Raw genomic sequence first — 58,713 nt, 5'->3', positions numbered from 1 at the left:
TCCTAATTCAGATCTCAACACAAAGCTTCCAGATTCCGCGGTCGTTTTCGCTTCCGTCACTCCGTCTGTGGGATCCCGAAGCACTGAGCGGAGGCGAAGCGGAAAGGCCGCCGGCGCTAACCGACGAGGGGTCCGAGCCGTGGCTTCTGAGCACGGTCACACACAGCACACGGAAGCACTTCGCTAATTAGGCTGACACTCATGAGGCGACCTCAAGAGCAGCTACTCTTGTGGTACGTGTGTGGACAGAGGAGAGAAGGGGGCAAGTTCGCCATCATTCCTGAATGTAGCTCTGTTTTGTTGTTACGAGGCAAGTCATTTTAGTTTACCTAGGAAAAAAAAGATTCTAGAAGAATTGGACTTGGTATATCGCCAAGCCTTCTCATGGACGTCAGTGCATCCCGACGTACTAAATGCACCCAAAGGTCTGCGTAAAGAAACAATGTATACAGAAGACTGAGGGATATTCTGTACACCCGTTTCTACAGATCCTCTAAGACAGCCCTTGTTTTCAGCCGGGATTCAATGCCCCAATTGTGTCCCCGCTGAGCTCCCATTTGGAGCTAGTAAAATTTGCTGAATTGGATTTTGCAAGAGGGCGTCTGCTCCATACTGGGAGAAACTGCCCTGTGTCATTGACTGGGGTCCTTACTGTTAGAAGGTTCGCTACGTTACCAGGGCCCTTTGTAAGAGAATCCATGAGAAAATGTTCTGGTTTCTGCATCAGAAATAATTGTGTTTTCTTTCCTAAAAAATGTTTATTATTTAAAAAAATATCTTACGTGCACTGTTTCATCTCTCCCTTGGCTCTAACTACCTTATATATACTGATGAATCCTGAATCTATATCTATCTAGACTTCTAGGCTCCAGACGTGTACCTCCACCTGGTGTTTCTTTAGTTATTTTAAACTCAAAGCTCAAAATCTACAAAAATCCAAATGTTTAAACCAACATCTCCAAGTTGTGACTCATGGAGGGGCAGTGAGGGGATTCTCTCCCTCCTCTCCCCAGAAACCTGGTTCTCTTGTCTGCTCACTGAATGGTGCCACTATGCATCACTGCATCTACATGCCTGATAATTCACATCTCTTCCTCTTCTTGAGTTGCTTCAGGGCGGAGGAACATATTTGCTCTTTTCTGACCCTTTCACAACTTTTGTAGAGTCTATCACATTATTTTACATCTTTTGGCATCTTTGTTACTGGCAACAGGTTCGGCTTGCCCTTTTGCATTAAAAAAATGACCCAAAAGTTCAAAACTTCGTGCAAGGATTTGAAGCTTTATTTGGATAACCAACCAGCATCTGGGGGATGACCAGGCCAAAATCTTTCTGCCTTCTGATGACTACTTTGGGGTTTATAAAGGGGAAGAGGTGGGAAGCTGAGGTGAGGGTTTTGTCCTGCAGGCAAAGGGAGAGGCTGGTAGCGGGATCAGCAGAGGGTCTGAGTCAGATACCAGGGTCCCATGATGGACTGGGGGCTTTACTGTCATGGAGCCTGCAGTTGATGGACTGGTCAGCTTCAAATCCTTGATGTTATTTCAGGGTCAGAGTCCTTATCACCTAGGGAGAGCTAAGACGATAACTTCTGTCAAGCATCACTGGAACATAAAAGTGTATCTCTAACTAATGTGGATGTAATTTTTCTTTAAGCAAGAAGGTGAGTTAATAGTCAGCTAGGGTGCTTTGCCTTTCTCTTGGAATTCCCTTGTTTGCAGTTGATTAGGAAAGGCAAGAAAAACAGGAAAACTTAGTTTCAATTCCTAATTGTAGGTGTGCAACCTCTAAAGTAAATCAACATAAGAGGGTGTAATGGGAGAAAAGCAGAAATAAACTTTTGAGAGGATCCTTTTGGGGTGTGATTTCATCTCTGGGCAGTTTCAGCCATACAATCACTTTCTCAATTCCTCTGCTAACCTCAACGGATTGATGATTATCAGTGCCTCAGTTAATGGCTAACTGAAATTTTCTGCTTGGTCTTAGTTACTCCAAAGATGTCCGTTTTCTGGCTAAGGCCCTTTTCATCTTGGTCGCCCCCCGCCCCTGCCCCGACCCCTTGTCGACCCCAGACTGTGTTCCTTACTGTCAGTAATTTTTGTTTATTCTTTGTAAACTGACATGTAGTTCAGTGTCCAGTATAACCTCAATAATTGTTTATAGAATGAACAGTTCCTGCATTTGACTGCATTTAAACACTAGTAGGAAAGAAAGACATACCAAATTGCAACATGATGAGATAACCACAAGCCAAGGTTTGCGGAAGTGACAATTTCTGGTGTCAGAGGGAACAGAATTTGTGACAGAGTGTCTATGTACTTCCCTTTTGAAGGGGATCAAGATATGCTACCCCCAAATATGCCACTTTGGGTATAAGAATTATTTTGAGCTGAAGGCATTTGAGTTCCCGAAATCCTTTATCTGTCCAACAGCAGAGCCTCCCAAAATACGTCAGAAATTTAACTCAGTTGTTATAAATCCCCTCCACAGGAGCAACTCTAATCTCAGAGAAGAGAAGTCAGCACCAAACCCAGACATTGTCACATAACTGTCATCTCTTCCAATTCTCTTAAGGGTCTGTTGGGGCCCCGAAAGCGACACCCCAAAGTGAAGGCCTCAGAAAAAGCCTCAAAAGCAAAGTTTTCCTCTGACCTTCTCCTGCCCTCTTGTCCCTCAGCCTTTTTCCATCCTGAGACAAGCCACAGAGACTAGAATCTCTCTTCCTCAAGGCAGGTCATATGTACTCTAATCTTCTCCCCTTGCCTTTCTGTCTTGGAGCTGGCCATAAAGAAATTGCCTGACCTACCTTAACTGATTGTAGGTCATGTGACCTGCATTCCAGAAAGTGTCCTGCCCCATACCCTGGAGGAATGAATGCTACACAGAGTCCAAGAAGAATCTGAACAGACAGTTCTTGCTGGTTTCCCCACTCATTCTGTTAGCATTAGATGATACTTTTCTTGTCCAATCACATTTCTACATGGTTGTTCCTGCTTCATAGACCCTAAGCATAAATATAGTTCATTTTCCCTATATTTTGGGATCTTCATTCTGAAGACTCCCCTTTCATATAAAAGTGTGATATAATAAAATTTGTTATGCCTTTTCTTCACTAATCTCTGCTTATCAGATGATTTTCTTAGAGAACCTTCAAGAGGTTGAAGGGAAAGTCTTTCCTTGGCCCCTACAATAGCATCTTCAACAAAAGGGAATACATTTTTAGATAAGTGACAAGACAAAGGTAAAGGACTTTGAGTCTCCAAGGGCAGCAATTTGGGGGAAAGCAAATAAATGGCAGATCAAAGCTGGTTACTAGAGCTTGTTAATGTAGATTCCTCTGGTGCCATCTCCAGGCCAATAAGGGCCTAAAATTTTCTTCCATAGTTAACCTTTGTCCTCCCTGGTAGAAGAGGGGGTGGGTGACAGGATACCTTTTATCTTTGTAAACCTATGTCCTGGTTTTGGGTGAATAGTGGGAGGGCAGAGAGCTTTTCTGCATCTGCTTCATCTTCATTGTCTTCATCTTGACAATCCTTTGTATTTTGGAGTGGCATATTCTGGTCTCCCACAGTATCTCCTTCTCCAACACTTATTTTATTTAATTTTTTGTAATCAACAGTATATATATTCATTTAGTACTGACACCCTTGAGAGAAATGTATTATAAACCCCATTTTACAGGTGAGGAAAGTGGTAGAGAAAGATTACAGTTCACATTTCTCTGACTCCTTCCCTTGAGGAACTCACAAACCAATGGTTTTCTCATTGGTAAAATGAAAGTCAGACATTAGCTATCCTATAGGTTTACTGTGAGAATTAAATAAGACAATTCATGGAAAATGTTTCACAGAGCTGGAGCATAGTAAACATTCATTAGAAAGACAGACAACTATTAATATTATTGTTAATATTACAGCAGGGTTTTATAACCCCAAGATCAAGGGCTTGGATCCCTGTACCAGCCAGCAGCGGGAAAAAAAAACCTAAAAAACAAATTATCATTAATAAAGATATACCCATTGGTTAAAGCACAGACTTATAACGCCAAGGTCAGAGGTTCAGATCCCTATACTGGCCAGCGCCAAAAAAAAAACAATAAAGATGTACCCAAATTAGTGAGAGAACTGGAAGAAGGAAACAACAATCTGAGGAACTGACATTTAAGCCAGGACTTAAAAAGAAGGAATTTAATCAAACTGTAAAAGGGCAAACTAAACTAAGGAAACAGTATTATAGAAAGGTAGGAAGCATAAGCATGAACCATCAGGGCCCATCAGAGAAAAATCAGAAAGACCATGACATAGGCCTCAAATTCATAAACAACTTCCAATTTAGATTTTTTTAATCTATAAATGAAGGTATACATTGTCTTGTCATTGTGTCTGTAGTTAAAGCACTGATTAATTAAATGCCAATATTGAAAACATATCCAAATTTTATAATCCTGTCTTGGTAATTTTTTTTTCATATACCAGAAGCCTCAAAAAATGGACTACTGAGGAACTTGACATGTGAAAGACCTCATAAATTGTAATATGCATTCAAGGTTCATAGAGTAGCTTGTTGTGGCTAAAGAAGGTGAGATGGATGTGGTTAGTAGACAGTGCTGGAAGGCAGGCTGGGACCAGCTGAATGAGTCTAAATGAATTATTAAAAAGCCTTACTATGTTGAGAAGCACCAGGGGTTTTTTTGTTTGTTTTTCGGGTTTTTTTTTTGTCTTTTTGTGACCAGTAAGGGGATCGCAACCCTTGGCATGGTGTTGCCTGCACCGCGCTCAGCCAGTGAGCGCACCGGCCATTCCTATATAGGATCTGAACCTGTGGCAGGAGCGCCGCTGAGCTCCCAAGCGCCGCACTCTCCCAAGTGCGCCACGGGGCTGGCCCACCAGTTTTGAAGCAAGTAACAAAGTCCAGCTTCAGCGAGGGGTGGGTACCCGAAAAAGGGAGAGAGAGGGTCGACGAAAATAACAAACACAGACGGAGACCTCAATGCATCAATATGCACGTTCTCTCTCTGCAGGCTGTCAGCATGTTGCAGCTGGAGCACAGTAGAGCATGAGACAATGCCTTTTATTTGGGTATACAGCTTAGCAGGGGGGCTTTGGGTACTATTTTTATTGTATCAGCAAGTCAATAATCCAAAAAGCAGGGAGGAAACTTTTTTAGAGGACAGCACGTCTTAGGTGATCAACTCGTGCTTCTTTTTCCTGGAATCAGGTTATCAACCATCCCTTCATTGTCTTGAAGTTATCTTGTGACCTTTTTCTGTTAGCAAGCTGTGGTTAATATCCACCCTGTTAACAGGAGCCAAATGTAAAACGAACAGTGGATATTTGAGCAGCATTATCATGCACATTTTAAGGTTATGCATTGGCTGTGGCCCTGTAATCTTGATCTAAATGTTAAAGTGTCATTGTGCACAGCACCATCCCTCACAAAACCAGTTACATTTACCTCTTAGGTCTAATTTTGCAGGTCTAATAATTTTACAGCATATATTTTTATCCCAATATCTAATTCTTAATGATTTATTTAAAACTGGATACCACCAAGTAAAGGGAATTCTACGGTTTTATTCCCATATACTTAATTTATCCCAATCATATAATTTCCCATTAACACCAACCATTCTCTTGCCATTAATATAATCTCCAGTAAATGATGTTTGACAACTTACATCATATTTTGGACATCCCCTAGGGGGATACCAAATTTTTCCTTTCCCCATTTTGTTACCCAGATGGTGGGGAGAGGATGGAAATTTCCTTTTTGAAATAACTTCACCTGTTTAGGCTGCAGCTCATATTTAGTCATGAGCGGTGCTCTTGAAGCATATGTTGGTGTGGTCAATTTGTCATAAAGGGACAATTTAGAATTATCCAATTTACTCGGATCCTCTGTCGGAGTATTTAATTCAATGACCACAAAAACATCTGTGTTATTCTTAAAATCTTTTGGGAATTCAGAGAACTGCCATGCTAACCAAAACATTGAAAGAGAAAGCAAAAGCAGTACCATGAAGCCAAGGCAGGAGCCCTTCCGGTTGCAGCAAGTGCTCGTAGCTGTGGCCTTGCTGACAGCTCTCCCTCCGGCGGCGTTGCCAACTTGGAGAGGGCAGCCCATGCTGATTCCTTTAGGATCCTGCCATGGTGTGGACCGTGCCAAGCAAGAAACTCTGTGACCTGGTAGAGAATCAAAGAAAAAGAATCGTAATAGTTACTTAAAGAAGTTCAGGTGAAATATGCTAAGATTTAACAGGATGTACAGAGCAAATGCCAACTCTCCATAGAATTGAAATCAACTGACTCCTGCCAACAGCTAGAAGTGGCTGCCTATCTTTCCCTAGCATGACTTAGCTGCTTGACTGTGAAAAAAATGTCAAAAGCTGTGCTGAGCAACTACCTGCCTTAAGCTAGTTGGGAGATTCTCACATTCTTCTGTAAGACTTTTTCCAAAACTTCTCTGGAGAGAATTGCCAATCCTTTTGTTTTAGGAGGAAAGTCTATTTAGAAACTATAGGAAAGCCCACCCCCACTCAAAAAATAACCATCTTATTAACTCCACCCAATTAGATTCAATTTCCTACCATTCCTCATGAAAGTCACACTTCACTGCAAGTATCTCACACTGTGATTCACCCCTGAGTATGAATTCCTTTCGCAGACAAAATTTTACTTACAACAGAGACGGGAAGAATTTATCTTGGAAACAATTTTGTTTAGGTCATAGACAATTAGGTCCCTCAGAGGAGGATGAAGAGAACTGAAACTGTAGGAGATGGAAAAAGATTTTCCCTCTATCCTTGTAGGTTCTCCAGCTGGGGCCCTAAAAAGTAGACTGACAAATGGCAGATTAACAAGAGAAAAACAAAGAGAAGTTTACAATATGTGCATGGAGCACTTCCAAGATGAGTGACTCAAGGGGGTGGTTAGAATTGGGGTCTATATGCCTAATTTAGTAGAAGAAAGGACGGGGGAGAAAGGACAATTACGGAAAAGCAAATGACTTTGTGAAAAAATAAATGGGCCTGTACGGGCCAAGAGAAGACATCCCTTTAAACCTCCTGAAGGTTCTCTAAGAAAATCATCTGATATACAGATTAGTATGAAGAAAAGGCAAAACAAATTTTATTATATCATACTTTTATATGAAGAAAGGGTCTTCAGAATGAAGATCCCAAAATATAGGGAAAATGAACTATATTTATGCTTAGGGTCTATGAAGCAGGAACAACCATGTAGAAATGTGATTGGACAAGAAAAGTATCATCTAATGCTAACAGAATGAGTGGGGAAACCAGCAAGAACTGTCTGTTCAGATTCTTCTTGGACTCTGTGTAGCATTCATTCCTCCAGGGTATGGGGCAGGACACTTTCTGGAATGCAGGTCACATGACCTACAATCAGTTAAGGTAGGTCAGGCAATTTCTTTATGGCCAGCTCCAAGACAGAAAGGCAAGGGGAGAAGATTAGAGTACATATGACCTGCCTTGAGGAAGAGAGATTCTAGTCTCTGTGGCTTGTCTCAGGATAGAAAAAGGCTGAGGGACAAGAGGGCAGGAGAAGGTCAGAGGAAAACTTTGCTTTTGAGGCTTTTTCTGAGGCCTTCACTTTGGGGTGTCGCTTTCGGGGCCCCAACAGACCCTTAAGAGAATTGGAAGAGATGACAGTTATGTGACAATGTCTGGGTTTGGTGCTGACTTCTCTTCTCTGAGATTAGAGTTGCTCCTGTGGAGGGGATTTATAACAACTGAGTTAAATTTCTGACGTATTTTGGGAGGCTCTGCTGTTGGACAGATAAAGGATTTCGGGAACTCAAATGCCTTCAGCTCAAAATAATTCTTATACCCAAAGTGGCATATTTGGGGGTAGCATATCTTGATCCCCTTCAAAAGGGAAGTACATAGACACTCTGTCACAAATTCTGTTCCCTCTGACACCAGAAATTGTCACTTCCGCAAACCTTGGCTTGTGGTTATCTCATCATGTTGCAATTTGGTATGTCTTTCTTTCCTACTAGTGTTTAAATGCAGTCAAATGCAGGAACTGTTCATTCTATAAACAATTATTGAGGTTATACTGGACACTGAACTACATGTCAGTTTACAAAGAATAAACAAAAATTACTGACAGTAAGGAACACAGTCTGGGGTCGACAAGGGGTCGGGGCAGGGGCGGGGGGCGACCAAGATGAAAAGGGCCTTAGCCAGAAAACGGACATCTTTGGAGTAACTAAGACCAAGCAGAAAATTTCAGTTAGCCATTAACTGAGGCACTGATAATCATCAATCCGTTGAGGTTAGCAGAGGAATTGAGAAAGTGATTGTATGGCTGAAACTGCCCAGAGATGAAATCACACCCCAAAAGGATCCTCTCAAAAGTTTATTTCTGCTTTTCTCCCATTACACCCTCTTATGTTGATTTACTTTAGAGGTTGCACACCTACAATTAGGAATTGAAACTAAGTTTTCCTGTTTTTCTTGCCTTTCCTAATCAACTGCAAACAAGGGAATTCCAAGAGAAAGGCAAAGCACCCTAGCTGACTATTAACTCACCTTCTTGCTTAAAGAAAAATTACATCCACATTAGTTAGAGATACACTTTTATGTTCCAGTGATGCTTGACAGAGGTTATCGTCTTAGCTCTCCCTAGGTGATAAGGACTCTGACCCTGAAATAACATCAAGGATTTGAAGCTGACCAGTCCATCAACTGCAGGCTCCATGACAGTAAAGCCCCCAGTCCATCATGGGATCCTGGTATCTGACTCAGACCCTCTGCTGATCCCGCTACCAGCCTCTCCCTTTGCCTGCAGGACAAAACCCTCACCTCAGCTTCCCACCTCTTCCCCTTTATAAACCCCAAAGTAGTCATCAGAAGGCAGAAAGATTTTGGTCTGGTCATCCCCCAGATGCTGGTTGGTTATCCAAATAAAGCTTCCAATCCTTGCACCAACAATGTTTTACCTTTGTGTAGGTTTTAGTTTCCATTTCGTGGTATAACCGTTTTCAAATGCATGAAAAGAAAACTCTTCCAATATGCCGCAGACATAACCTCGGGCAATGGTGGTTTAGTATTCTTAAGAAAATTCCCAATCCTAGGGTTAGACCTTGAATTTCTCTCTGGTCATAATTTCTCTCTGGGAGTATTTTTCATTTAGTTTGGCATGTCTATTTACTATAAACCCACATTTTAATATGTAGAATAATAATGAGCAAGAAAGGTATACTCATTAACTAAATTGTATATATATCAACCATAGGATAGGTTCCAGCAAGAGACCATCATTGTTAGGCTGCTTCACTCCTCTCCCTGCTGTGCTATAGAAGTTTGAATGATTTTGCTTATCTAAGTATCTTTGTAGGGAATTTTTCCAGTATCTTTTTAAGTATTCGAATTCTGATTTTTATAATTTTTTTTCACATTAGCAGCAAGGTTTTAGATAATGGAAATTATTCTTAAATGACTTTTTCTCCCCATAAACAACAACTATGTGTAGAGCATACTGGTTTAAGATTAACAGGAGAGTTAACCAAAGGAAAACTTGGAATTCCAATCCTTAGCCTAGAGAAAAAAGGTAAGAAACTTTTTCATTTGTCTAGGGGAAGTTTATTTAATAATATTTATGATTGTGGGGATGTGTTCGGGAGGGAAAGAAGCATAATAGAGAAATCTTTCCGGATTAGTATATGCAAATCAAAAACAAATTTTAAAAAGTATATGCAAATCGTTTACATTTAACAATACCATTTACAACTCACAAAAATGAAGGACCTAGAGTAAATCTAACCACACTTCTGGACGGAAAATTATGACTGTTGTGAGACATTAACAATGACATAAATACATAAATGGAGAGTTATATCTTGTTCACGGATTGGCAAAGTTAATATCAGTTGTCCACCCCCCTCCCATCTACAGATTTAATGCAATCCCACTCCAAATCCAATAATCTCATCTCAGGAGAATTTGACATAGTTGACCACTTTCTTTCTTGAGACACTTTCTTCTGTTTTTCTTCTACCTCACTAGTTATTGCTTATCAATATCCTTTGCTACCGCCTCATCTACACGACCTCTAAAATTTGGCATGCCTCAAGGCTCAGCCTTAGATCCTTTTGTTTTCTGTCTGTATTTTCCTCTTACATCATCTCTTCTATGGCTCTAAATATCACTTATATATGATGATTATCAATTTTTTACCTCTAATAAAAATTCTTCCCGGGGCTCAACTCGTGTATTCACTGCTTTGTCAACCATTACACTTAAATGTCTAATAGGAATCTTAAACAATATGTCCAATATAAAACTTTTGCTTCTTTCTATCCTCTTCCCCCTGGCTCAACCAATTTGCTTTCCCAGTTCAGTCAATGAGATGTTTATTGCTCTGGCCCAAAATTTAGGAGTTTTTCTCCATTCTTCTCTTTCTCACATTCCCTACATTTAACCAGTCAAAAAGCTTTGATGACACTTCCTATAAAACATACTCCAAATGTGACCACTTCTCAGTAGCTCTACTGCTACCATGTTAGTCCAAGCTGCCATTATCTCTCACCTGGATTCCTAACTGGTTTCCTTACTTCCACTGTTGTCCCTCTATGGCCCCAGGGGTCTATCTCCAACTAAGCCTGGTGGTAGTGAGGACTGTCAACCCCCTCCCAGCCAGCTGCAAGCTATGCCTCCATTTTGTCCAGTCCTCAGGCCTGGAGTCTCTGGGCAGGTCTGGCTAATTCTTGGCCCCTTCTGTAGGAAAATTCCTAAATTCTAATGGCACTGAGCCAGGAAAGACCCAGAATGGACCCAACTATTCCTGTTTTAACCCAAACCAGTTGTTTGGTCCACTTCGGGATTCCTTCTCAGGCTAGGAACCTCTGAGTGTTCTGAGGTTGGCCTATACTCTTGCAGTCCTCGAATGAGTTTAGGGTTCTCCATACCAAGCCTGGAAGGTGAAAAACGACCTCTAACTGACCCACCCTCCTGCCAACCAGTTGCCTGTTCTACTCACCTGTCCAATCTGGGGCGTTGTGTTTAGGCTTGGAAGCCCTGGGGATTACAGGATGGGCCTAAGAATCTCACAGGTGAAGCCTCGGTAGGTCCAAGAGGCCTGGGTATTAACTCTGCCTAGTCTGGGGGTAAAGACAGACACCCACCTTCCAAAAAAGCCCGACCCAGCCCTCTCCCCGCCAGCTGCATCAGATCCCTTCCGGGGCCTTTCTCAGTCATGGAAACTCTTGTCATCCCAGATGGAACTGTTGTCATCCTTGGACCCTGGTGGGCCAAGTTCCACGGTTCCCGAACTTATTTGGGGCAGCTCTGGAGCAGCCTGGGGGGGTCTCCCTCTGCCTGGCTCTGATGGTGATGGAACCAGCAGGAAGGTCGTCTGTGCTGGACCGGGAGGCGGGCCGTCTCACACTCTCCACCCGCTTCCTCCCCGCCGCCGCCTCCTCCGGCTGCCTATTCCTTGGGTCTCCCGGAAGGCCGAGAAGCTGGGGCGCCTGCCCGGAGGCTAACGCCCTCCCCTTCCTGTGGCCTGTGGTCGGCCAGCCCTAGGCTCCGCGGAGGCCGCGGCGTTGCTCACGCCTGAGCGCTCTCCCAGCCCCCGCAGCTCCTGCGCAAGGCGGCGGCGGAGGCTGCGACCTCCACAGGAGGCCGCTTGAGGCGCCGCGCCGGGAGCTATTCAGCTACGCGCCTGGGGAGACCGCGGTCCCGCCCGCACTGCGGCTTCTCGCGATACTTCCATTCTGCCTCTGCGTTCTCACACCTGCCGGCTCTGAGAAAACAATTAGATCGGGATTTTCTGGGGGCAGCCGACGAGTTGGGTGCTCCTCTCCGTACCCGCGTGAAGCGGACACGCATGACCCCTTGCTCTCTTACATCCGCCTGTCGCCGCTGCCGACGACCCCAGAGCTCATTCCTCGCTCCTTCGGTTCAGGAAAAGCAAATGACTTGTCACGGGGTTTTGAGGGGAGGCTGCGGAAAAGCGCGCGCCAGTCAGTGTTCGCGTCAGTTAGGTCGCCGCGCACAGCCGGCTGTGGCCCGCGTAGCAGGTGAAGGCCGCAGTATGCACAGGCGGCCACAGGGTAGCGCCAGCGGCCCGCCACGGGACACGCTCAGAGCTCCGTCCAGTCCCGAAGCTCAGGCGGTGGTTTGTCCATCCCGGAGCCCGTTTCCGGTCACTAGTTCAGTGTCAAGCTGGAAAATATATTAATGACGGTTGTTAAGTAGGTTATTTACAATAGAATCTACTAACACATCCCTGTTAGGAACAAAGAAACAATTGAGGAGTGACAGCAAGCAGATTTGCAAACGAGTAAAAATATGAATATGGATTTACAGTATCCAGTACTTTGGGGGGGTGGGGCAGCCTGTAAGGGGATCCGAACTCTCCTTGTTTTAATTTGCAATGCCCTAATGATGTACGATGTTGAACATCTTTTCTTTTCCTTTTTGGCAGCTGGCCGGTATGGGGATCCAAACCCTAGACCTTGGTATTTCAACGCTGCTTTCTAACCAACTGAATTAACTGGCCAGCCCTTGAACATCTTTGCGTATGTTTACTTGCCATCTATATATCTTCTTTGGTGAGGTGTCTGTTCGGGTTGTTTCTTTTCTTTTTCTTTTCTTTTTTTTTTTTTTTTGGTGGCTGGCCATTACAGGGATCCGAACCCTTGACCTTGGTGTTGCAAGTCTGTCCAGCACTTTTTTGGCAAAAATTAATGAAACGATTTTTCTAAATTGTTCAAGAAAATATAAAACACTGACTTGCCATCAATATGTTCTTTTTACTTGAAGATGTAATGTTGATCTGTCAGAAATAAAAGAACTTTTTATCTCCTTTTTGAAGTCATGCAGAATTTGCAACCGAAAATTAGACTGAGCCATTGAATGAGATACCAACTTTCCCTTTACTGAAAATGGTGAAAATGCAGGGAGACTGCTCTTGAAGCCAGGTGATATTTCCCAGCATGTTTTTTACATATTTTAAATACTCTTTGTGATAGCATTTATGCTATCCACACAATATTTCCAGCTTTTTGTGATTTTGCATCTTCTTTGTAGTTGCATGTTATTATGTAAGTAGATCTGACCAATGAGTTGGAAATGGGAGTACTGTGTGTCACTTCTGGGATGAAACATTTCATTCTTGGTTTGAGATGATCCAGAGCTCTCCTTCACTCTGATACAACAAATGGCTGTGTTCCAGATAGTGGCGCCCTCATCAGCCCTCTCAGCTGACTCTGATTTAACATGAACGAATAACAAACCATTGTTTTAAGGTGCTGAGATTTTGGAATTGTTACCTAAACATAGCCCAGGCTATTAGGCTGATACAGCCTAATTCACACATGAATAGAGCAGGTATAGAGCTGTGCATAAGTTTGTTGCCTAGATGAAATAAAGTGCAGTTGTTATCAATATTTCTTACACTCTTTTTGCTTTGCACTTGTTAGACTCTCCCTCAGGAGCCAAGCATTTTTTGACAACATAGTAGAGAAAAGATCTTTAAATAAAATGGTCATAACATTTCCCCTAACTCTCTATAATGCACTAGCATCCGGAACATCTCAACATAGCCCAACATGTCCATTTTTAATACCTAGTTTTGCCCCAGCCCCCATAAGTATAAGACAGGGAAATTTAGGGAAAGTCACAAGAACTTAACTTAGTTTATAGTGCCTTTGTTTCTTTGGTACTGTCAGAGAGATTTTATCCCCAGAGCAATGTATCATGATTTGGGATAGGTGAGAGATATACCTTCTTTGGTAAACTGAGAGAAGAGTGAGTGGGAAGGAGTAGGTGGAAAGGAGAACCAGCTTCACTTAGTGGAGACATGTTTTCAGGCAGATCAGCATTATGCAAGAATGCATATGGAAGTTGACAATCGGGAGTTTGATTCTCTTAAACTGCAGTTGCCAGTGAACCCATTAAACATCTTTATGTATCCCCATAGGTTCACACACTCCGGGCCAGGAGGACTAAGTCAGTGAGTGAAGCAATTCATATGCATTACAATAGGGAGGGGTGTTGACTCCATAGAATAAAATGCTGTATGGCTCTTGTTTCACCGTATTGAGTAAAATCCCATTGATGCATTTCTTGATTTCTGCCAGTAAAATTAGCAGGCTTGCATTTTGCTTCTAATAATTAGCGAATATTAGCTTCTGATAATTAGTGAAATTGCAAATACTGACCTTAAAATGCAAGTCTTCATAATTCTCAAAAGTATAATCAGAAAGAAATGAAGATGTTCCTTTTCCCTTCCAGCTAAAGGGAGTGAAAACATTTTACATCATAAACCAGCTCAAAAAATTTGATTTGATAAGGTACTAAAGTAAGAACATTCACAAAAGTATCAGGTTTGTTCTGTACCACGTGACACCATTATGTGCATAGTTTTTGCTGTTCCTATCTTGTTCTGTTCTCTGTTAAAATAAATGTGTCCCTAGAAGTATTATTTGAACAAAGGGTCTTATAAGACTCCAAAGACTTTAGAAATTGTTGTTGTGGTATATAAAACTGTCTCAAGTTGTACTCTCTGGAAGCAGATGCTGAGACAGTGTTTGGGGTGCAAGGTATTTATCAGGGATGAACACCTGTGAAAGAAAGAGTAAGGAAGCAGGACTGGGCAGAGGGAGAAATCAGATTGCAATGTAAGTCAGATGAAACTCTGACCAACCTGGTGAAGAGCTCTGGAGAAAATATTGCTCACAGGAATGTCCTGCTCTGGGCTGAAATGGTCTGCTTTATTCAGGCATGAGATGCACGGTGTTCCAGGAAGGATGTGACTTTGGAGGAGGTGGCTGAGGCAGATCCTGTAGGAGCTACTAACAGTTGGAAGTTGGCTGCTGAATGCACTCCTTGCAGGTGGTCATCAAGTACTTTTGTGAAAGGGGATTTGGGCAGCAAGTCCACTGTGTCATCTGGATCTACTTCCCCATATATGTTTGGGAAGCCCCTCTTCCAGAATTCCATTGGGCTTTTCTTCCTGATGGAAAATAAAGAAGAGTGAAGTTAGTGAGATAAACTATACCTCCCATTGCTGCAGTTGGACTCAGGGGCACAATTGCTACTTATTACCTCAGCCTGACCTGGTGGCATGACCCAGACTCTTATTCCTAGGGGCCTTAGTACCTACTGGTCACTAAGCCCTTTAAATCTGCATTTGCTGTGCCAGTCTATTTAAAGTCCTAATTGGGTAAGGGAGCAATATGAGGCACCCATGTAGATTACCTGGATTACATACATGTTCCTTGCTACCTCCACTATGTAACAGCATCCCATTCCTCCTGCTGATCAGGATCAGTTATCTCTGCCAGATTAGTGACTCCTCTTTTTGCCTACTGATCCAGGACACAAGTAACCCACATTACCCGGACATCAGCTATGGGTTGTAAATAAGACTCATCTCTGTCCCCTGGTGAAAGTGTGCCCCCTTTGGGGACTATGACCTATAACCTGCAGAGTCCAGAGTTACAGGGATAGAAAGCACAAAGCATTTAAGAGTGATAGTTAAGTGGAAATACTATTCACTCCTTGCTTTCTGGACTCATATATTCTTCCTACTGGGGACATAGTGCATAAGTGGCATCCTGGAGGATGGTGCCTCAGATGCACCTTCCAGTTGTGCCTTCAGCAGGCTGTCCCAACTCTCTACTAGGCTGGCAGTTTCTGGATGGTGCAATACTTGATTTGATGAGTGGATCCCAAGGTCATGGCTCATTTCTGCACTTTCTTCCATGTGAAGTGGGTGACCTGGTTAAATACTGTGTGGTGTAGAATTCTACGCCTGGTGATTAGGCATTCCACAAGCCCCTGGATAGTGGTGCTGTCTGAGGCTCTGTGAGCAGGAAAGGCAAACCCATGCCTGGAATACAGGCTGATTCCTGTGCCAAAAAAAGTGATGGCCCTTCCAGGATAGAAGGGGCCTGATGTAGTTGACTTGATACCAAGTGACCAGTTGGTGTTCTCAAGATATAGTCCCATATCAGAGGCTCAGTGTTGGTCTCTGTTGCTGGTAGGTTGAACATTTAGTCGAGTCAGTAGCTAGATCAGTCTTGGTAAGTGGAAGTCTGTGCTGTTGGCCCTGTATGTAGTCTCTATCTCGGCCGCTGTGGCCACTCTGTTTATGTTTCTATTATTTCAGCACCAGGGTGGCTGAAGACAGAGGCTGGCTGATATCATCTGGCAGGGTCATTTTGTCATCTTCATTGCTTTGTGCCTCTTCCTTGGGGAATGTTCTCTGGTTAGCATGATATAAAGATCTTCACGCTTCACATCCACTCGCATGTGTCTACTCACATGCTTCTAGCATGGACTTGCTTATTCTTAACCTTTCAATCCTTTTTTCCTCCAAGGCTACTGGATCAGCCAGTCAGGGCATTTGTCACTGCTCCTGAGTCTGTATATGTTCTAACCTTGGGCCGTTTCTCTTTACACAGAAAGTGGGTGACTCAGTTCACCACCTGAAACTGACCATTGGGATGATTTTCCTCACCACTGTCTTTAAAGGTCTACCTTGAATTGTGATCACTTTTCAATTTGCAACCTCAGAATGAATTGGACCATCCATTCCAGAGCTTTCTTCTCCTTCTCCTTGAGCTGGTCATAAGGGATCCCCCACAGAGTCACAGGTGTTGGGAGGTGCCATGGGAGTCTGGGCTACCTGCTCTTATAGCTTGGTTGTGCCCTCTGGTCTTGCTAGATCCTGAAAATACTAATACTATAATAAATTGTTGCTGGGCCATGCTGATCTTATGAGTTGGTAGACCTGACTTGCTCATTATGGGTGGTTCTGTCCTCATTGTCACTTATTAGTCAAATTACAAAACAAAAAGGTACTCTGTCTCTACCAGGGCCCAGTAACACATTAAGAGTTGTTTTTCAAAATGCATATAATTCTCTGTCACAGATGGCTCCAGAATTACAGGAGCCTGCATTGTGGTTCTCCAGATGGGACTTGCCACAAATTCTATATGGTATCTTTTCTCACCACTGGTGCTTCCATGTCATGGGGTTTGTTGGATTGTATGATGGAAGGCACTAGGTAGCAAGCTGACAAGGTTCTTGTTATCTTATGGGAATTATGCCAGCAAAAGCTGGTTCTCATTTGCTTGTCTCCCTCTCCCTCTCCTTGAGATCTGAGCTTTGAATGAACCCGGGACCCTGAGAACTTTGTAAAGGAGGAACTTATGCTTTTACTTTGCTGATAAGTAGTTAGCCCTGAACCTTCAAAGCACCATGGCAACAGAAAGTGTTCTATAAACAGCTTTGTACCAGATATAACTGGCTTAATCAGTATAATATGTTATTTCTACTGGCTTATAAAAAGAACCTAAAATAAACTGAGATGCTTCACAGGTCAGCGGCCTGTAAAGTCATTTTTTAACCTCATAATTCCCTACCGTCTCCCCTTGGGTACTGGTCCTCAACAGTATGGCCCAAATGGTAGGGCTTCTTGCATGCCAGCTTCAACCTACTGCAAAGTCCTTTTCTGCTCCAGGTTCTTTTCAAAGCTGGAAGCTTTTCAATGTTATCTGGTATAAGTGCCAAGGAAGGATCCTTAGACATGAAATATTCTGCTTCTAGCACCTGAAAAGACTCACCAAGTGTTGTGATTTCTTTTCTGTGGTAGAAGGTACAGGATGCAATAATATGGTTTTTACTTTGAAGTGAGTTCCTGGCATGTCTCTGACTACTTGACCTATAAATAATTTATGGATGTGGAAGACTCCTGAATCTTTGCAGTTTATCTTCCACCCTCTGGAACATGAAGACCTCCAGTGTTCTGGCTTTCTTTGCTCATCTGATTTGATTAAGATAATGCAATCAATGTAACGGATTAATATGAAGTTCTGCAGAATGCCCAGATGGTCTAGATATCTTTGGACTATTTTTGATAAGGGTGAGGAAGAATTTGCATAGCTCTGGGACAAAATTGTACAAGTGTATTGTATATTGTTGTCTGTTCCATGAGAATGCAAACTGTTCATGATCTTTTCTAATTCAAATAAAAAAGAATGCATCCCCCAAATCAATGGTCACATACCATGTACCCGAGATCATATTAATTTGCTCTACTAGAGCTTCCACATCTGGTGTGACAGCTTACTGTTGGGGCTGCTATTTAGTTGAGCATGCAGTTACCTCTGGGATCCATCTAACTTCTGCAGGGGCCAGACTGGAATTAAGTAAAGGCATTAGGGGGACCACTTCCATCCCTTTGTTTACTTTAGATTTTTGCTGTCCAGTATGGTATCCACTAACCACATGTGGCTATTTAAATTCAAGTTAGTTAAATAAAATTAAAATTCAGTTCCTCAGTCACACTAGCCACATTTCAGGTGCTCAATAATCACATGTGTCTTGTGACTACTGTATCGGACAGTATAGATATAGAATATTTTCTTCATTGGAGAAAGTTCTATTGAACAGTGCTGCTTTAGATCTTGAAGAATATCATTAATCTCTGCCATCAACCCCAGTATGCAGTATAGGTTTTAATTTGCTAGTTTGGTTTAGTGTTCAGGGATAGTTTCATTAGCTTTCATTTGGCCTTCCCCACTATGATAGCTATTATCTCACAGATCAAGGACTCAGTGTGTGTTAGTTGTGCCAACTGCCAAGTGCATCAATCCGAATTACAAATTCAAAAACCGAGAAATGACTAGTGGGTGGACCCACTGAAAGCCAGATAACGGCCAGGACTCTATTGCTTGGACCCCATATGTTCCTGCTCTAACAAGAAGGCCATGATAATGCTTTGGGTTCTCAGGTATCAGTATCAACTCAGACCCTGGGTCCAATAGTCCACAAAATGGTGGGTATTCCCCTTCCTCCAGTGCAGAGTTATATGAATAAATGACTTTGTATACTTGCTATGGTGTTGCAGGGTTCTTTTATCCTGGGGACCCAGCTACTTTTCAGTTGATGGGTTCTGGGTCTGAAAACTTACCTCAACCTCCCTGTCATCCATTCCTTTATTATTATTGTTGTTGTTGCAAAAAGAACTCTTAAAAATGGATTAGAAAAATCTAAGCAGAAATTTGGTGAAGGACATGAGCAGATAAGTCACATACCCCAAAGAAACACACATGGCTAATAAGTATATTCTAAGATCTGGTTGTGGGTGGGGGCGTGGCCTGGGCCGTCGGCCCCCATCTCAGGACCCCTGAGCCTCTCAACTGTCTCTATTGCTGGCCTGGATGTGGGTGGGGGCTGTCATCCATTCTTGATTTCTTTTTTTTTTTTAAAAGATGACTGGCAAGGGGATCTTAACCCTTGACTTGGTGTTGTCAGTACCACGCTCTCCCAAGTGAGCTAACCGTCCATCCCTATATAGGGATCCAAACCCATGGCTTTGGTGTTATCAGCACCACACACTCCCAAGTGAGCCACGGGCCGGCCCCTGTTCTTGATTTCTCCTGCTGGGATAGACGCAGTAGTATCCTTTTTGAGTGCCAATCTATTTGGGCTCCTAGGGATACCATGTTCTATTGATAATTTCCATAACTCTCTGGAGGTCATGTGTTCCTGGATGCTACTTTGACCTTGCTGGTTTCTGATAGTTTAGCACTACCATCTGATTTCTATTGTTTGGAGTCCTATCATCCTCATTGCTATCAGTGGGCCAAAATCTATGACTTTCCCTCCTACCATCAGCTCTGGATGTAGGAGAGCTTCCATTGAGCATTTAAGAAATTCTTGTACCCACCTCACTAACATGTTCCTTTTTGCCTTGCCTGTGAGACCCTACCATGAAACATAATCATCTGGGAGATCTTCTGGCCAAAGTGTATCCATTGCAGCAAGCTCACTTCCCAAGTTCTTTAAATTCCTTCCTCCATTGTCCTCCATGATCATTCTGGCATTTTAACTTTGCTCAGTATTGGCCATAACTTTTTCCACCCTTCTAGGAGCCATCCTAGTAATGAGTTGGCACCAACTCCTAGGGGCTTTGCCATGATGTTAAATTTTGTATTTCAGAAGAGAACTCCTGCTTAACCCTCAGTATGGTGGTGGAAAGTGGGGCTTTTAAGAGGTGTTTAGATTGTGGAACTTAACCCCCAATATGAAGGTGGAAAGTGAGGCCTTTAAGAGGTGATTGGATTGTGAGTACGGTGCTCTGGTGAATGGATTGATCCATTCATGGAGTAATGGGTTGATGGTTTAATGGGTTGTCATGGTTCTGATGGGTTTATAAGGAGAGTGAATGAGAAGGCTAGCTCTCTTGCTCAGGCCATTCTTGCCATGTGACACCCTGCATCACTGTAGAGAGTCACCACCAAGAAGAAGGCCCTCACTGGATGTGTTCTCTAGACCTTGGACTTCCCAGCCTCCAAACTGCAAGAAATAAATTTCATTTCCTTATAAATTACCAATTCCAGGTATTCTGTTATAAGCCACGGAAACAGACTAATACAACTCCCAAGTTAATAAACTTCTCTGTCTAACTTTATGTTCTGGCCTCCTTGATCAAGAACCCTCAGAATCCAGTCCTATGCATTTTTCAAGGCTCCTGCAGGTAATTGTAGGCTAGGTTTTATAGCTCTTATGATATAAAACCAAGTTATGCTCCCTGTCCTTTCTCATTAGGCCTCAGTTGGATTATGCCGTGACTTAGCCTCCTAGTGGTTAGGAGGAGACATGGTGGCAGATCCTGAGGGGGAGGTATCTATTGCTTTGTTGTGGAGGGATCTCTGCATTTTCTTCCAGCGTAGGGAGAAAGCTAGCTCTTACTAGAGAAAAGTGGGCCACTTTTATAGGCTCAAAAGGTTTAGAAGCATTGGGAGTCAAAATTGTTGGTGGCATCCGCCAAGATGCCTCATGTGTCAGGGTCTCCAGGTTTTCCCAACCAGGGCCTTGACTGCAGACCTTCTTTGAAATTTTTACACTTGGGCTTAGTCCTGGGCTTAGCCCTTGGCTTTCTTTGACATTCCACTTCACAGGAGATGAGAACTTCTTTGCAGATAACCAAAGAGATCCTTTGGCTTACCTTGCCTAATACCCTCAGCTTTTCATTATCTTTCTGAACAACATCAATGGTGCTTTGCTATAGCCATCTAATTCCATTATCCTCATGTCTGCTATTTCCTCCAGAAGCCTCAAACACCTGATGCAACTACTTGTGCATTCTCTTTCACCCTTACAATTCCCAATTCAACCAACCATGATGGTTTTAACAACTGAATTGCCACCTGGTGCCAAAGGCTGTCTGTGTTCCACTTACCACCTATGCTGGGGTCTTCACTGCCAGTTGGCTGGGTAAATGATTCATTTCCAAAACCCTGTCTTATCACTTACTTCCTGAGACCACTCCCACTACGAAGCATTGCATATTGGGTGCCCTGGAAGCAAACACTGAGATGGAGTTTACAGTGTAAGAATTTTTTAGGGACCAACACCTACGAAGGGAAAGGATTGAAAAGGGATTGGGAAGGGAAGGGAAGGAAGTAGGATTGCACTGAGGGAGAAGCTAAATTGTAACACAAGCCAGATAAAGCATTAGCCAACCCGGTGGGGTACTCTGGAGTGAGGATTGCTTGTCAGAGTATCCCACATCTGGCTAAAATGCCTTTGCCCCCGCCTTGCTCGGGCATCACATGCAGTTTGCCCTGGAAAGGACACTTGGGTAGGCTGCTCTTTATGGCTGAGGCAGTCAGTGATGTGTTTAATAGCTGGAGACTGCTGACCACCTTCCTTAGAAGGCATCAAGTCCTTTTTGGGGGGGGATGTGGGCAGCAAATCTCTGTGTCTACCACAGAAAATAACTTTTAAAGAGAAATGTGAAATTCCAATTTGTTGTCTTAATAGATAATTTGTTGTCTTGGAAATAATACCAAAAATAACATCTTTGAATTCTCAACCTAAATATTTGTAAGTTTTGTGAATCAATCAGGATTAGGTTACGTGGAGTCGGAGGAAGCCAAACCAGCCGCAACTAGGTAAAGAGCACACCAAAAACACCATTTCCATGCAGGTAGCCCACCATAGCCACTGCAATTGCCACGGCTGCTGCAAAAGCAGTCACAGCCACCATGCAGATGGCACGCCAGACTCTCAACTGCATTGACACAAGGAGAGGCACAAGCAGAGGCAAAAAAAAAAAAAAAAAAAAAGGAAAGAAGAGGTCCTCTCTCTCCACAAAGCACACTCCAGAGTAATAGAAGCAGCATCTGATTTATGATAATAGGGGAGGACTTGCTCACACCTGTCTCAGTACTGGACAGATCATCTAGGCAACAAACCAACAGAGGAACAGTTAATCTATCAGATGGAGAGAACGAATCTATGGTTATTAGAGGGGGAGGGGAGGGGACAGGGGAGGGGGAGGAAGAGGACAGATTGGATAAGGGGCATAAAGAATAAGTATGACTTGTAACAATGAATATGCTAATAAAAATAAAAAAAGAATTAGGTCACTTATATTTTTCTTTCTTATATGCATGATATAAAATAAAAACTAGTGATTTCTAGATTAATTATTTAACAAATCATTTCAGAGAATATTGTTTTATTTAAATTAACAGAAAAACTCTGGGTCCTTGATCTGTCTAACCAACACTATGTCAGCTGTAGAATAAACCCCCCTCCCTGTTTTCATACTTTTTTTAAAAAAAGCTCACCTTAAGTAAGTAAATATGATATAAATAAAGGACAATTAATATTATTCTTTAATTAAGCTCTGCTTTAGTAAATTGTGGTACGTGCAGCCATAATAAAAAAAGTAGAAGCTCCTTATCTACTTTATCTACTGATATATTACTTGAAAAAGGTAAGGTACAATGGTGTGTATATTATGCCAACATTTGTGTCCAAAAGGAGATGGAGGGAAGAATGTCTCTCTTTATTTGTCTATAAAAGCATAAAAATCTCTGGGAAAATGGAGAAAACAACTGATACTGTCTTTTGAAAAGGACATTGGAATGCTAGGAGTCTGGGAGGGAAGGAGATTTTTAACTGTATATCCTTTTGTACCTTTTGAATTTTGACCATAAATTCGAAAACAAAACAAAACAAAATACAATTTGTTAAAAAAAATTTGATGCTAAACGTTCAAAAATTGCTCTAATCTATTCCAAAAGAGCATTGTGTTAAAAACATACAAGAACTTCATTTGTCCTGATGATGTTTAGATTATGAATATGTTTGTTTAAATACTTTTTGAAAGATTGCAGTAATATTATTAGTATTTTTGTTCTTATGAATAGTTAAAGACCACCTGGGTTTGTTTAATAAGATATGTCTAATTATAAATCACTTATATGTAACCATACATTTAGTCATTGTTATTGGGCGAAATGATGGTTTTCTACTCACTTTCCAAAGGGAATTGGTAAAACAGACTTCCGGTAACCTCCAATAACTAAAAGCTGCTTCCAGGAAGTTTTCCAACAGCTACCCCATGTGGTTTCCTGGGGAGAGAGCAGGAATGGGTACTGTATGCATTAGTGGTAGATGCTTGAGCCACCTTTGATGTGGCACTCTTGGGGTAGCTAGCACCTTAGGGAGCGACTAATTGTAGTACTGAAAACACTGGGCACTATGAGCTTTAGCCCTGGCAAACCATGAGAGCAGCACCAGGGGCTGATTGTGGCACCAAGAAAATTTGGGTCATCTTTCTATTATAGAACTATGGTGTCTAGTGCCAGAATCTGGGCGAGTGAGACATCAGTGCATGGACCAAGAGCATCAACAGCAGCAACCATAGCTGTCAGGTTAGATACCAGGACTCTTCTTGCTTGAGTGTGGAAACTAGAACTTAAAATTCTTTTGAACTGCATAATTACCAAGGATTCTTGGATGAACAAAGGAGAGGGAGGAAGCTCCAAGAGGATGTTGCTATGTACTTACTGCCAATCTCGTATGAAGGGTTTGAGCTGATTGTTTTAATATGGAGGAATAAAAGAGATGTGACCATATTAGCACCCCAAATATTGGAGAGCTCTTTTACCAGTTTTATGTAGAAGTCGCTCACATCTTGCCACTGTAGGTATGATCTTGAAGTCATACACATTTAATCAAGATGGACAAATATCACAGAAAGGCAGTCCATGAAAGTGCTAGTAATTATGAAAACTGAAACATAATTACGTTCCCTTTAGTTTCTGATCAGAATTTTTAAACTTTTTTCTTTATTAGCTATTGTCAGTGCACCTCCAGCTGGAGAATACCAGGAACATGCTTGTGGTTGAACGAATTGGGTTTATTACTGTTTGCAGTGAGGGACAACACACACCATGGGGAACCGTGGGGCAGGTTTGCCTTCTGTTGGGTCTTGCATCTTTCTCTCTTCCAGCAAGTTTCCTGCTGTCGCTGAGGAGGTTTAGCCTCCCTCCCATTCCCATCCACTTGGAGAGTTGGGGGAGGTCCAAGTAACTCATCCTGGGCCACAGCTTTCCTTTTAATTTCTTTGGTCCTTTTTCCTGAGGGAGTGTTTTGGGGAAATATTTATGAAAGCATATAGATGAAGCCCTTTTGAGTCTGGTTCACTTATTTCACCTCTCTAGGCCAGACTGCTTTTCAGGGCAGTAGTTCTAGACTAAGTTTAGGTAAAGAATTATTGGCGGTAGTTTAGGTTGAGATTTTGGAAGTAAATGCAGAATGAGAAGAGGATTTAATTATGTATCAAAGAGCCTGGCATAGTGGGCATGACAACATCTGATTGAAAAGCTATCATACCAGCATCCAGAGCAAAGGGATACTGGGAACAAAGAGAAGGAATAGAGGTCCTTCATGGAAGGTTCAGAAAAGCTTGAAATAAGAGATAAAGGGTTAGCAGGGCTGGCCAGTCAGCTTGGTCAGTTAGAGTGCCACATTGTAACACAAAGGTCAAGGGTTTGGATCCCTACAGCGGCCAGCTACAAGAAATAAAAAGAGCAGGAGTTTATTAGCTAAAGATGACCACCCATTTGTCTCATTTTACCAAGCAAGCTGAAGTTTTATGACAGCAACGTACAAAAGATGACTTCAAAACCAGTCATGGGTGTCCCTGAGTGGGCCCAGTTAAAACAACAAACTATGGTACTATGGATTTCTCCCAAAGAGGATCCTGAGACCAAGAATTTGGGTGCAAGTAGTTTTTTGGGGAGGTCATCTCAAGAAGCGCTGTGAAGGGAGTGGAGAAATGAGACAAAGATGGGAAGCAAGTTGGTAAAAGAGGCCCTACTGAGCATTTGCCATAGTGGGAACTGGGGCTCAGTCCTGTGTGGGGACCCTGTGAAACACTGGGTGGAACACATCATGTTTCCACTGTGCAGTGGCAAAGTGGGGGATATTTATCTCCTAACTTCCATCCCTTGTTGGTTGAGGATCCATTCTGATTTTTAACTCTGGTACTTCTGGCTTGCCTTGGATGCCAGTTCACACAGCAGAAGAGCCTTCAAGAATCAGAGAACAGCCTACAGGTGCCCTCTGGGGTATGCAGAGATGTGGCGCTGACCAATAGTGGCACATAAACCACAAGAAACACAAGGGCTCTTCCCCGGTGATAAGGCCAAGAATCCGGCTCCAATGGCTGGGGTGAGCGACCATTTCTGATTTTTTTCAGCCTTGTCTTTCTCCACGAACTGAGAAACTGATGTGAAGAATCAAATTGATCAGTGCATTTGTCTTTATGTCTGGAATAAAATGGATTTAGTGATTCCCAAAATGACACTCTGAGGTAAAGTTTTTCTGTGGGTGACTGTTAGTTTGTCTCTAGAAAAGACCCAGAGAAACTTTTACTTTCTTTCCCATGGTTTCCATCCCCAAATGGAGTTAACTATTTACCAGACCCCTGCCCACACATACGGGCTTTTCCTAAGGGTGGGGGATGTTGAGCAGAGAAGAGATCCAGGGTCCTTTGGGCCTCTCTTCTCAACAGGGTCAAATGATTTCTCTGTGTGTTTCCAATACTGGATGGAGTAAAAATAAAGAGAAGTGAGCCCTTAGAGAGATAGAGGCAAGTGCCAGAGAGAGGTCACCCAACACCTGTAGGGAAATTGGAGGATGGGGAACTTACCTGGAGAAGTTATGAGATGATACCAGGCCTTAGCCAGACCAACCTCAGGCTTGGGGAACAGGTAGGTAGGCCACAATAATGGGGGACTCCAAGAACCTATTCCTGGCACAGCTATAAGCCAGAAATAAGGGTAGACTAGAATGCAAATTGTTCAATTAAGAAATTGGTTTAATCAAACCAATTATTTAATCATTAAAGTACATACAAGAAACAATTGTGACCAAGATATAAGTGTGGAAAAATCTGGAGAGGAAGCACAAAGGGGAGGGCGGGAAGGAGGACACACTTTGTCATCGGTGACACTGATGGCCTGTTTTCCAAATTTTTTTTTTTGACCAGTATGGGGATCGCAACCCTCGGCACAGTGTTGTCTGCACCACGCTCAGCCAGTGAGTGCACTGGCCATTCCTATATAGGATCTGAGCCTATGGCCTCGGTGCTACCGCACTCTCCTGAGTGAGCCATGGGCCGGCCCCTGTTTTCCAAATTTTTAAAGATTTCTTTAGAGTAGGTCTCATTTCAAATTATCACTGATTACCACAATTTATCTAAATTAAAGTCAGCTCATTTATTTGCTTTATTTAAGAGTTATATGCTAACGGAACTACAGTTCCAGTGTCATTCAACTTTTGGATGTCTGTGCCCCAGTGCTCACATGGAGAGGAAGTGGCAAAAGGAACTGTCCAGGTCCATGAACACACATCGAGCTGCGGCTGCTCTCCCTCCTGGGGCTTCTTCTGGTGTGTTCTTTCTTGCAACTGTTCTTGTTCCTGACACTTCAGCTCTTCTTCTAAATGTCTGTCTTTTTGAAGGTAGGAAGTTACCTTCTTCCCATGATCAGAAGCCAAAAAGATTCCTAAATTCCACTTTTTCTTTCTTTGCAGTTCTTTATGTACTGTCACACAGAGAAAAGTGTCCGCCAAAAATATTATTCCCACTGCCAGACAGAAAAGGACATGAAACCAGACAGGAGTTGGTGACTGGAGGCCTGAAACAGAGAAAGATAAAGAGCAGAGATACTGTTTAGAAACCAAAGGGTCCTGGCTGAGTTGAGTTTGGAAAAGAAGTTTGGCTGAGACTTGAAGTGCCCGTCCCCAGGAGATGCACTGGTCATTTCAGGGTCAGGAAGGAACTGGAGGTAGTTCCAGCTGGGATATATGTTATACAGACATGGGGCAGGCTCCCTGGAAAAGTTAAACTGCCAGTGCCTTGTGCTTGGACCTACTCCCTAGTTTCAGAGACAATTGTTATCGCTATGCCATTTAATGCTTGAAATGAATTGCGGTTGAAGATTTACTTTTTTCCCCAAAAGAATCTTTGTTCTGGAGCTCACAATCCTTTGCCTCAGTTAGATATAGACACTTGGGCAGGTAGCTACGTGTAGTCCACAAAATCGCTCTCTCATAAATCCACCATGTGAGCTCCTTGGAGCAAAAACTGCACCCTGGTGTCTGTATCCCCAGACCTATGACAGTAGGTAGGAGGAACTCAGTAGATTGTTGGTGAGATTGTTGGTGAGGGAGAGGGAGCTGGTGGGTGGGGTGGGGTGGGGAGAGACAGGGAGAAGGCAGAAGGAGGGCAGGGGGTGGGAGTGGGAAGAGAGCAGGAGGGAGGAAGAACAGAAAATACAGAAGGAGAAGAAAAGAAGGAAGACAGGAAAAACAAAAAGAAGGAAGGAAACAAAAGAAGGACAAAGAAAGAAAAGGAAGTTTAATGACATTTGTGAGGAGAATAGTGAAGTTCCAAATCAAGGGTAGAAAGGCCTGCTCTTGGGCTTTTCCTGAAGAAAATTCCTCCTGCTGGCTGGGCCATGAAACTCTTGAACAAACCTCAGTCCCATGGGAGAAAAGGGAGCCCCTTCTCCAGGGCCAGTTGCTTCCCGTCATTCTTCCTCACCAAGCACTTGGAGCTCCAACTCCAGGCTGCGCTTAAGGACATTCCATCTTCCGTGGCTGCCTTGCACCAGTATAACCCAGAATCTTCTCTTCTAACAGTTAGTATCTGGTATTTGGAGGATGTGTTCCTGACCTGCAAGAGCTCGCTGCCCATGTAGAAGGAGAAGTAAAGGTGCAAACCAGGCCTCTGTGAGAGCAACTTTGTTTCACAGCTCAGGGCGACCAGGTTCCCCTCTAGGAGAGGGAGGGACAAGGATGCTGTTGGCGCTGAAGCTGGAAATAGCTCTAAAGAGAAAGCTGATGAGTGACAGAGTGGCCTGCTTCAGTGTCAAGGTTCTTTTCACAAGATGTACACTTCCCCCCCTTGGGAAACTTGCCCCTAGAGAATGCATCCGTAAAGTATAATTTTTCTCACTTCCAGCAGAGAGGCATTCTTGGGGTTTTCTAATAGACACAATTACAGTTGCCAGCTTGCTTGCATCCAGTGAGGAGACTACCTCTACATGGTCCATGCTTCCCTGAATGGCCATTTTATTTATTATATAACCATGTCCTTTTGGCAGTGGTCGTCCAGGAGTGGACACTGACCCACATGCTTGCCAGTTCAATGACTCATTATTCGTGTTCCTGACTCAAAAGATAATCTGGGACAATAATTTCTTTCTCACAGGAATAAACTTTTTTCAGACAGAAAAAAGGTGCTTATGGTTGGAAGTACTAAGAGGAAAGGCCATGAAAGAGTCAGAATAAGGGCCATGTGCGAACTGGAACAGATGAAGCTGCTTAGTTTGCAGTTGCTTAGAGAGAAGTGGGACCAGAGAGGCCATGCTATCTCTGAGAGATATATGAAAAGTATAACCAATATCTAATAGCTTCCTGGTTTCTATTCTATGAAGCTTTCTTGAGGTTCCACTGCATTATTTTCTAATAACTCTCCTAGCTACCTTGAGTGAGTATTCCTTGAAACTGAAATAAAATTGATGAAATAGATCTTCACTATGCCTCTTTTGTTATATGCCCCACCGATAATTGCAGTGGACTGGGACCCAGAGACCTCTGTTCTGGTGCCAGCCCTGCTTCCAGTCATTGTATGGCCTTCAGTAAGGCAGTTTAGCTCTCTGGAGCTTAGTTTCTTCACTTGTAAACTGAAGCGAGGATTTTAGAGGATTATGATGCTCCCTCTATAAGTATCTAGATACAATACCTTTCACAGTGACAGATACCCCTGCTGATGTGTAGCGGCACATTCCCATGCCTGAATACTGATAAATGCCATTGTGACTCATGTTAGTTTTCAGAATGGTGAGTTCAGAATTTAAGGAGAAAACTTAAAGGCTTTATCATTTTGATAGAAAAGCACATTGTACATTAGCTTTTTCTTCCATCCTTGACACCTCAAAGCCAGAGGTTCTCCTTCAGTGAAGACCCTCCTAGAGACCTGGAGTAGTAGCCAATCTGAAAAGCATGGACCCAATATGTATGCATACAGTGGAGAAGGTACAAGGAGGCCAAAGCTTGGCCCTGGGGGCTTTCTTATCTTTTTCTCCTTGCAACATTCCAACCTCAAAGCTCATCTCAATCTGAGGCATATGTGCCATTCCTCAAATATCTTTAACTTTGGTGGGAAGAAAAGTAATCTTTACCAGCAGCTGTGCACACAGCTCCTTTTTATCTTCCCTTTACATATCTCAGAAGTCGGTTGAGACAAAGACAGTTTACCTCTATGTGGCAGGCAGAATTCTAAGATGACTCCAAAGGCTCACACCCTTGTGTAATAAATCCTCTTGAGTGTGGGTGAAACCCGTAACTTTCTTCTTGCCAACAGAATATGACAAAGGTGATTGGATGTCACTTTTATGATTGTTATATTATACAAGACTCTGTCTTAGCAGACTGGATGGAGAGAGTCTCCTGCTGGCCTTAAAGAAGTGAGCTGCCATGTTGTGAGAGTGCCTATGAGAGGGCCACATGACAAGGACCTCTAGGAGCTGAGAGTGGCCCCTGGTTAACAGTCAGCAAGAAAGTGGAGGCCTTAGTGCTACAACAATCACAAGGAAGTGAATTCTGCCAAAGACCATGTGAGTTTAGAAGAGCTGCAGAAAGGAACACAGCCCAGTCAGCACCCTGATTGCAGTCTTGTAAGACACTGAGCAAACACCCAGCTAAGCTGTCCTAGGACTCCTGGCCCACGGAAACTGGGAGATAATAAATGTATGTTGTTTTAAGCTGCTAAATTTGTGTTAATTTGTTACATAGCAATGGAAAACTAATACACTCCAACTCCTGACAAATTTTTTAATAGGACCACACATCCTAAGATAAACACACAGAATGGCAAACATATCCAATACTACTAAATTGATAAGAATACTCACATATGTGCAGATCAGTGTTATAGCTAGCAAAAACAAGCCCCAAGTCAAATGGGCCCTTCCTTTTGATGTACACTTCTGCACAAAACCAAAAATTCTTCCTTTACTTTTTCCTCCCCCAGGCACAGTTTGTTTAGATAAATAAAGATGAGGTTCTTGGGAGACAAAGGAGGAGAAGAGACACTGGTAGTGGTTTATCTCAGAATGGAAGGCAGATGTTCCAGTGCTGTATGTGGCATGATTTTGACAGTTTTGGGTACTGCCATAGAGCTTCCAAATATAGTTAATACTCTTCCCTTCGTTATTCCCATCTGTAATCAAGAGGTGCTCAAAGACTGCACTGCCCAAACACGTAGATATCTTTGCTTTATATATCCAAAACATAGTGGAAGATTTTAACATACTTCCACCAGAAACTGCCAAAATACTACTGCAGTAATGACAGAAAATATTTAAATAACAACTAATAGACTTGATTTTGTGGAATGCTGTACCGTCAAAAGAGAAAAAATTTTATTCCCTATGATTCCCTGCTTTTGGTTTGATCTTATTTATAGTTTCCCTTTACCATCACCACTGTCTTTTAAAAAGGTTTTATATATTCTTTGGTCTGTAGGAATTTTTTTTTCCCTATAAGCCTCAACAGTTCATTTAGTTCCAATATCTGAGAGACTAGCCACCCTATACATTTTTTTCTAGATGAAATTTATGGCATCCAAAAAGTGAGTTAAGTTTTGAATCCTTTACTGACTTTCAATAAGTAAGTCACTGCCTGAAGAGGTTTGGTTATTTGTTTACACATTAACTGTATGAGAAAGAGAAAATTTATACATTCTCCAATTACACGTGCAATAGTTACAAAAATTGAGCATGTGCTAGGCCACAAATTTCACTTTTCAACAAATATGAAGGAACTGATACCATATTTAACACAATTTCTGACCAAAGTGCCATAAAATTAGAAATCAATAACAAAAATCTGACTTCTAAAAAACTTCTAAATAATTTATGAGTTAAAAAAGAAAGAAAGAAATTATAATGAAAGATTAAAAAATTTAAGCTTAAATGGTAATGGGAGTACTACACATCAAAACTTGTGGGATGCAGATTTTAGTAGACATTACTAATTTCCTACTCAGAAAATATTCCCCCATTGTTATGACCTTGGAGTTGGAAGGAGACACTCATTCTAAGCCATATGATGAGGACTTGAGTTCACCAACCAGCCGTATTTTCTTAATCTCATCATACACACATTTAATTGAGGTGACTGTGAGTAAGTGTAACTGCAATTGAATCCTCCACTGCTGACTAACTGGCAAAACATTTTTAAAATAGGGCATAGAGAGCACCAACCAAAAAACTTGATGTATTGTACTGTAGTAAAATTAAGAACTTCTGTTCATTGAAAAAAAACAAAAAACAAAAAAACCAAACAAACCATAATATGATAGTGAAAAGGCAAGCCACAGAGTGCGAGAAGATATTTGCAACACTTGAAAAAGGACTCATATCCAGAATATATAAAGAATTCCTATAAGTCAAGAAGAAAAAGACAATGAAAAAATTGGCAAAAAGAGCTAATCAAGCACTTTACAGAAGAGGATATCTAAAAAGGTAATAACGTGAAAAATTGCAAATATCATAGTCATTGGGGAAATATAAGTTAAAACTACAGTGTGATACTACTACACATCTAACAGAATGGCAAAAATGAAAAATACAAGGGTTTGCATCCTCGTACCAGCCAGCCACCAAAAAAGAAAAAGAAAAATATGGAAAACACCTAGTGTTGGTGAAGATGGAGAGCGACCAAAGCTGTAACACTTGGTGGAAGTGTAAATTGGTATAACCACTTCGAAAAACTGTTTAGCAGTATTAACTAAAGCTGAATAGATGCATACACTGTGATCCGGCAATTCCACTTCTGGGAATTTTACAACAGATACCCATGCATGTGTGCACCAAAACACATGTAAAAAAATTTCCACAACAGTATTATTTGTAAGCAACCAAAACTGGAAACAACCCGAGAGTCCATCAGTAGAAGAGAAAAATATGGACTATAATTTAGTAATAAGAATAAATGAACTCCAACTTCACAACATGTATGAATTTCACAATCATCATGTAGAGAAAAGTAAGCCAGAAACAAAAGAGTACAGGATCAAGTCCCAAAATAGGCAAAAACCTATGGGATTAGGAGTCAGTGTTGGGGGATGGTGACTAGAAATGGGCAAGGAGCTTCTGGGGTCCTAAAAATGGTCTACTTTTTGATCTGGGTGCTGTTTACATTGTGAAAATTCACTGAGGTGCACACTTACGGTTTCTTGTATGTAAGTTATACTTCAATAAAAATTCACATTAAAGTGAAACATAAAAAACACCAAAGCTAGGTGTTCTAAAGTCTGTGAAAAGGCAAAGAAAACCAGTGCTAGTCCATTTTTTATCATTCAAACCATGAATCACTTCTGCTTTTGCTTGAACTACACAAAGTCTCTTTTAAAAGCAGTCCTGTCAGCTCCCCTCACTTCTCCAGCCTAAGGACTTATTTCTAGAGACACACGAGGAACACCTAGACTTTCCTCAGACATTCTCAATGTTTTCTTAGCTAAAACACATTTTCTCTAAAAGCAACCAAATCTGCATAAACTTGTATATTATCAATTACAAAGAAATTTGAGCTCATTGCTTTTGAGTAACTAAATAATACATTTGGATGTTTTGTCCTGAATAATGAAACCTTTTGCCCTGAAGAATATTGCAGTCTCTATTTCTTGATAAATAGAAACTATCTATACTTACAGATTTAAGGGGTTGGTGGTTCCCCCCACCCCGCTTCTCTTCATTAAAGTCTTACAATAACTCCATATTAATATATTATTTTACAGATACACTCTGAAGTGTGACCCAGACTATATGTATAAAGCTGTTTATTGCAGCATTGCATTACTTGTAAGAGCAAAAGAATGGAAATACCTTAGAAGTTTACTAATAGGCAGAATGGCTACATTAATCATGGCATAGCCATACAGTAGACATTTAAATGTGGATCTCTGTTGATATGAACAGACATCCAAAGTATTTTAGGTGATAAAAGTAGGATGTAGGACAGTATATAGAGTATTCTACAAACCACATTTAAAAATAAAAAGAGGTATATGAATAGTTTTGTTTCTGTGGGAAGTGACCATGGGACTAAGGTTTCACAGTGGGAGGGAGACTTTTCATTGTTCATCATTGAACATTTGTCTGGGTTATTATTATTTACTATGTGCAGGCATACCTTTTGAATAATGACGGTCTTAGGGTATGAATTTTACTCTAGACACCCTACTCACAGCTGGACCGGTTGGAGTGCTGTTGGTGCACAGTTTAAAGACCCTGATGTAATATTTTGAGTATTATTGCCTTAATTTCACATGGTAGGCACATAGTGTCGAGACTCATACTCACATAAATCAGCACACACATCTAGCATCCAGAAGAGAGAACATACAAAGGAAAACCTTGTGATTTCCAGCACCCCCGCTCCATCACATACTTATCTCTGTGGATTTCCAGCCGCACAGAGTCACTCGGCACTGAGAGACCTGTCTGGCACCTGTATTCACCACTGTCTTTGACTCTGGCAGCAGTAATGCTGTATTGGGGGTCAAGGTCTGAATGGCTGTGCCATTGAGAAATCACTCTGTGGAGGTGCCCCCAGGGAGATGAGGTCCTTTACACCATAAGGTTACACTTTCCTGTGGGAATACACTGACCCATGGAGGCTGCAAGGTGACCACTGACTTTGTGGAGTCTGCTTGAGGATTAAACAATGAAGACCAAGTAGAGTAAGAGGAAGGGCTCTGAGTGATTGGTAAGGTTTTGTGGCTAGCACAAGGAATGTATATCTAGATTAGTTTGAAAAATAGGCAAATGGGAACCTATAAAAGCCAGCTTTTGAGAGTGTCTGCAGAGAGGTCTGTTTATATTATTAAATCCTCATCTGGGTGTTGAGCATTTGGGGTTCCTGAAGTTTAAATTACTGATTTAGTTTCTCTGTTGCTAAGCAGTGAAGTAGGGTTTTAAACTAGGGCAAACTGACTGCAGCCACTTTCCTTATCCTCTGTGCTGTCCTGTCTCTGAGGATAAAGCAGACTTCATTAGCTTCTGCACTGGAAATGAAGGTTCAAAATCCTTCCTTTGAAGCCATCAGTACCTGCCTGGGTGTGTCCCAGGAGAAAAAACTACTCAGCTTTCTTGTAAAGGGAACTGGTTTGGGAGCTGTTGGGAAACCCAGCAAAGCTACTTCTGTGTTTTTGCAATTCTGTCCCTTTACTGCTGTTATATAAACCTTTAGGCATTTAGGTCAGAGGTCAGGGTTCATTCAGAAAACCTTGGAAAGAAACCTTAAAAATCAGGGGTTTATCAAAATCACACTCTGAATATGGGGTATTTTACATAATTTATTAATCTTTCTCCTTTCTATCCTCTCCATATACCCTCTTCTTCAGATTAATGGGACCCGACCTTTGGAGATAGGAAAGTGGCACCGGAGAAGCTGAGTTAGATACCACTCACCTACTTGCCCAACAACCAGAACTGCAACAGACCGAGAATAGAGACATCAGCTGGTCAGTGGGAAACGATGAGGGAGAATCAGGAGGACAGAATTAATGTAGACTCTGGGGGGCCAGCTTGGGTCTCTTGAGTTTCTCTCTATCCCCTTTCCCCAAAATCACATACCAGCAGAACTGAATAACCTACAGCTGGTTATTGAGATTAAGGCTTTATTTTGAGATGAGGCTTCTAGACTCAATGCTACCTCAGGGTCCCCTTTCCATCCTTTTGATATGATAAACACCAATAAATCATGAAAGCAGAGATACAGTTGTCTTCATACTCATGAGTTCTAGCCAAACATACCAAAGGAAGACAAAAAAACCCCCAAACTTGACTTTGCATAGCCAGAGCCTGTACCTTCCAGCTACCACCTCTGAGTCCAACTTACTCCAAAGGAGCAAAGCTGCCAAGAGCCACATGTTGTCTCCAGCCTGGTGAGAGCAGTAAAATCTGTAAAACACAAGACATTGAAGAGGTTCTGCTGGGGGCTCTGGAGCCAAGATTAGAAAAGAGGAAGGAAATTGCTTCTTCTGAGCATTTTCATCATGTTCCTTTTCTGGGAAGTACATCCCTAATTCTTTTTTTTTTTTTTTTTTTTTAAATACATTCTAAGATGTTGTTGCAGGGAGAGAGAAAGAGGGAGCAAGGCCGGCCCATGGTTGGCTCTGTCCCTGGCCTGGTTGCCGTTGGCAGTGGGTGGCTGAGGAGCATGGCTCGCTGCTGCCTTGGGACTCCGGGGGCTTCTAGCTCTGGCTCCTGCGTTGTCGCTGGCCTGGTTCCATCCCTAATTCTTGGAGCATGCTCTCTCCATTCTCACACCTCTTAGCTCATCTCTCCCACTTTGAAGCTCTGGTTTTAGGGTTTTAAACTCTTAGAATGCAGGGGAAGGGCTAAAGTTTCATTGACATTTTAGTCTGATTATATTCTCCCTCTACCATTTTTATTTCTTAGGGCTAGAATATGGAAAAACCTCACTTTTATAACTGGTTCAAGGGCTGGTTAATGCCTCCAAAACTTGATCATTTGAATCTGGAAGATTGTACATCAGCCTCTATGAGGCATGTGAAGAGTTACTCATCTACAAGTGCTCCCCTAATACAAACAGACCTCTGTTCCTCTGGAGAATACAGGCAGGATTGGTCTCCCATTTTAGTTTAAAAAATACCATATTCCTGAAAGACATCATGAATTTGGAGTGTTTATCTTGGCTAAATTCAAGGAAATTAAGTGTTTAATGTAAATGCTCTAGAGAAGAAAAATAACTCATATACAGGTGGAAATGTCCCTTAGAAGGGAGTTCCAGAGTGCAGGTGGGAAGCTTGGTACCACCAAAGTGAGTTGGTTCCTGAGGCAGAGTTGTAAAAGATAAAGATATTTTTATTCAAGATTTTCTTTCTTTTTTTCTTTGTTATAAAGAGATTTTTAGGTATTTTGTTAAGAGAGAAAGAGCTAAATGGTGGAGGATACTGACATTGATAAAACCCATGTATTTCACAGGGCCTTAGTATTAACATAGTAGGACCAAAGTCCTTAGCTTAGTAGGACCAAAGTCCTTAGCTTAGTAGGACCAAAGTCCTTAGCGTAGGCTGTGTCTTAGTAGGACCACAGTCCTTAGTTTTTAGCAGGACCAAAGTCCTGTAGTTTAAGGAATAGCCCAACTTTTTAGTAAAACACATAGAAATGCAAAGATTGGGAAAAGCCAGAAAACTTTCATAGGACTAAAAGTCTTTGATGTAGATAAAAAAAAATTAAAACACAGCAAAAGTGACTGCTATGGGGGAAGTTGCCCTTGATGCAGCTAAACCTAAATGATAGGGAAGTATGTGAGCTAAAAGCTTCAGAGTTACTCTACTAGTTAGTGGTTGGGGGATGTTCCACATTTTTCCTTCTGCAGTTTAAGTTTCTTAGGGAACTAAGTGTTACCATGACAATTATCTCATTGTTTCTTTTGTATGTCACATAGCTTAGTTTTATGACTCCTTTGATGGTAAATTGCTTGAACTATTTTTAAGTTATACCTGCTTTAATAAAAATTGTCATGTAGCTAGTTTGTTTATGTTTTCACTATGACTGGCATTTCTTCTGTAACTTTCTTGCCTGTAAAATAAAAACTGAGAGAAAACCCGACTAGGGCCTATTCCTAGGGACCCTTCTCCCTTGAAGGAGTTCTCCCTGGGCTTAACCCCTTCGGGCCTCTCATTGCTCTGGAAAAACGGACTCTGAGTAATCCTTTGCATCTCTGTCACCCTGAGAGAGGTGATGACACTAAACAGAAACTAGGGTGAATTCAATGAGTACAAAGGGGTTTGGGTAGCAATCTCGCTGGCAGAAAAATGACAACAATGTTGTAGATTGAATTACTGAATTACCCCAATTTCTCACCCCTGCCTGATTCTATACTATCTCCACAGCCTCAAGAGATGCTGAGGATATCTCCCCGACTCTTGGCTGAGGCTCATCCACGTGACTTTCATTGACCAGTGAAATGTGGATGGAAACAACAATGTGCTAGTTTTGAATTTAGAACATAGAAGGCTTCAGACATTATTTCTCACCCTCTTATGCTTCTGTGATTGTCATGACAAGAACATTTTCTGGCTAGACAGCCATGGTGTGATGCAGAGCTGTCCTAGCCATTGTAGCATGAAGTAGAACTGCCCCAGCAGCTCTGCAAACTTGTGAGTGAGAGATAAATGCATACTGTTGTACGCCACTGAGATTTGCAGGTTGTTGTAGAGCAATAGCCAACTGACACAAATGAAAATCAAGGAAAAAATGTCTGGGAAGAACTCAAGATGTTCTGAGAGATATGAGAGAAGCTTCAGCTCATTGAAATTTACATTCAAAGCCTATAACTATTATACTATTTTGTTTCTAAAGTTATGTGCCATAATTTATTTCATCAACTTTGTCACCTCTCCCAGGGTGACAGAAACAAAAAGGATTACTCAAAGCCCATTTCTTCTGAGCAGTGAGAGGCCCGAAAGGGTTAATTCTAGGCGATCCTTCAAGAGAGAAGAATTCCTAGGAAATAACCCTGAATCAGGTTTTCTCTCTGTTTTTATTCCCCAGGCAAGAAAGTTACAGAAAAGGAACATAGGTGGTTACAAAAAGAACAGTAAGATAATTGTCATGACAACACTTAGTTCCCTAAGAAACTCAGAGAAACAGCTGAAGACTTTCGCATCATTAGGTTTAGGTGCACCAAGGACATCTGCCCTAATAGCAAGCATTTTTGTTGTGTTACAATTTTTTTTTTTAATCTACAACAGAGACTTTAGTCCTGGGAAAGTTTTCTGTTTTTCCCAAGCTTAGCATTTCTATGTGCAATTCTAAAAAGTTAGGCCCCATAAAACACATTTGCTTTATTAATGTTGGTATCCTCCACAAACCTCTCTTCGTGGACATATAGGTTATTTCTAATATTTTACTGTTATGAACAGCACTGCAATGAATAGTCTTGTACCTATCTTTAAACTTTTGACTTATTATTTCTTTAGGACATATTCCTAGAATCAGCAGTGCTGAGTCAAAGGAAAGGTACATTTTTTCTTTGGATAGATGCTGTCAGATTGTCTATCATCATTATCATCATCACTGCATATATTTGTACAGTGCTTATTATATGCCAGACAAATAAGCTTGGTTTGCATTTTCTTATTTAATCCTCACAATAATCTATGAGTAGATACTATTGTTACCTCCATTTTATGAATGAGAAAACTAGTCACAGAGGAGTTCAGTAACTTGTCCAAGGTTATAAAAAGTAAAACTAGGGTTGAAAATCAGGCAGTTTGATTTCCTTTACATTCTTACCAATTGAGTGTAACAGTTCCCACCCCATCCCTCACAATTCCTGCTTTATATTAAAATAGCTGCTGCTTTGAAAAAATAAGTGAATATGTTTTATTGATCAGGATATCATGGGGAAAGAGTATTGTCGTGGAAGAGGAATGTGAGATCCATGACCTGGAAAGACAAAATACTTTTTTTCTAATAAGTTATCTGTAGTTTTCAAATGTTGAGGAAATAGCGACTGATATAGATTTGAATCCATGTAAGAAAAACTAGGAAAATGGGGCAAATATTGTAACTAATGCAGACAAAGTAGTCTCTAGCATTTAACAGAAAGGCTGGTGAAAATCATGATGCTGACAAGAACCATTAGGAGGGTTTACATCCATATGTGACATTTGTATTTCTCTATATTGATGGTCTTTTATAATACTATCACACTGAAAGGCTTCATACTTTTTAAACTGCTTCACAAATATGCTTTTCTCAAAGGTAGGTGTAAGATCTTATTTGCTGGCCAGCCAGTTAGCTCAGTTGGTTAGAGCATGGTGCTGATAACACCAAGGTCCAGGATTCGATCCCTATGGCCAGCCACCAAGGGAAAAAAAAAGTCTTATTAGCTGATTTTAACAAAAATTAGATATGTTACTTCTCTACCACAATAAATGATTTGTGAACAATATGTATATATTTTTAAGGTATGATATTTTAAATCTCATGAAGAATTGACAAAAATTTTATTTTGTTTTTGTATACTCTTTATGAGTAAAAATCAGTCAGTAATGATTTATTCCTTACTCAAGTCCTTCTTTAATGACCATATTTTTCAGGGCTATTGAAATATGTCAGCTAAATTTTAGGTAAAGAATTGTATGTAATAGTTTACAGCACAATTTTGTTTAATATGCTTTGTATGCTGTTGTAACAGCTGTCGAACTAGTGAAATAAACTATTTTTATATACTTACTAATGCTAGAAGTGTGTGAAAGTTGATCGTACAAATTGGGTCATTCTTGTCATACCCAAACTAAATCAGAACCTAGGGGCCAGGGAGAAAAAGCACTCAGGGCACAAAGCACTTGCTCTAAGAATTCTCTGCAAGCCCAACTGCTGAAACAGCCTGTTATAACCTTAAGACCAGTTTTACCTAGTAGCCACTGAAAGGAACTGCAGTGACTAGTTTTCCTTCGTAAATCGATTAATGTGGCTAATTATATTTATAGATTTCTGCTGTTAAAAACTCTTAAATTCTCAAGTAAGTCAATTGCATCATAATTTATTATATATTGATAGATGTGGTTTGTTAATGTTTTGTACTAAGATTTTTTTCATTCATATTTGTCATAAATTTTATCAGGAGTTTGTCAATGTTATTAGTTTTTTTCAAAGAACCAACTTTAGCCTTTGTAGATTCTATTTTTTGTAACTTGGCTTTTCTATTTTAATTATTTTTGCTCTTATCTTTATTATTTAGTTCCTCCTCTTTTCTTTGGATATATTCTGTCCTTTTCCTGCTTTCTTGAGTACGTGCTTAGGTTATTAATTTTAACCTTTCTTCACTTCTAATATAAGAATCTAAGTGTTTCTTTTTATTCTAATTATTATTTTAGTTATATCCCATGTTTCAATTCATGGTGTTTGCAGTATTAATTATTTATAAATGTTAAAAATTTTCTTGACTTTTTTGATTGAATTTTTCTTTATGTTTGCTATTTTTCTCTGTTTCCCTTTTCTCACGGTTAGGAATTTGCACACACTATTTCTTTTCTTTAGTGATTCTCCTAAAAGTGTGTTATGCATATTTTATATAAGAAATTATAAAGATAATTACTAGGATGAAATCTTTAGAGGAGAGCTCTTTCACCACCTTTATGCTCTAGGCAATGGCAACAAAAGTTGCCACTTTTTTATTACCCAAAGTTCATGGTTGTGGAATCCTAATATATACAATGTTTTCAGTATAAGCTCTATTTTATCATTTTTTTTCCTAGAGTATTTCAATTATGACAAACCTATCTATAAAGATGCTGACTATCTGCTATATATATATGTATACACACACACACACACACACACACGGCTGAATGTGTACATTCAGTCTTATATTACCAATCCTTTCAACACTAGACATATATATAAAAGAAATAACCTCTTCTATGACAACATAACTCAGAATTTCTAAGAACTTTACTTGACACGATTCTATCCCTCAGTATTTTTAGGGATTAATGGATGAATAAGGGTGGTGATATTTTCTCTATGAAAACCTATGGGAGGAGGTGGATTGGAATAGTGGTGAGAAACTTCACTGTAAGTGAAATTGACTGTTTAAAGAGCATTTTACGATGCAATACTATTTCAGCTAAAAGCTTTCACTCTAATGACTCAGCTAATGTTCCTGCCTACAGTTCTTCCAGCATATAATTCAGATAATAAGTAACCCCCATTCTGTGATTAAGGTTTATGGGAGTCAGACCAGTTTTTCTAAACACTGAAAAGCTTTGACCTCAGAGAACTACCAGGGTTGTGGTAGGTGTGGATTGATGGATTTATGGGAGATAGTTATTGCATGAAAATCCTATACTTTAGGGATCAGAAGGAGCACATACAACAATCCTAATTATTGAAAATTTCTGCACAATGACTTTGTTTCTTAGGGTTTTATCCAGTCTAGAAAAGTAAGGTTGACTCTTACAGTCTAAATCGTTCCTTGCCACCACAACTTAGTTTCTCTTCCTTCTATTGATTCTTGGCAGGAAGTGAAAATAAGAATCACTGGAAATACATAGCAACAGAAATGAAAGTAAATTTATTCATCTAAACAACACTGGAACACTGCAACATTTTACTGGTATAAAAACATCTTACTATTGTCTCAATTTTATACATGCGATAAGTAAAGCTAAAAGAGGTCAAGTTACTTCCTCATGGTCAAAAAGTTAAATAGTGCAGTGAGACAAAAACTAGGTCTAAATATGGTTTTGTGCAGTAGTAATAAAATAATTATGACGTTTATCAGAAGTGGAATTATTTCTAAATGACCCTGAGTATGCTTCTCTCTACACTGTATCTAAAAAATCTTTTCTCAGGCAATTGGAAGTTTTATTATGTGGAAGGAGAGGAAGACTGAGATTCAGTCAAAGCCAGATCCTCTTTGGGGAAAATTAGTCCTTTGCAGTAGGGGTGTGAAGACAGTCAAGAAATAAAGCATTTACATTGTCATGGTGGCTTAGTACTTGGTAGGGGTAGTAGATGTTGTATGTCTTCTTCTGGCTTTTCAAAGGGTGAGCAAAGGCTTCTTGTAGTCAAAAGGAACAAGGGGACACATTTCACTTTACAACTGTAATTTATGATACCAGGGTAGAACTCAATGAAGACCCTGGTAAAGATACAGACTGGATCCTCTGGCCTCCCTTCTCCTCACCTGACTTCATGAAGATACTACAACACAGATGTAATGCATGGTTTATGTCAAGGTTTTCTGTTGAACACTATTCTGAAAGGAAGGCAGATAGCTGTGCTTGTGCCCACTGATGAGTCACAAAGGTTTGAACAGAATCCCTTAGCAGCAGTCTAAGTAAGGGAATGACAAATGCTTGCCCAGGGAGGATTGAGGTGGTTTCTAAGTTAAAACCTTATTCTTTCCCATCCCACTACTCATTCCTAGATCCAAGTCTTGTTTTTTTTGACCTCAGAGATGTTCCTGCCCCTAACCTGGCCCAGTCTTCAGTCTCATGTCTACAATTTCATGAACTATGGTTTATGATGCCAAATTAAACAAATGAGATTAGAGGTCTAGGAGTGTAAGGACTTCTTGGGGTTATATCATTATTCTCCCTGCTTTGGTTAGGAATAATATTATACTAGCTCAAATGGGTGGCAGTCAGTTCACTTCAGAGAACTCACATGGAGAAAGTATGTCAGATTATTATTGTATGTCAGATTTGTGAGATCCTTGCTTCCCCAAACCAATGAATTTAAGGGTGATTTCTTTCTCATACACATATGCATTCCCTACTCTATGGTCCCTCTCCTTTCTCACTTGGTGATTTGCTTGCTTCCAAATGCATTTATTTAATCAAATGCACTTACTTCCATTAAATTACAAATAATTACTGCTAGGATGAGTCCTAACTGAAGGGGAATGAATACATAAATAAACATACAACTGATTTGCATTTCTTCTTCTCTAAGTCCACATCTTATATCTAAAATTAGAAGTAAACTCTGTATCCCAGAAATATGTATAATCAGTACTTTTCAATAAAAAAGGGGAAAAAAAACCATAAAAACAAAGTTAGAAGTATACAGCTTATTATAGTTTCTCTTGGCAGTTTCTGGATCTGTGTGTCTTGTACACAAACATTTGTTTAATGATTTTAATTTACACTTGAAACTCTTACCACGAAGTGAAAATATGTTAAGTGAAAAAAATTTCCATTATTTTAATAGGAAAAATTAGCTCAAGATACTCGACACAAAATATATAGACTAAACAAACTAAATTTATATAAGTAATAAACAAAAATTAAATAAATAAATACAGTTTCTGCATATGAAGATTTATTGTATTCACCAAAAGAAGAAGACTTGGTTGTGGTGACACTGGAGGAGGGGTGGGAGGCGGTTATTCTTTTAAAGGTGGGGAAGATTCGGTGCCATGTAGGCATTCAATATCAGATTCAAACGTGATCAATATTTTCCTTTTCCTTAAGACTTTCACCAAATAAAAGTGAAACATGAGAAGGCTTTATAGCACATTGACATGGTGAACATGAACAGCAGATTGAAGAGTCATAGAAGATGTGACCCTGTCACCCCCCTTGCTTGGTATGTGTATGCAAAGCATACTATTTTGAGTTCATCTAAACATGGCATGCAATTCAAAGTTGTTTCACATGATATTCTCTGACTAGAAACAGTCATGTCAGGTAAATTGATGAGTAGTACTCTTTCATTCAAAGTCTAATAGGAAAACAAATAGTATATCAGAGAGAATTTATATATACCAAGGAATTAAACCATAATTAAATAGTACACCAAGGAATTAAACCAAAACTGGAGGTCTGAAAAGGCAAAAGGAGCACTGGTGTAACATACAGATAGTAACTGTAGGAAGCAGTTATAATCCTAGGGTTGGGGGAACAAAGGTAAGAGGCTTGGGTTGTTAGAACTTAGTAACTTGGATAAAGGGTCCCACATAGCTGAGGGTCTGACTTCTGAGGAGGAGGTTGTTGGGGCCTCTAGAACTCAAAGGAAGTACCTTGTGGAGCAAAGACTAGGACCTCTGAAGAGAGCGTACCCACTGGCTGATGCTGGTAACTTTGAGGGGGTGCAATGAGGCTGGCTCTGAGATTTGTGAATATGGTCCCAAGCCATAACTTCTAGATATCATTTTGAAGCAGGAAATGTGTCAAGCATTCAAATAGAAAACAATGGCAATGACCATTCCCAGATTCAACATTAGATAATGTATGGGCCTGTTGCATGAGCTCTATAATGGCCAGGGGTGGCAGAAATTCGTTTTTTGGAGGTCCCCTACATCTAAGATAGCCTTACAGTTGGAGAGGATCCCAGGATTATCCCACCATAGGGTTGAGATAGGAGGTGCTCAATTTCCCTGGGGTAAGGTTTCAGGGCACTCCCCTGGGTCTCAAACCACTCCCCTAGGACTCAAGCCCCTCCTCTGAGTCCTGAGCTATTGCTGCCTGTTGCATCTATTTTCGTCACCAACATGTGGAGATTGAGACCAGGGGAGGCAGACTTATGTACTTCCAATGGCTGAGCATGCTCAGTACAAAAGAGTTTATCCTATAAATGACCTTCCACTGGAGGCCTAGAGAGCGCCTAGCATATTTTAAGTGTATTTGGTGGAATTTGACCAATGAGCATGCTCCAAAGAGACCAACTGGGCATGTGCAAGGCTGTGTTACATAACTGGGAACCACCCCTTTAGTTAAATATTCATTACATAGCATGAATATGTATAGAATAGTGAACCATAAAGATGGAATCCAGGAATAAGGCAGGGCTGCTGCTCACTCTCTCTGGAGCCAGCCTACAGTTTGCCTGTGAGATGTATACTTCTTACTTTGTGTATTAAACTTTCTGGGGCTGTTGCTCATTCTCCCTAGAGTCGGCCCGCACTTCACCTGTGAGGTGTGTGTACCATACCTTTTTGTGTTAAACCTGCTCTTAGTGGGCTGCTGCTTACTCTCTCAAGCCAGCCTGCACTTCGTCTGTGAAGTATGTCCTTGAAGTCCTGTGTAAAGAAGTCTTACCCTGTACTTATGTGCTCCAGAGTCACTTTGGCAGCAGAGTCACTTTCCTGAGCTGACCCAGCTTCTGTTTATTTAATTACCTATTCCTGTCACTGAAGGCATTTGATGGAACCTGGAGTCCTTTGTTTATTAATTCCACATGTCCTGTTCTCTGGTGGGTAGTTAAAAATTTCAGAGACACTGAAAAATACCAGGGTGTGCTCTCAGTTGTGGAGGACTCCAGGCTATGCCATCTTATTCAGACAGGTAAAGCTGAGACTGACAGACGTTTTGGCATTGGTGGTTTTATGGTAACATTCTTGATTCTCACTTGTGAAAATTTAGCTTAGCTTCTGGTCAATATACCTATGTGCATCTGTCTACCACACTCTTTGAACTATATAATAAAAATAATAAATGTTTAATTTTATATGATGTTACTCTGTTCTGTTTTCCAAAGTAAAGTCTGAGCATGTATAAAATCACCAGCTGGGGAATCCAAAGGAAAAAGAATTAGACTTTGAGCTTAAAGCCTTTGATCTTGTGACCCAGAACAGGTTGGTAGCTAGAATGACTCAAGAAAAAAGGGGAAAGAAAATTCTGCTTTGATAATCTGTATTTGCAGTGACTTAAAAGTTTTCAGAGTGGTGGGACTATGATTTATACTCCATCTCATGGCCTCAGAACTTTAGTTCAAGTCAAAACTATAGCAGTGAAATATTACATTTTTTTCAGGAATTTAGTTTATTTTTAAAGTTGTTGATAGGCTCGTCTGAAGGTAGTGAGCTATCTCAATTGATTGTTCAGTTACAGACTGAATTCCTTGTTCTTCTCTTTTTCCCCCTTCTCACTACTTGACTAGTCTTAAAAAATAAATAAATAAAAGTTGATGATACATTCCTGGTAATAGTGGCTAGAGTATTTAAATTAACCTTCCTTCTAAAAACAAATAAAAGTTGAGTAAAATATAGAAAACATATTTTTAAAAGCACCAAGGTAATGACTTAGATAGCAAAGAATTACCAGGCCTGAAGTAAAGAAAAAAACGGAAACCCAGAGCTGCAAGCAAGCATAGAATCCATTTTTTTGCTAAGGGGATTTACTGACCTGCAAATTAGATTTTGACTGCCTCTTGCGGCTAATGGGGCAGAAATGAAAGACCAGGTCCTGCACAATTTAGAGAGTTTACAAGAAGAATATTTCTACAATAAGCTAAGATCACAAATGGCTATAATCTTAAGATGAAGATGAACTAGAAGTGAAACATCCCCTGTGTAATACAGTCTAAATTCAGAGCATCTTTCACATCTTTTACTTGGTTAAAGGTAGTTCCAGCTGGGATATTCACAGGTGCCTGGCAGGAAAGCTCTTACTGTAGGTCTGAAAATATTCCAAAAATATTTTTTTCAAATACTATAGGCAGCACATGCTATAAGATAACAACAAACACAAAGATACTAGACCATATGTGAAAACCAGCAGACATAGCAGGCAATGGAAACTGACTCTCAAAATATTAGAGATGTTGGAGCTATCAGAAAGGCTGTAAAACAATGCTGTCTACACTATTCATGAAACAAATAAAAATTTGGAAGAATTTTGCCAACTCGAGGGTTTTCTTAATTTCAGCTAAACATCTGGAATCACAAGACTCTCACAGACCACACTCAGTGGCAGTATAATCAGAAAGACATAGGATAAGAGCTATAGCTTCCTGGCATGGCAGCATCAGGCATTAATCTTCTGTGCCACAGCAGTTTATGCAATAGTCCACACAGCATCTAGGAGATATTATCTTGGGTCTCCACCCCTCATCCTTTGTTTGGGGACAGCTGAGGTACATGTGGAGCCCCTGTGGCTTAGAAACCCCATGTCCCAGGGCTGGCCCATGGCTCACTTGGGAGACTGTGGTGCTGACAGCACGAGGTCAAGGGTTGTGATCCCCTTGCTGGTCATCTTAAAAAAAAAAAAAAAAAGGAAACCCCACGTCCCGAAAGAGCCATTATTTCTTGTAAGTACTTAACAACATAGCTTCCAATACCCATGCAAGGTGTATGCAAGTTACAAAAATCACTACACACAGAGAAGCTCAAAGTATGGCTTCTCACCAGGTACTTATTATTTTTCCCAGTCCAGGTATAGTCTATCAATCAGGAATCTTTTTAATCACACATAATGCTGCTTAGTAACATAGTTGACATTTCATCCTTAAAAGGTTCCAGGAAGACAAAACTAGAAAGTTAATTAAAACTCAACTTATCATGCAGGAGAGAAGGTTTTTTTAAGAAAACATTTTACACATAAATTGGAAACTAGGAAATATGAAAGAACAGCTTTAGAGTCAAATAGAAATTCTGAAATAAAATAATCAAAACTGAGAGCTCAATGGAGAGCTTAACAGGAGAATTAGTAAAGTGGGAGATGAAGGAGAAGAAAAAAATTCAGACTACAGAACAAATAATATTGAACACAAAAACACAGTTAAAAATATAGCAAACAAAATGAGAAGGTCAATCTTATTTTTAGTTAGAGGATCAGAAGTAGAAGATAAGAGAACACAGAGTCAAGGCAATGTTTGAATAGATAATGTTTGAGAATTTTCCAGAGAACATGAGAGATACAAGTCAACAGATTCTAGAAAGCTAACCAATCAAACAAGGTAAATAAAGGGAGATCTATACCTAGGATCATCATAGTAAGACTGCAGAAAATTAAAAAAAAAAAAAGGTAAAAATAGTAAGAGAAAAAACACCCTGTAAAAAAAGAGAGATTACATTTAAATTAGCAGCAGTTAGATGACTGGCTGACTTCTGAAAAGCAAATATCAAATGCAAATATCTTCAAATTGCTGAAAAGAAATTGTCTTCTAGGATTCTATAGTTAGAAAAAATAATCTTCAATAATTAAAGCAAAATAAAGACTTGAAAAAAAAGATGAAACAGTTCTTCAACAGAAGACTCATATAACGGCAAATTCTAGATCATGTTTCTCAGGCAGAAGGAAAATGATTCCATATGGAAAGACAGAGACACAAAAAGAAATAAAGAGCAAGATAGTAGTAAATATGAGGATAAATATAAATTAACATTAACTACACAAAAATATATGAATAGTCTTCTGGCATCTAAAAATACTTAGACCTGTAATAAATGATAACAGCATGTATGTAGAGGGAGACTAAATGAAATAAAAGTATTCTAAGGTCTTTATGTTGTCTAGGACAAGGGTATTAATTATTACTATACCTTAATAAATTAAGAGTTAAGATAATTTTAAGGTAACCACTAAAAAAGTAGAAGAAAAGTGAACTACAATTAAAAATATAGAAGTAAAAAAATGAAGCAAAGCATATAAAAATATGTGACAGTAGTTAAAAGATAATCAATCCAAAACAAATAAGAAAAGAAATAGAAACAGAACAATGAGGACAAATAGAAAAAAATAAAGATGGTAGATTTAAAATTAATATGTATCAGCAATTATATTAAATGTAAATGGACCAAATTATTCAGCAAAAAATAAATATTGCTAGTCTGGATTTAAAAATTAGCTATATGCTGTATTCAGGAGTCATACCTAACCCTGAAAGTGACAGAAAGGTTGGAAGTAAAACAAAAGGAGAGAAAAAGATCTTGATTGAAACATTAACTAAAATAATAATAATAAACAATAATAAATAATAGATTTTAAGGCAAAAAGCATGACTTCAGAATATATCTCTTATGGACTTTATAGTCCAAATCCCTTTCTAAATGCCTTTTATGTGAATTGGTTATAATGGGTAACAGTATATAAATTACTCTATGAGCCATTTTGTTAGACAAAGAGCTTTGATATTTTCCTCTTCACCCTCCAATGATAAAGGTATAATAAAATAATAAATCTTTGCGCCGGCCCCATGGCTCACTCGGGAGAGTGCGGTGCTGGGAGTGCTGAGGCCGCGGGTTCAGATCCTGTATAGGGATGGTCGGTGCGCTCACTGGCTGAGTGTGGTGCAGACAACACTGTGCTGAGGGTTGCGATCCCCTTACCAGTCAAAATAAATGATAATAATTATAATTATAAATCTTTAAATATTTCTTATTTTAAAAACTTTTGTATAAGTGATTATTGTTATGTTACAATTTAGGCTGATTCCCATGCCACACCCTGCCCTGAGGTCAGAACTTCTCTCTGCAAAATCCCAAGTTTTTAAATGCCTGGTAGGATACTGTAGGAAAGAACCCAGGATGACACTGCCTCTGGAATGGGAATGGATGAATGATGGTGTCAAACACCTTGCTTTCTCTTGCCCAGATTTCTGATGCTCTTTTTTCTCTGCCTCCCACAGTGCTTCAAATGCTTATCTATATGGCTCCTCTGATGCCAGCTGCTTTCCTTATCACTGGACCAGCAGCAGATAGGAGATATTTGGACCAGAATTGTCTTTTACTACTCCATCAAACTTCAAATGTTGCTTCCCCTCCCTCTTAATTTTATCTCCTCAGAACATCAAGACTGATGATGACCATTTCTCTGTCCTGTCTGTTTTGGTATCACCTAAATTACTTGTGTATCCTATGCATACACAAAAGAAGCAGAAATCTTCCACTCTTTTGCACTCTCAGCCTTCCTGGAGCTGGTAGATTTGAACAGAGTGCAGATAAGGTGTACACACTTTCAGCTTTGGCAAGGGTACTGTCCCATTACCACTAGATGTAGCCACATTTGTGAAGAGTGGCCATGTGGTCAATCAATTAGAGAGTTTAGCTGTTAATTGAGTGGTCAGCAATTAAAGCCAACTGGCTTTTGATTGACTTTAGCACTTCCTAGCACTTCTCCTATGCTTTAGTTTCTCTCTCATTTTGAACAGCTTTTATTCTGCTTTTGCTGTGCCCTCCTAGGTCAGAAGTTCTGAATACTCCTCTCTTATTTGTTAAGTTACCTATAGCTGTCTGATAGGCTGTTAGAAGAGCCTATTCAAATATCTAGTGTTCAAAATGAACAATTGACTTCTCAATTGACTTCCTGATACTAGGACCCTACAGTTAACATATAATTTTGATCATTCATGAGGTTATATCAAGAACATTAAAGAGAAATTTCCTTAGTGGTTGAATTTCCCATCTTTCTGGTCCAGTGCAATATATAGGAGGACCAAGAAAAGTTTATGGAATGGTAACCTAAAGGAGAGGGTAAGACTTTGCTATGTTCTTCAAATCTCCTCCTCATATGCATCATGACAATAGATCAGAAAAATATAGGCATAACAAGGGACAGAAATCTTCTAATCTTTTTCCAAAACTAATTTCCAAACAGAGAAACACACACTAAAGTTAGTCTTCACACTTCACCCACTGCATTTGCTAGTGGGTGGTGTCATTATGTCAAAGGTCACGCACAAAAGTGTGGCTAGGATATTACTGTAGTTCCAGTTGTTCCATGCCACAGAAACACACTAGAACTTACTTCCCACCTGGGAAGATGCACAGAGGAACATTCCCGGAGGAAAGGTTGTTGCAACATTAATCCTTCCATGATCATAGCCCTTTCCCAGTCCCAAGGCTGCTAAGCCAATATGTAGACAAACTCTTTAATAATAATTTGTGATCCCAAAATGTTGCCCATTCTATTCTTGCCCACCTTTCCTCAGCTGATAGCAGCATTGCCCTGGCTGTTGAATCTTTGCATAGAACAGACTTGCAATAAGACTTGAGTAGAGGTAGTAAGTGAGGTTACTGTAGTGGAGAAAAAAGGAAGAAAAACAGTCACATGCATTGGCCTGCAATCAAACCTGGGTCTCTCAGGTAGGCCATAAGATATTTGCTATGACGCACCAGTATTCTTACTTTAAGGTGTCCCGCATAGCTCTTAACATATCCAATACTTTGTGGTGGCGTTTTCCGCACCACCTACAGAAGACCCTAGAACTGTGTCTTCTGGGCTTCCTCACAGAAGTGGAACTACCTGTTCATATCTGGACTCAGTGACCACATAGATCCTGGCTACACTAAGCAGCCTTCTGTTTCTGGAACTTGGTCTGGGAGCAGGTGGGACTCAACTCCTTCTAAATGGTACAAATTTTCACTGAGGAGTCCAAAATGTCCCTGTGCTCCTAGAATACCTCTGAGTCTTGACTACTAAGAATTCTCAAAAGACTAAGTCTCAGAACGTTTGCTCCAGGAAACTTCCTAGAGGGGCCTTTTGGTGGCATTCACCCCAGCTAATAGGGAACTCACTGGGCAAATTGAAGTCAGAAGGCCAGGTGTGCCAACACAGTGTCATGTATTTGTCCTTACTTCATAATTTCCAAGTACTGCCAGAGAATTGAGCTTCTCCAAAATGTACATGTGTTTCAAAGCCAACACATGTCCAGAACCCACTGGCTCTGGGAGTTGATCCAAGGTAATTTTTTCCCCAACATCCTCCAGGGTCTCTAGTGCTCCAAGGACCAAGAGAGGGGATTGCCATAGCTTAGCTACTCTGTTGGTAGATGTGGTTTTTAGGCTACAGGTATGTAATGTCCAGGTTTATGCTGTGGAACAGTCACTCAGGAAACAGTGAATGGCCTAGACAAGACTGGCTATAGGGAGGCCAGTTTTTGATCTGCTTATATTAATGGATGTAAAAGGTAATGAATGGAAGAGTGTAGTAATGAAGTGACAGTGAATCTGTACAGAGTCCAATAAATTTGAACACTACTTATTAATTATACTATAAATAAATTATTGAGTAGAAATGTTGAGAGTGTTTATCCAGAGAAGACAGCAAGGTCTGTTTTGGGAAACAGAATGAATGGTGGTGAAAGTGAATTTATTAGACAGGGGTAGGAACAGGTTTTCGTGATTGTTTGGAACACCTGGGAGAGTGCACTACTCTTTCGGAGATGCTGTGCTTGGGTCTGATCACAGAGTGTTGAGGTAGAGTGTGGTGTAAGATGCTGACAGGGAACTCACTGGTGTATTGGGTTTTAGCATTTGTGTCTCTGTGATGCATATGAAGCATTTTGAAAATTTAGGAGTTGATAGTGGGATGTGCAGGTTTGTAGTTTGGGGAACAATTGTAGCTCTGGTTGATGTAGATGTTGTTCGAAAGCTTATTGGCCAGAGCTGGTGTACGTCTTGGGTGCTTGGCAGATGGCAGATAGAACAAAAGCCCTGTAAGATCAATGTGAAGGTTGATTTCTTCGTGGAGCTCAAGTTTATGACTCAGTCTGGACCTAGCTTGGCTTCTCAGTGAGGGAAGCATGACTATATGGCACAGCTCCTGTCTTTCAAAAAGTCATGATGACTCCAAGACCCAACATTTAGGGCAGCTGAACTTCATTAGAAGACAAATATGTTAATATTTCAACCATCAATATTTCTTTAAAATACTCTACTCCTTATACAGCTAATAAATCAGAGCATATTAACTTAAGAAACTGGGTTCTCCCAAGCAATTAAATATTGATTGCAAGCATTATTAATCTTTTTACATTATATATCCACTGAAATGCTTTATATGTCTTAAAAAGCATAATGGTACTCACTTTGGCAGCACATATACTAAAATTGGAATGATACAGAGATTAGCATGGCCCCTGTGAAAGGATGATATACAAATTCATGGTGTTCCCTATTTTTATCAATTGACTTTAAATTCAATTTGTGATGTTTTCCTTTGTTTGTATGTTGAGAAAATAATTTTCCATCTAAACATTAAATAAAAAAATAAATAAAAAAAATACAGGCCTCCCCTGCAAAAGCATAATGATTACAAGATTGATCATTACTCTTTTACAAAAAACAACTAGAAAGGACCACTCCATGGACCAAAATTTGTTTTTTCATTATCTCTATTTTGATTTTTTCTATTATTTCCTCTTTCTTCTAATTCTAATTCTGAGTCTGCTTCTTATTTCTTCCCTGGATTAGAATTTTACTTAACTCACAAGTTAGTTCACCTTCTTAGAACCAGTAAGGCAATGGTTTGAGGTTGACAATTGAAGATTTAGGATCAGAAACAAGGGACCCTGATGAATTTCTGATCTTTTTGTGTGGCCGTCATTTATGCAATTGGAAAGAGCTTTTTATAGAACTAAGAGTTTGATCAAACAAATCAGATATTTGGTATCTATACTTTTTCTAGTAAAAGTTTCCTATAAAAACCTTCAGTTTTGGTGTCTTTGTTAGCTTTTAGCCAACACTACAAAAAACCTCTCAGAACAATTTCTTTCTTTCTTTTTTAATTGCTCTATGCATTTATTATTAGCTATTATTAATGCAGAAAGAGGGGACAAAAAGTTCACAGTCTACACAATTCCTTTGGGATACTCTTTTTAACTGCTCTTCCAATAAGGTGCAGAGAGGGAGTGTTGGTGGTTCAGTGGTAGAATTCTTGCCTCCCACACGGGAGAGTCGGTTTCAATTCCCCACCCAGGCAAGACTTTCACACCTCAATTCTCTAGGGTCTATACACTCTCACAGGTCTTGGGCATCACATCTGTAAATGGCAGACAGTGGTAACCGTAGTGACAGGCAATGTCTGGGGTGTAACCTGGAAGGATTTCGAGTGCCTGCAGTTTGTCAACAGGTGTTAGCCTGAAAATCACATCCTAATATCTTTAATAAGGAAAAAAGAACTACACAATCTGGGAACTGGTTTACCAGGTTTTGTTTCATACAGTACATATTGGCATGCTAGTAAGCTCCTGAGAAAGGTTCCAATTTGAGAGTAACATGGATATTACTGCGTTAGAGGGGCAAGGGTGATTATTTTTCTCCCCAAAATATTTTCCATCCAAGACATCGGAAGGACCCATTGGGTATCAGGAAAAATTAACCCAGGATGATTAGCTTCAAGACAATATTATATTAAAATTATTTGATTTTAAAGATAAAGAAAACATCCTCAGGTTCTCCAGGCAACACCGTGAAATGAGTTACAAAAGCAACAGAATTAAATGGGCACCAACGTACAAGGCAAGGCAACTAGTAGAGCAGCATTTTCAAGAAACTTGTGAAGAAAGTGCAAGACAAGGATATTATATTCCACCCAGCTCTTTTCAAGGTTCAGGGTATAAGGGAATGGCTCTGCTATGACACTCTGGTGACCTTATATAATACATTTTCACATAGGACACATAGACAAAGCTCAACCATAGTCTGATCCAAACCTTGCATGGAAAGATAGGCAGTCTTGTGAGGAGCTAACGTAAGGCTCTTTCTTACTGATCTCTTGGGGAAGGCTCCTTGTCTTGCAAACAGCCACCAGCAGGCCATTTCTCACCTGCCTCCCTAGTTTCAGTAAGCCATGGGAATTTCCACCCTCCCCCTAGCCCTTTAGGGTACTGCTATACACTATAACTACATGGCTACAATATAAAATTGGCTCATGACAGAATAACCTACCACTTGTGTTCTTTTGTCACTTGGTACCTCCAGTTTGGTGTTGTGTTGGGGGATTAGGATGCAGGGGGCTGACAACATGCTAATCTTGCTTATGCTATGTGTGTAAGTAATAAATTACCTCAATTCACTTGAGCTCATTGTCTCCTTACCAGTTGATTCTATGGAATTATGACAAGCCTACCTGCCTCTACACTGCTGCCCAGGGACTGCTTAACTGCTTGACAAATTTGGAGCTCAGTGTGGAGCTAGGAAGATCACAATACCTTTGTGGAGAGTAGACAGAAAAGACTGTGTTGGCCAGGTTCGGGGATATGAAAAGGGTCCCCAGGATCTGATAGCGTATGTTCTCCTCCAAGTGGTGGAGGCGGGGGAGGAAGGATCCTTGCCTTGTCCTACATGTTCATAAATTCTTGGAGGCTGAGCAGTGACAAGGGAAGATTGAAACCAGCCACCCAAATGGCACTTTAGTTGTTGCTAAAAATTCGTTGAAACTGAGTAGATGGCTTCTTAAAACCAAAAGCAATTGCAGAGCTGTCCTTCCTGTTGTGGAGCTGCTCCCTTTATGCCCCCAATCCATTTCCTCCTCTCATCTTGACTCAGGTACCTTAAGGAAAGAATCCTCTCCACTGCTCAACTGACCTGGAAGGCTGGTCACAAATCCCTGAACTACCGGAGTTTTCAAGGAGATAAGATAGTCTCCTGGTAGCTGTAATACATACATCAACTGTATGTATTACACTCCTTGGTCTGTGTTCCTGTAAAAGAGAGTATGAATCCAATTGACAGAGTTTGGGTAAAACTTGCAGAAAAGAAAGAGAAACAACAACAACAAAAAAACCAACAAAAAAAGGTAAAGTTATGCATGAGGCCTCTGAGCCAATTCAATACGTAGTTGTGAAAATGTGTAATCAAAATTTGAGTTGCATGCTTATACTATGAATGCTCTTAAACTGTTAGAGGAGATTCTTCTGTTCAGCATATTGTTGCATGTAAAAACATGCTAAAGGGGCAAATTCCCTTAAATTTTTGTCACCAGTGGATGGGTCAGAATTTAGCATGAATGCCTATAGCCTCTGCTGTCTAAAGATTCAATGTCTAAATAACGTCCTGTTGGTTGGCAAGTCACAAATTTTAATCTCGACAGCTCTGACTGCAGTGTTATCAGATATCTCCTAGCAGGAATGACTGATAATCCCAGTGATTTCAGTAGTTTGCTTGCCAAGTAATATTTTTTAGGACTATGTCAATGAATTAACAATGCTCAATCCATATGGAAGCCAAAAGCAAAACCAAACAAAACAAAGACCTATGGTCTCTTACAAAGTAAAGGACTCTATATTTCTTGTACAGAAGCCATCACTGCATGCCAGACTTGTAATTCCTGCCAAGTTTGGCCTATTTGTCTTATAGTAAAAATTGTTCAGCTGTCTTCTGGCCTCCATGCTTTTTGATGAGAAACCTACATTATGGTCAAATTTTGAAAAATACAGAAATAACCTTGAGTAATAATCTCCATTGTCTCCAAGCTGAACTCTCCACAATAAACAGTATTTAAAATAAGGTGCATGCAATTTCAAAAATGGTGGCATTAGAGTATGAACTGGTGGTGTTTGGCTAGAGGACCAAAGAATCTCCACATCTCATTCTGCCAGTAACCTAGGTTCTCTGGTGGGTTATCAGGGTTCTTGAGGAAGATGTGTAGATAAAGAAAAGTGGCAGTGTAGATAATCACAGTTTGTTGCTGGTAGGGTTTGTGCCATGAGGGGAATTCCAGTAAACTGGACCGGAGCATAAGGCTCATTTCAAGGTTTTAGGAGTTTTTCTTTCTGTCTAAGCACAAAACAAGCTCTACCATACTTTTGCAAATGAATCGAATGGGTGCAAGTCCTCTGGGAAGAGAGGGCCAGAAAGAAGGTTGGTGGAGTGGGGATACAGAGTTGGAAACTCCTCTGGACACCAGCCAGGTTGCCGGTTTTGATGCTCAGGTAGAAAAGGGGCAGTAATAGCCACACCGCTTAGTATGATGTTTTAATATACTGTGTCCCCAACCATTAGCAAAGGAAGCTCAATACCTGTGAGAAATGAGAAGAGTCTTTGCTCTTCTTTTGGCTATTAAAGGTTGAGGGAGAAGGAGAGCAGAGAATTCAGGCTTCTCTACATGATTATTTCCTTCTGATCTTCCAGTGTCATGTGAAGTAATGATTAGGGAAATGTATATTAGATGAGTCCTTCAAAAGACCATTTTCTTCCCATTTTCATTCCTTCTGTGTATCATGCTTGGCCAGGAAATAGGAAACTCAGCTAGCCAAGGAATGCCATTTTAATATTATAGCATATACTTCTGAAATATCTGAGAATATGGTATAAATTCAGTAAGTGTCAGGGCTACACTAGGAGGTTACTAACACCTTACCCTTATATTTCCCTTTTTGAATTACACATAGTTATATTATATGTATACATATTAGTATGTATACCTAGTTGAACTTACATCATCAAGTAATGTTATAAACAGTGAGCAACACATGATGGCATAAGCCAACGAAATCACTGTGAATCATGTAAGATGTGAACTGTTACTATTTATTATATTATTAAATTCATATTATTAAATTTCCTTGAGAGACAAAAATTTATAGAAAAATTGATGATCCAATAAGGAAATCTCCCTCTCCTGTTATGTGCTTGTCAAAATGAAGTGTCGATCAAAATGAAAATTAAATTATGAAAACGACCCCTCTCTGGTTTTTAAAAATCTGCTCCGGTTCCAACCAGTCTAGGTCTTCTTTAAGACTTTTAACAGAAGCTGTTGCCTTTATTATTGGTGCTGATTTACTTCTAACAACACTTCCTAAAATGGATTTTGGGACCCTCCTGTGCACCACGTTTTCGAAGTTCCTGAAGTCTCAAGCATACCCTTGAGACTATCCAAGCAATGGCATCAGATCCACAGAATTTAGAACCAGTGAGACCCATGCAAGCAACAAGGCCAGGCTTACATTTCTATTACATTTATTAATTATTTTTTATTGCTATCAATCTTAATTGGAAGAAAAATATAAACACCAAAACAGAACAGAGAGTGCATGGAATTCAAGTTTGCTGAAATGTTAGAAAGTTCTTCCAGTTTTTCCGTCTCTTGTGTAACGACAATTTACTAGAAAATTGACTATGAAGAGATCATTTGACTGGAAATAAAGTTTAAAGTTATATCTAGAGGATTGATGAAATGTGGGGAGGAAATGCAGTCTCGTGCAATTTGAGGTGTGTAATTGGCTCTTATACGTTGATAGGGGTATATGTCTCAGTATTTTTTTTTTTTTTTTTAAAGATGACCGGTAAGGGGATCTTAACTCTTGACTTGGTGTTGTGAGCACCAGGCTCTCCAAGTGAGCTAACCGGCCATCCCTATGTGGGATCCGAACCCGTGGCCTTGGTGTTATCAGCACCACACTCTCCCAAGTGAGCCAAGGGCCGGCCCTATGTCTCAGTTTTAAATTCACACTATATTTCACCTAGCGAAATGTTATTTTAATTAAATAGCGTGAATTTAGGCTCTCAGTGGGTGCTGGAAAAACAGAGATGGAGGGCTAGCGACAGTAAATAGCAGAAAACACCGCCCCATAGTATGGGAAGGGGGAGGGAGGAAGTTCTTCCCTGAAACGATCCATATCCCAGCCACTAGACCTTAAGGCAGCTTCATGCCAGCTGCTTAAAAAAAAAAAAAAAAAAAAAAAAATCCTTCATCGCTTGCACTGACCTCTGGAAAATTTCCTTTACTCTTCTCAGTGTTTCTTGCCCCTCCAAGAAATTGTTCCAGAAGGCCCTCCCCTCCCTGCTTTCTCCAAATTGCAAGCCGGCTGGCGACTCACCGCAAGGCCCACCGGGTCCATAAGCCCCAGAGCGAGTTGCCTGGTCCCGGCCGCACCTCAGCGCTGACCTAGAGATGCGCCCGTGCGAGGACGCAGTGGGAGGAGGGACGCTCGCCCGAGCCAGGGCAGTGCACGCGGTTGCCGGAGGGGGCGGGAGCCGGGAGGCGCCCAAGGGGAGAGGGGGCCGAGCACAGAGGGATGCAGGAACCGAGACAGCCTGGATGGAAAACCCTCTCAAGGAGGAGCCCTGGGCCCGGAACTGAATTCCGTATCTTCTCCCTACAACCTAAAACACCTGCCTTTCCCGTCTTAGTTGATGGCAACTCCATCCTTCTGTATGCTCAGGCCAGAGACTCGACGCTGGTGTTTCGCTTACAACCCACATCCGTTTAGTTAGGAAATTGTGTTTCCTTTTCGGTTAATTGCGTACTTTGATCCACACAATTTTTCTCTTTCTTGGTCTCTGTCTGAATTTTGGCAAACGACAAGGCATGAGGATCGATTCCACCCGCGACCCACGGCTGGCTCAGACTTCAGTGTTTGAGA

At 40.6% G+C, this 58,713-nt stretch overlaps 1 protein-coding gene and 1 non-coding gene across 2 annotated transcripts; one reads left to right on the top strand and one right to left on the bottom strand.

The window, feature by feature from the left end:
* Positions 1-11,668: 11,668 nt before the first annotated feature.
* Positions 11,669-35,288, bottom strand: FCGR1A (Fc gamma receptor Ia). Its single transcript, XM_063105827.1, is given in 11 exon segments — positions 11,669-11,756; positions 11,870-12,024; positions 26,696-26,982; positions 27,891-27,935; positions 27,938-28,174; positions 29,094-29,216; positions 29,219-29,346; positions 33,812-33,911; positions 33,914-34,063; positions 34,828-34,848; positions 35,258-35,288. Coding segments are annotated over 11 exon segments (1,365 nt in total).
* Positions 35,289-52,426: 17,138 nt separating this feature from the next.
* Positions 52,427-52,530, top strand: LOC134385322 (U6 spliceosomal RNA). Its single transcript, XR_010024314.1, has one exon. It is a non-coding gene; the product is annotated as a U6 spliceosomal RNA (small nuclear RNA).
* The last annotated feature ends 6,183 nt before the right edge of the window (positions 52,531-58,713 follow it).

Source organism: Cynocephalus volans, chromosome 8, assembly GCF_027409185.1.
Source record: "Cynocephalus volans isolate mCynVol1 chromosome 8, mCynVol1.pri, whole genome shotgun sequence".
Classification (NCBI taxonomy): domain Eukaryota; kingdom Metazoa; phylum Chordata; class Mammalia; order Dermoptera; family Cynocephalidae; genus Cynocephalus; species Cynocephalus volans.
This window is presented reverse-complemented; position numbering and strand designations above follow the sequence as displayed.